Source organism: Melopsittacus undulatus, chromosome 2 (assembly GCF_012275295.1).
Source record: "Melopsittacus undulatus isolate bMelUnd1 chromosome 2, bMelUnd1.mat.Z, whole genome shotgun sequence".
NCBI lineage: Eukaryota > Metazoa > Chordata > Aves > Psittaciformes > Psittaculidae > Melopsittacus > Melopsittacus undulatus.
The window spans coordinates 100316754-100388842 of NC_047528.1; the positions used below are offsets into that span (position 1 = coordinate 100316754).

General features: G+C 40.5%; 2 long non-coding RNA genes across 2 annotated transcripts; one reads left to right on the forward strand and one right to left on the reverse strand.

Moving 5' to 3' along the window:
- Positions 1–1644: 1644 nt before the first annotated feature.
- LOC115946923 (uncharacterized) lies at positions 1645–20599 on the reverse strand. Its single transcript, XR_004080926.2, has 3 exons — positions 20361–20599; positions 6787–6853; positions 1645–1873 (listed from the first exon to the last, which is right to left on the reverse strand). It is a non-coding gene; the product is annotated as an uncharacterized lncRNA (long non-coding RNA).
- Positions 8298–12648, forward strand: LOC115946924 (uncharacterized). Its single transcript, XR_004080927.1, has 2 exons — positions 8298–8479; positions 12504–12648. It is a non-coding gene; the product is annotated as an uncharacterized lncRNA (long non-coding RNA).
- Positions 20600–72089: the final 51490 nt, after the last annotated feature.

The following is a 72089-nucleotide window of genomic DNA, read 5'->3' on the forward strand; positions in this document are numbered from 1 at the left end:
CAGCAGGGCTGCTGCAGAGATCCACCTGAACTACACCCTGAACTCCTCCCCCCTAAAGATGTTGTTTTCTTCTGCCAGATCAGTTCCCCAAAATGGTTCACTGACTGGCTGTATGAACAGCTGCGCAGGCCCAAAAGAGAGGGTGACACAGGCTCAGTGAAGGTCCCTGCTGAGCTCTGTTTCACTTATTTCTTAAACCAGCAAGTGATGGTGTCTTTCCAAGCTGCAGCCTGCCTGTTTGATGGAAACCCTGTTCCTGCTCACTAGGCTCCTTGTCTTCCCATTTTCGTAAGGAATAAATAAAACGCCAGTCAATCACAAAACACATTAACACATGTTCTATTGTATACAGAGATCATGTACAACAAGAAATAACTCACCATTTCCTTCTGCTTTCAGTAGGCTTGTTTTTGTCTTTAATTAATGCACCATTTATTTAGGGCTTTAGTTATATATACTGTGGCTGCATTTGTTAGAGCTGAGGAAGTACAAGACAGGACTTCTTGGTCTTCTTTTCCCAAATGTGTAACCTGCTGTGTTTGCCATGAAAAGTACTGCTTTAAAAAGTGTTGTAAATGCTACACCTGCACAGCTTCTGAGAGAAGTTTCTCTAGATACGCATTCCTAATACCCATTTTGGAGCACTTTCACTTAGGCTTTTTTGCTTTGCAGTAAATAGTTCAGCCACCTGAAATAAATCCACTGCCACTCAAGAAGCTTTTTAAGCACGACACCTTTTAAATCATAATTTGGCAATTACTCTCTGCATCATTGCTAACCATTCAAACACAGCTTCCTCACTTACAAAATCTTAGGTTTGTTGTTCCCCAAGGGAACCAAACCAAAAACTAACTGAAGTTGTACCTTAGGAAAGAGAGAAATCAATGTCTGAAAGCCTTTGGAAATCTAAAAGTAAAACTAAAATAATGTGAATACAGCACTTGTTGCTGTACAAAACACAGCTTCATATTGCATTGTTTGTATTGTTAAATTGAAGGTCTCTCATCTTCCATTTGCTGCCTGACAGCAGATGCCTAGTCATACGCTTTCTAAAGTCAGGTGCTACCTGCAAAATAAAAACTGTGAGATTTAGAGTACCGAGTGATGTAACCGCAGCAGAATTCCCCAGAAATTATGGGTTCTCTGAGAGCCAGGTTCATGTGTCTTACATTTAACCTTAGCCAGCTCCACATTCTATTCACTTTCTTGACCACACTTGTGCATTGATCCTATATATTTCACACAGCTTTTCTGAGAGGAAAAAAAAATTCCTATGTGGCTGAAAGTAATTTAGAGCTTCAACAATGAATACAAGTCCTTTCAATAGGCATTACCCACCACTTACCAAGCAGTAGAAAGCTTCAGAACTTTTCCCCAGAATACTTTATTCTGTTATTGAAAAAGGTAACTAATTTAAAGGAGCATGTTTCACAACAAATCACTAGCTCCACTGAATTTCTTTTTAGGTAAAATAACCATTAGCACTCCCTCTGTTTTAGACTCCAGCTGGTAATTATTTACAATGTTTATTTTTAAATTATTTCAGCTCAAATATTTACCATTTTTAGCATCACAAGTGTGTAACCCTCAGATATTCAACATCTAACCAATTTATTTTGGATTATAAAGCAATGAAGCCAGTTCTGCAGAAAATTTGATTGGATTTTATTTTTTTAATCTTTACTTTGAATATTTTTTTTTCAAATGGGAGAACTTCCTGCAAAGTAAAAAGTCATGTTCTTGTCTTCCATTCATCTGCTCAGTCATTTCTTGCTTTCTGTTTAAGCAGATGTTCATTGACCGTGATGATAGCTTATCGCACCTCCTGGAGAAGCTTCCCATACGTGCAGTTGTGTTCATGCATGCACTATTCCTTAATTAAAAAATGACAGACAATTGCTTTGTTAGCCAATGATCTCACATCTAATGGTCTACAGGGATAAACAAGGTTGCTCTTCAATTAGTATCCTGTAATCCGCAGATAGAAGGCAAAGCTAATGGGACTAGTACAAAGTTTTTTGCTTCTGTCATTTCTTTATGCCTGTCTAGTCACCCATAAACTGCTGCTCAGAGAAATGAAAGGACCCAGACCACTGAAGTGCATTATTTCATTTAGGCTTCAGGTATTGAGTTCTTAGGGTAATACCAAACCCCCGCCCTAGGTGTGGCAGGGACTTGGATGCTGCCAGCTAAACCTACAACATCCAGCAACATATCAGTTGCTCCAATTGCTGAAAGAAGCATGTGCCTAACATCCTACTCCTACTACAGATGGAGAAACTACTTTTGAACATCTGGGAAGGTGCTTTTGATAAGGATTCATGTTTCACAACTGACGCTTAATTACTCTTGCTCAGATCCAGCCGCACCACTTCCCTATCGCAGCATGGTCTACAGCCTCGTTTTCTGGCCGCTCATCTGGAATGAAGGGAATGTTGACACCAATCCCCTTACGCAGGAGGACGCAGCACTCAAATCTTCCATCTCCTGGGAGAGTACTTTAAATACAAGGAGATTAAATAAGGAACAAACATCATTACCGCCTCCCTCACTGGCTGTGTCTTTAAATGTATGTGCCCAAGGCTACTGTGTGTCATGTTGATTCATTCCCGTCAGCATGCTCAAAGCATAGCTAGCAAGTGGGCTCAGGTCAGATGAACTGGGGAATACCACTGCTTCCCTTTTAGGGAATGTTTCTAGGCACTCAGCCCTAGCAGGGTGGAAGCACACAAGCAGAAAGACAGCTTCCCCAGCACCTAGGAAACTTTACCAAAGAAAACTTGTTCTCTAACATTTATTTTTGCTTTTAGATCTGCATTTTGAGTTAACCCAGCTGTAGAGAGGTAGCTTTCTATTTTAATCTTCATACTTCTCAGGCTGGATCACACAAAACTACTGAGTAGCAGGTGAAGAAATTTCTCAGATTGAACTATTGCTTGCTTATTTTACATTATCTGAGAGGTTTTCTCTCTCTTATATCCAGTTATGACTGTAAAATATTGTATGTAATATTTCAAGGAAATGTGAAACATGACTGACATATGTGCCTTGTCAGGCTCATGCCATCTTTTTTTAGTACCTGTATGTAGAAAATAATTATTTCTAAAATACTTTTTGATAAAAAATAATGTATTCTCCATGTTATTTCAATGACCCATGGCGTTTGGACCCATTCACTAACTGCAACAATAGCAGTTTTGTAAATCACAAGGCATCTGAGACAACAAAAAAGTGCTTTGTTTTCTTTTCCTGTAATGATTTTAATCAACTAGCCTGTTTCATCAAAGTTTTATGAAATAATTCTGACAGTTGCAGACCATTTCCCCTGGATGTTTGACTTGTTTTATCCAGTTCATCTGAGTGATTAAAAAGTTTAAATTTTAATAACTAATTGGGGGGAGAGTTGGGGGGGGGGGGGGAGGGGGGTGTTAACCTACCAGGAAAAAAAAATAATTAAAAAATAAAGTTTTAATTTTATATAAAATGGCACTCTAAGGCCACCTTATTGTTACTAAGCATTCAGAAAAGTGTTGAGGGTAGTGTATGGCTGTTGTCAGTGGGCGCTCTAAACACAGTTGTAGAACAACCTCCAAATGAACATGCAACTATACTCTGTGTATTCATATGAGGGACAATATTGGGCTCCAAGAGCACAGCTGGCACCACAAAATTTGTCACTTTATATATTCTAATGAGATTTCCAGTCCCACATGTACTGAGACTCCCAACTGAAAGCAAAGTCATTTAATACATACAACATTTAAAGCTGATGCTGTCAACACACTTCACTGTGACTCTTCCTCATCACGTTTGGTTTAAAAATGAAACCCATCTAATAGTAAAGTCAGCTTAGTGACCTTCATTACTACAGTATCAGGCACAGCAGTCGCAAAGCCCTTAAATGTTAAAACATGAACAGCTGGGGTGAAACATAAGACTTAAAGGGTGACACATTAGATAAACAGGAACCTGATGAGATAGGGTCATAAACTGTGTTAGTCACACTGTTTGAGAAATGATCTGCAGTGGCACTTGCCTCTCAGTGGGGACATTCACAGAATCATAGAATATTTTGTGTTGGGAAGGAACAATTACAGTCCCCCTACCATGGGCAGGGGCACCTTCCACTAGACCAGGTTGCTCCAAGCCCCATCCAACCTGGCTTTGAACTTCTGGGGCAGCCACAGCTTTTTGGGTAACCTGTGCCAGTGTCTCACCACTACCATAGTAAAGAGCTTCTTTCTAGTATCTAATCTAAATCTCCCCTCTTTCAGTTTAAAGCCATTCCTACTTGTCCTATCACTACCCTTGTAAAAAGTCCCTCCCCTGCTCTCTTGTAGGTCCTGTTTAGGTACTGGAAGCTGCTATAAGGTCTCCCCAGAGCCTTCTCTTCTCCAGGATGAACTGCTCCACATCTCTCAGCCTGTCTTCACAGGAGAGGTGCTCCAGCCCTCTGATCACCTTCTTGGTTCTCCTCTGGACTCACTCCAACAGTGAGGCCCACATCCCTCTTGTGCTGGGGGCCCCAGAGCTGAACACAGTACTCCAGCTGGGGTCTCACAAGAGTAAAGATCACTGATGATACTTAGTATTGTGTTGGCACAACTTCATTCAACTTGTTACACTGTTGCACATTTGGTACGTGTTACCTAGGCAAACCCTCCTTGGGGCAAGCCTTCCTGGTGTGAAACTCAACATGTATTAAGGGGTGTCATGGGCTCCATACTGCACAATTAAAGCAAGGGTTAATTTTGAGGACAGAGGGAAGAATACACTACACAAAATGGAAACAGGACTGAGGTGGTGACATTAGACAATGCTTTTGGGCAATTTGGGTGCAGTGGTCTCATCAGAGCCCTTATGTACCAATTGACAATGAGAGCTGCTCTGAACAGCAGTTCGTGTATGCTTTACTGAAACACGCTAACATGCATATACTTTGCAGTTTAAAACAAGGTCTATATAGTATTCCAGAGAGCCAAGGAATCAAGCAAAACTCCAAAGGCAAAACCCAAAGGGAAGTATTTAATATAAAAATAGACAAAATGAAGGCAATAAAGTCATCACATGAACAATAAGGGGAATGATTATCTAAGCATGAAAGCAGAGACAGAAAAGAAGGTTTTTTAACAGTAGCTGGTCAGCATTACAGATAGGTGAAGTCTTATACATTTCGCTTAGTGGTCCATCTAGAAAACAGAAACAGAGATTTTAATTCTGAGGGCTTCCTCTAGTTATGTTCGCCTAGGCTGGGAGATGACACAGCTAAACAGTACTAAGGGATGGCAACTGTAGAAGTGGCCATGTCAGTGTGTCTCCATTGATCTCTGAGCCTTTGCAAATACACATCTTCATGGCCTGTCAAAGAGAAGTCACGATGCTGTACTGGAAATGTGAGTTCCATGCACATGGTGACAGAGCAAGACAAACAGGACACAGAATTCCCCATCCCACCAAATGTGTATCTGTAATAGGGTGAGAAGTTCAGGTAAACACATCTTAAATAGTGTGGGAGTTTTTTATTGTTTTCTTTCAGATGTATGATAAAAGTGAATTCAAACTGGTTTATATTATAGGAGACTCTGGTCTCACAGATGGATGAATGTAATACACAGTTAAACATCTTTATGTAAGGTTTTGTGATTCAAAGTGAATATCTATTAAGTCATGCAATGACAAGAGCTTGGATCTTCACTAGGGGAATTCAGTGGAAGGAAAACTCTGCCTCTAGGGTTCATAAAGACTAGGTTGTATGGACTATAAAGTCAATTTTGGTACAAAGCAGTCACAAATGTGAGGATTCATTGGGAAAGGTCCTAGATGAAAGTGTCTATTTTCTCAAAATCAATGTTGCTTCTTCTGATCCATTAAAACTTTCTTTTTCAAGCCTGCTATGCTTTTTAGAGTGACCTAAACTTAGATTCATGAATGATATGGCTGTGTTGATTGGCATATCCCTAAGACTTTCACAGATGACCAGAAGAATTACTGACATCCAGCTGAGACTCTTAACTTTCAGACTCACTATTCCCACCTCTCTATAGTGGAGCTTGGACCCACAGGTTGTCATTCACCCTGCAACTTAGTAGTCTGCTTCTGACAAGAATTAGTGCTCATTACAATTGCAAATCCTTTAAAACTTCACTGTCTTCCTTTTTCTAGTCCTACCAGACAGACACCCTTATGACAAAGCAGGAAAAGACAAACTAAGGAAGTAGGTGGTATCAACCCATCTATTATTACTGCTTAGGAAGTTGCAACACCTTCTGGTTTTGACATAGCTATTACTGCAGCAGCACCAACATATCAGATACCCTTTTCATGGACTTTCTGGAAGCTTTCAAATTGTAGCCAGTTAGTATCTGGTTCCTTGCGCCAACTAGGTAAGGGAGCTTCAGGTTTGCAACCTTTACAAACTTGTATCCTCTCTTCTTTTTCAAGCAACTCAACCACAGTCCAGCTCCAAGGAGAGGCTGCGTGAAGAAGTTGCATGGTGGTACAGGAGCAGACATCAGATTCTAACTGGCATAGCTGGAGCAGCCCTGTTTCCTCTGGGTCCTTAGCGAAGCACTGCAGCCCAATGCCACAAGACCAGTGGGTTCTACTCCTGGTTCTACTTACCAGGAGACACAGAAAAGAGGGTAATTGGGAGAAAAACATAAGTATCAGGCTTGTTGACAGGACATAACTTACTGATAGTGTCTGAGTTTAAAGTGAGAAATTAACAAACTCTAGCTATAAATCAGCTTTGGTTACATCTGAGCCATCTAACTCTGGATTTCTTACCTTGCCATGGGGAATGTTGCAGCAGAACTAGTCATGTTGCCACATGGTGTTCATACAGGAGGTAGTTCTGTAGAATTGAAAGAGTAGAAAGAATACAATAACTACGGAAAAAACAGAGAACCACTCCCAATCAACTCCCAAATTAATTTTACTAAGATAGATTAACTTGTAATTGAAGACTTGCTATTCCAGGAGGGTGGCGATCCTTTGAAAAGACTCTTTTCTAACGTGCATATGTTATTTTGTCATTTAGGTGGCGCCACTTCTTGCATAAAATTTACTTTGCATAATTACAGGCAGTTTTGAAAAACATTTATTTGCAGTCTTCAGTGCTTGCATAACATGTACATTTTCATTCAGTTGAGAATGTCTGTAATAACCTCCTGGTGTAGTTGTTTAAATGGGACTATGTCGACGCAGGAGTCCCGGACAAGGCAGACGATCAATGTGATCAAGCGATTGCCAAAATTTATTCAGATACAGTGCTCCTTTTATACCCTTACACCCTTATGTAACACCCTTGGATACTGAGCTCTAATTGGTTAGTCTAGAGGTTACTGTCATTTACAGAGCTAATGTTTATAACTTGTTACAATTGCAATTAAATACCTTACTCTAAAAATACAGTGGGAAACTACAACCTTGGCAGAGATCATCCTCTGCACGTTTTCAGTGGAAAATTACAGAGGCCTAACAAGACAATTGACCTTGTTTATGCCTGCCAAGAATCTTCTTACTTTACAGTAACAAGGCTCAGGGTGTCGGGATCGCTCACTACGTGGCCTTGGCTCTTTTAGAATTCCCACGGGACTAAGGATTGGTTTCTGCAAATCCATGGAAAAAAAAATCTGTAAGTCTTTGGATACTCATGAACAGAAATAATTATTCTTCTTCTAGGCCCTCCACAATTCATTACCACTTGTTTGCCAGGGAAAAACATCCCCGCAGAAGGAAGCTGGCTGGGGCTGTGTCAGATGCAAAGTCCAGCAATTTTCTTTAAAATGCTGATGACAGCCAGTTTGTGCTAAGACAGCAGACTGCACTGAGACACGTGCAGGTGCTCCACCCTGCCAGGCCAACCACAGCAGGGACAGGATAGACAGCACAGCTGGACAGGTTCTGCCTTCAACAACCTCAGAGCAATTTACCAGGCTGTCTCTGTCCTTGTCCCCAGACTGAGTGGGTAAACTGCATTGTTCAAGGAATATACACAACTGTAATGCATCACGGTATCTGTGTGATGTAGTAAACCTGTAACTTCTCCCATTTCCAAGCAGAAGAATTCAGTGGGAAAATTCTGGTTCACTGAGTTCAGTGCATGTGAGTTCACACCACCTTCAGTTTTGGTGGCCTTCTGCTAAATCCATGGTAGAGATGAAATCTTTCCCTGGTTACTGCATACAGACAACAGCAAAAGACAGCCTCCAAGTTCTGTTGTTCTGTGTCCAGGCCACCAGCTGAGATCTCTAAAGACAGTAGGCATGTTTACACAGCACAGAGAGGCCAAGGAACCGCAGGCAGCATCATGGCCTCAGGACACCACAGTGCCAACACGCTCACTAGGTAGTGTGCTTGCCAAGAGACAGCTGCATACTACTGTAATCTAGACCGAAGGTAACTCTCCGAAGACTGCTCATGGCACAAAACATGGATACTTTGTGCTTGGAGATTTGGGGCTCCAAGGGAAGACATGGTAAGTTTCCTAGTTCATATGGGGTAACAGGAAGGAATATAAGCATAATGAGAACACATCAAATGTGGTATATGTAGGGGGATTAATAGGGCAAGAGACATAACAGAGAAGGAAAACTATGATCTAACATACTGCATGTCATTTTAAGGGTTCAGCCAGACTTCTGTGTGCAGATTTGTATTTTGTAGGTGTTTCTCTTTTTCCATTAGATGCTAAAAATCCTTATAATTTTATCCATTGCCCATATCCTTTTCCCCTGTGCTATTTCTTCCCATCTTCTGAGTATTTGTAAAACTCAGTTTCACAAAAGTTCATTTTTCATACATTCCAGGCTGTAAAATATAGGAGGCAATTGTTGCTCTCTCTCACAGATGTGAAGATAGATCTAAAACAGAAGTAAAAATGTTGACTGGCTGATGTTTTTTCATGTATACACAGATCTCATTATAAAACTATAAAGAATTGTCCTTCCTAGATACATAATTCAATTAATACTGGATATATTTAGTTTTCAGAGCACCTCTCCCACAAACAAATGCCAAGGTAAAATAGGAGTATCCAGTTATTATATAATGGGAGGATACTTAATGAAAAACAAAGCTACATTCAGCAAACCATTGTTCATTTAGATGGATGAGTTGAGAGATGTAATTAATTCCAATTTTAATGTGAATTTGTACATGCATGGTGTACAAGCCATACAAATAGCTAAGTTAGTTAGCTTTTTAACTTGATTATGCAGAGTATGCAACCTGATTGTTTTGGTAGACATGGCAGGCCTGGTTTTACTAGTCTGTTAGCTGTACAACTTCTTGGCTCATAACAGCTTTGCATGGCATAGAAGGGAGGTGATATCTGCCTTCCTTTGTATGACTAAGTTACTCTGTCATGAACTTAGTGTATACAATTTAAGATGAAGGACAAGATTCTTCATTCCACCCACGAGAAGGAGTAACTCATTTGAACAGAGAAATATTTCAGACATAGCTTGAAGGGCATTTTGAACTAGCACAGACATGTTCATTTGGTGACAAACACTCCTCTAAGGTCTACATACTCCTACATGGTCTGTTACATAGGAGAATGCTACCTAATTAATTTGCCAGACTAGATTTCTCCTTCAGCTTACAAAGTGATGGGAAATGAATGGACGTGATACAAAAAGTCTGTTTCTACAAGAATATAGATCAAAATCCCCAGAGAAAAAAGAAATCTGGCCACTACATAGTTGTTACATTTGGCATTTGTTATATTCAAAGCATGATGCATGCTCATTGCACAGCAACTAGTTGCACAGTGCAACTAGTCCTTTTTATTTCACATTTTAATTTCCCACATAGAAAGAAGAGCTAATGAATAGATTCTGCTTCCTTCACACTAATAGCGTCTGCCTCCACCAACACTTTTTCTACTTATGAAGCTGTTCTTTATAATAATACAATTTCCCAGTTTTCTTCTGCCATCATTGTCCAGCTCCCAGTGAGACCTATGGCATGACACACAAGATGTGGTAACAGTTCATCTGACATGTTCTTTTTCTTCCCAATTAATACCCGATTTAAAATACATAGAGGTCAACTTAAGCTCACAAGTTGTCAGCAGCCAGCAAATGAACAGGAACCTACACTTCAGGCAACTGAGAGTTTTATGCCTTGCAAAAGTGTAATTAGTCTGAAACCATTAATATCTTCACTTTGGGAAGATACCTTCAGCCAGATTTCAGAGAAAGGAGCAACTACCTTCAGTACTGAGGCACCTTTCTGAGGAACTCATGGAACAGATTTTTCACACAATGTTCAAGCCATAGCCTTTGAAGAAAGCAGGTGGCTCGGGAAATTTTAATCCACTTGCATTTGTGAGTTGACATTCAAGAATTGTCTCTCTCTTTAAAACCGTCAATCAAAAGTATTTACAGAATCATGATTCATGATTCTATGAATCAAAAGTATTTACAGATTTAGTAATTGTCACTAAACAGACTTGACTCTTGGATACAGGCACATCTCTGACTAGCACTGTAAACTTCAAAGGCTTTCTATGTCAGCCTGCACTTTAGCACATTAGGTTCCATGCCTGTGAGGAGGATGACAGTCAAGTTCTTGGTGCATCAAATTTTTTAACCGATAAACTAAATTTATGAATTGAGTCAAACCAAGAAGCTCTAAAACAATCACCAATTTACACATATTCACTGTTCCTTAAAAGGACTAGTTGTTTGACTTGTGACTCGTATTTTACCTTGAAGAGTGGTGGGTCATTTTTTTACTTGGTCCAGGGAGTAAACTTTCAGGATATGCTGGGAATCAATCCCTTTACCAGGCTCAGTTAAAAGGGTGCATGTTTAGCATTTATATAGTGTTTCAACAGACTTTATTTTCTGCTTAAGTGATTTAGTTTTGCCTGGATACACGTGTCCCACTCTTTCTTTGTTACACAGAACTGTAATTGTGTATGAAGAGGGACAGATCATCAGCCAAGGTGTGATACATCCATTAAACAAGTAATTTCAAATAGCCTTAAATAAATGAAATGTTCTGTAAGTAAAAACAGATTCTCACCTACTTTAAACGTTAAGCTGTCAGGCTAAATGAGAAACAAACAGTATCTGTTAATAAAAAGAAATGCTGACAGCACCAGACAAAATAGCATAGCCATTAGAAAAGCCAGAAGCCTTCAGACTTTTGTACCCATCAAAGATTCAGATTCAGGGAAGGTTTTTATGTCTTAACTGCTGTAGGAGAGCTAAGCAGTTTATCAGATGAGAAGGATGAATACTAAAGAATCTGCCAACAAATTTCAAGATCCAGATCCTTAAAGCATTATGTTTGATTAAACATTTAATACTAACTAAATGAGAAGATGAAGCAGTGCAGTGCAAAAGAGGACAGCAAGTTACAAGATTTCTTAACAGAGACTGTCCAGCACAAAGACACAGGAGGTCAGTGCCCATTTAGGACTGTCTAAAGTAAATCAGTCAGGGCATACATTATCTTTTAAGTCCGTTGGTGACCCTTCTGAAGTCCAGTTTTGGGTAGATCCAAAACTGTGAAATTGTAAACACAGTCCCAGATATGGGTGAAGGTGCACCCACAGCTTCAAATGCTTGAGCAACTCCAGTCTTGCAGATACAACAAGGCTCCTTGTGGTCAGCCTATGAGACAGCTGTGGGGTCAGCACGTGGCAGGTCAAAGGGCCTGCAGTATTTGCACGTGTTCCTGAGAGCACTCTTCAAATGCAAAGGCGCAGGCAACACAGATGTTATCACCTACAGCTGACAACCACAAGTGGAACAAAGCATTAGTCAGAACTTGATGTCATATAATTTGCCTGGTATAAGCATGAGCAAGACCTTGCTCCAAAATGTCAGATACATCATCTACAATATTCTTGAAAAACAAAAGCCAGGTATGACAGAGAACATGTAAGGGAAGAAAAAGTATGGACTCATATTCCTAAGAACCGGTGGCTGAACTGGTGGCTCACAGGCATTAGGGAACACAAGATTGTCCTAACTCACCACCTTTTGTGCAGAAGTTCTGGAGGAGACAAGGTGTGACAACTGGTGAAAACTGGTACCTCCCTCTGCATCTCTGTATTGCACCCTGTCAGGAGAGCCCCAGACGTGGGAGCCAGCCTTCAGCATGGAAACACTGGGATTACCAATGCAAGTCCACCCCTCACATACTGCCATGGGTATATAAGTTTTCTTGTCTCTCTCACAAGCCTTCTCTGAAGGGTAGCACAGAGATCTGAGTTAAGACTTCTGATCAGGAATCCCCTGAAGGATCCTCTTTCTCTCTGTTGACAACAGAGGGAGTCCTTGGCAATTAAAGTCTTAATTTTGTTGACCTTAATTATTAACTTACAGTTAGGGAATGTTACATCCTTTTCTCAAGGCATTTCCCTTGGGCAAAGTAGACAAATTTTTAAGGTTTTAAAAAATGTTTTCTGAAGTTTTGGGATTCAGCCAAATATCTTTACATAATTTCCCAAATCACTGAGCAACAAAAACTTCTGTTAATAGGAATGAAAGACACAAGCAACCTGAAATCCCCGGGCTGAGTAAACTGAAACTTCCGATCACTTCTGGAGTCCTTGTGGTGACACTGTATCCCTTGCAGTGAACATCTTTCTCTGCTGATGTTAATAAAACATTTACCTAAACAAAAGTATTTATGCTATTCTTTATTATTGGGATTGTAGACACTCCATATAGCAGCCTTCCAATACCTAAAGGGGGCCTACAAAAATGCTGTAGAGGGACTTTTTATAAAAACAAGTAGTGATGAGACAAAAGGGAATGGCTTTAAACTGAAAGAGGGTAGATTTAAGATTAGATATATGGAAGAAATTCTTCACGTGAGGGTGGTGCGGCACTGGAACAGGTTGCCAAGAGAAGCTGTGGCTGCCCCATCCCTGGAAGTGTTCACATCAGGTTTGACAGGGCTTGGAGCAACCTGGTCTAGTGGAAGGTGTCCTTGCCCATGGAAATGGGGTTGGAACTATATGATTTTTAAGGTCCCTTCCAACCCAAACCATTCTATGATTCTATGAGTTTAGGAGAGGTTGTAAATCAAATAAAATTTACTAAAACATCAAAACTATCAAGATAATCCCATTTCTTAATACTGTCATGGCTGTACTGTACTACACTCCACAGTGGCTATAAATAGCTGCTGAAAGCAGTTTTGTTTATTGTTAAGCAATGAATTTAGCAGGGGGAGGGACTCCTATCACAAGGCAGGATATAAGGAAGGAAAAATAACAGTGTATTTCTGTTGTTGTCTTTATTCTGTAATTTTATAATCCAGGTAGTTGATGATGCTGCTTTCTTGGCAGCAGAACAAACAGCTATTGTAACTAGAAGAAGCTAGACAATTTTCATATGAAACATAAAGTATATGTTACAGCTCTGAAATACTGTGGCAAGATTCAAGGTTATAATAGATATCCGTGGAAAAAGCCCTTACACATGAAACAAGGATGAACAGAACTGGACAAGCTAATGTCTTCAACTTTGTCGCGGGTAAAGTCATGACACTGTAGTCATACACTGAAGTTGGTGGTGATGTCACAACTCAGAGCCACTGCAGAACAAGATCTGAGATCAGCCATGTCTAATCCTGTCATCTGTATACACCGCCCTGTGTGCGAAGGGCAATGGCAAGGCTGGGCCTTCACTGCCTATATAACAACACCTTTTTTAATTAACACTTACAGCAAAAAAACACAGAAAAAGTGTAAAGTCACTTGAAAAACGTGACTTTCTTGCTGAAATATGGCATATAGAGAGATCAACAGGATATATTTATTTCCCAGCAGTCAGGCATTGCAGATACATCTCTCTTTTGCCATTTTCTCTTCCGGCCTCCTCCCTCTCCCAAAATGAATGCATTTGTGAAATTAGAAAGGGAGAGAGGGCAGAGAACATCAGCTGACAGGTTCCTCTGTAACCATGGTTTTAAAACTGAGAAAGACAGTAAACTTTTTGTTTCAAGATACAGCTTGGCATAGAGTAATATATAAACTGCAGCAGTTTTGAATTTTTTTATAAATGCGAAGGATGTACGTCACTCATGCTCCAGAAATTGTATCTAGCTGTATAGATATTGCTACAGAGTGACAATACAAAGTCCAGGGCATCAAGCTTCTTACTAGTAACTGTGACAGATGAGCAGCACTGAAACCTGGTACATAGAACTGTCTGGAGTTAGTACCTGACTCCAGGATAAAGTCAGATACTGCAGGTTCTGGCTTCACACAATTCAGTCTTGTAATTCATCCTCAGATAGTTCAGGTTCATCTTTAAAGCAGTGAACAGATTAGTAATTTATAGCCCAAATGCTCTGATTTTTTCTTTTCGGAAACATAACATTATAACCATTCAGTGCTTATAGGAAAATAAAACATCAAAACCCTCTGAAACCTAGCGTTCTAACTGCTAAGCATCTTCTATAATTGCTACTATCATTAACAACCTAGAAATCCAAGCTTCCACCTTCCAGTGCAAAAGACCCAAAAGCGAAAATTCCTATCTAGGTTGTTAAACAACATAAGGCAGCCTCCCTGAGAGAATCTCTTCACCCTGTGCTGCGCTATGTGCTGCCCTTGGTTACACACCACTGATCCTGTGAGCATCTACACATCCTGTTCTTGAAGGTGACACCAAGCATGGCTCCTGTTAGTGCTCACCTGCCACACAGGTCTAGGAAGAGACTTAGCAGAATATCTCCAAGGGCTTGTGCTGATGGATGCCACTTGCCAGGATCACAAGTACGGGGCTATAGTTAGCACAGACAGCACTTGCCAGCTCCAAGGCTGCAGAGAAGGCCAGAGACCTAAACCAGCATCTCTAAAAAACAGAATATACATCTATGTGTTCCAATAAACACACTGAAGGAATAAAACATGAATTTCCCAGTAAATCTGATTTTTTAAAAGTAATTTCTCCAGTACTGCAATGTACCTATAGACAAAATACTGCAGGGAGTACAGCAGTTTCAAATTGACACAAAAATTTCTTAAACAGCAATTCAATATCATTACGTTATCTCAAGAAATAAAATTAACAGGCATAATTAAGGCTTACACAACTCCTTATTTCCACTTTGCTGAAACTAAAAGTAATCATTGTATATGCAAAACTACGTAAGATATAGCCTTCCCTTCCAAACCCCATGCAAAATTATTTTAGGTCTTTATAAATAACTACACAGAATCACGGAATGGTTTTGGTTGGAAGTAACATGAAAGATCATTCAGTTCCAATCTCCCCACCATGGGCAGGGACACCTTCAACTAGATCAGATTGCTCAAAGCCCCATCTAACCTGGCCTTGAACACTGCCAGGGACAGGGCATCCAAAACTTCTCTGGGCAACCTGTTCAACTGTCTCACCACTCTCACAGTTAAGAATTTCTTCCTACCATCTAATCTGAACCTAGTTTAGAACCATTCCCCCTTGTCCTATCACTACATGCCCGTATAAAAAGTCCCTCTCCAGCATTTTTGTAGGCCCCCTTTAGGAACTGAAAGGCTGCTCTAAGGTCTCCCCAGAGCCTTCTCTCTGCAAGCTGAACATTCACAACACTCTCAGCCTGTCTTCACAGGAGAGGTGCTCCAGCCCTCAGATCACCTTTGTGGCCCTCCTGTGGACTTGCTCTAGCAAGTCCATATCCTTCTTATGTTTGGGGCCCCAGAACTGAATGCCATACTGCAGGTGGCATCTCATGAAAGCAGAGCAGGGTGAAAGAGTCACCTCCCTTGACCTGCTGGTTACACTTCTTTTGATGCAGCACAAGATACCATTGGCTTACTGTTTTCTGAATTCAGAGAAAGCTACAAATACATAATGGTATCCTTCTTAAAGCAGGATCATAACAGAAAACAGAACTTTTTCAATAACTGAATTCACACTTTGGAAGCCTCTTCTGCAAGCGCAGATGATTATAAATCTCATCACATTCAAAAGACAGTAGAAATCTCTCACTAAAATCTCAGTCCTTTGACTAAGGTTTCTATTAAGCTGTTCTAGACACATGAACAATATACATTTATGCAATCTTTTCCTCACTCCTATGGAAAGGAAAATTATGTAAGAAGAATTTAAAAGCAGCAGGGACAAGCACTAAGAGTATATGATGGATATCATACTAACTGAATAGTACAGTTAAGATTGGTGCATTCACTTCTCACCTAGATCTCTAGCCTGCCCTTCCACACATATCATTGCTCAAAATGTTAACTTCCCTTAAGCCAAATGTTTAAATACATATTATCTGAAAAATCTGTAGATTTCAGCTATTACAGGAATAATTTTTTGAATGAAACTGTTCATTTCCCCCCTCTTTATCAGCAGTTTTCATTATGCTCTTAATGTAAACCAGAAACTGCAGAATTATTCAGCACAGATGGCACAGCAATAAAAATCTGGACATTTTTCATGTGAATGTCTGTCTTTGGACCTATTTTATAAGTAAATGGAATAGAAACCACTACATAGTGCAGTATGGTAACACTTGATAGTGATAATTGAGAATGACTGTTACTTGAGTATAGTGTCAAGAGTTATTTGACATAAAAGAAATGCCTTGAAACAGGTCATCTATCTTGGCACTATACTTGTTCTACTTCATCTGGTACAGTAAGAAATCCATCTGCTGTTTTTAAATATCTTCAGTGTTGAGGCTCAAGATGGTGATCTCAAGGACAAAACATCTGAATCTCTCTTCCAGTCAGCTGAAAGGAAGGAGAGGGTTTAACTTATGGGAATTAAACTTTTCTGCAAGGTGGACTTGGAATACAGAAATTAAATTCTGCCCTCCTAAAAGAAAAATACATCTTGCTATATGAATAAGCATGTACTACTATTATTTTGGAATAAGAAAGAAAAAAAGAGGATTTAGAAACCATTTTAGGCCAGCAAGTTGCAAGAGTTACCACAACAAAGACAATATAGCACCGTACAGAGATTGCCAAGTTAACTTTACGCTGGCTGGTCATGTATTAAACATTTATATTAAAAGGCTATCCATGACAGCAGGGAATGGAGTGTTAACCAGCTTACCTGCTGAGAGACAATTACTCCATACCAAAGTCTTGTATTGCCACCCCTGATACCTCAATGGCTAAGTTAAAGCTAGTTGAAATTATTCCAGTGTGTTATTTCTAAAGAATTTTTAACAGCAGTTTTTGAGATTGTAATGCCCCTCACAGCAACAATTCCTACATATTCTCTAATGTTTTAAAAAGAAAATGGGGGCTAGTCCAAACTTGAAAAGGTCCCTCAAATTAGGAGGTAGCAATTGCTGCAAATCAAGAAGCATTTGAAATACACTTCTAAGAAAATCAGTTTATTCAGTCTTTCAAGTTGCAAATTACATTTTTAAGCGATTGTTATAAAATTTCTCATATAGTATTTGCATATATACAGCTTCCTTACATTTTTAATGACTTCTGATTGATTCCTGGTGTTAGAATAATTTAGTTTATTGTATAGCTATCAGAGGATAATTTTAAAAAACCTGAGAGAACTCAGAACCATTTGCAAGTCATGAGCTATTTTTTTTTTCCATCTGTCCAGTCCAACTAAATCCAAACTTACTCTGAAAGAGTAATTGTCACAGTTGTGCTTCTATAGCATTAAGCACAACTGTACTTCAAGAATCTCTGGGAAGAACTGAGCTGGCACCATTGAACACATATTATAAAAAATGACCTTCCATTAGACATTAGCAATAACTAGAAAAAGAAAATTTTAAGAAACATAAAGCTTTTAAAGAATAATATTGTAAGATTCCTCCTGTGTACCAGTATGATTGCAGTTTTTCTTGTTCAGTTAAAACTGAGCACACAACTGCTGCTTACTATTCTACTACGCTAATACAGGTTATTTAAAATACCTCACATAAGGTCAGTGAAGGTTTTGGCTAGGATTTCTGCAAGTTCTGAGTACCTGCCATACCCCTGAAACCTAAACTTCTGATATGTGAGATTTCTAAAGAGCCAGTCTGTGACATCTGACACAGATCTTGCTGTAGGCTGTAGATGCAGTAGTGGTACTTCTCCTTAAAACACTGAACCCTAAAATGAAGCAAGAGCAGAAGTAAACACATCCTGGTGAATCAGGATGCTTGGAAATGCTCTCAGAATACTACAGATCAGACGTGAATAATCGCAGTATCCTACAGATCTCATATGCTCCCAAAAATAAAACCTGGCCTGTTCTGCAGCTCTGCCAGAAAGTCAGCTTCCACTACAAGGTGCTTGCTGTCAAATTAGTTGCCCCTTGAGGAACCAAATTATATGCTTCATAATCTATGTTTAAACCCTTGCTGTTACATGATCAGGCTATTAACACCATCAACTCACACATTCTTTGAGATATGGGGCAATTCCACAATTACTACACTCTGCCTGGTGTTAAATTTCAGAGGCATTTACTCTGTATTAATTACATCATGTGAGAGTATGGTATGACTAACCTCTTACTGACATTACCCACTATACATAATACATGCATAGGACCTTAGTGATAGAGTATTTTTTTTTATGCCATACTTTGTCTGACAACTATTAGTGCTACAGTTTAGTAATTTCTAAACTAGTGAAAGAAACAGCAGCTAGTTTAGGGTTACTATTAACTTCAGCTTTAAGAAGTACTCATGATAGAGAGCATTATATAAAATCTCATTATTACTGTGCTTCCTTTTATTATTGCACTCTGCCTGTGCTGTGTCTCCTTCTCTTCTGCAGGTGATAATAAGAACATGAAGAGGGACTAGAAATGACATGTAATAGTATATAAAAACACAAGTTTGAAAGTACGAGGCCTAAAATTGCTCTTCACTGGTGTCTTACACGTCTTTGCTTCTTGCCATATTTTAAGCAGCAAATGCAAGCCCTTAATCATGTTTCCTAGCTCCCAACCAGTAAATTTAATAAGAATACTGGAGTACCTTAATTTGATTTCCTGAGATGGTGTGAAATGGAAACATTAAAAAAGAAAAAAGAATAGTGTAATGACATTTCCTCTCTGTGCCACTTTCATATCAACATGTCCTTACCTGTAAAAGGTTTCAATATTCATGTCCTATTTTAATAATCAAAGGAACTCTTTACGCCATCAATGATTTCTTATTAAGATTAAAATAAGAATAATGTCTGATCTTCTGGCAGAGCCTGAATATACTTCCTTAATTAGCCAGACTTTATCTAACATCTGACAAGACTTCCCTCATCATAGGAAAATTGATTTAGAATTATCCTCTGAATTCACATTTGCAGTCAGCAATAACGGGCTAGAATTGTGGGTTACCCACCAAAATCGTATTATAATTTTTGTCACTAAAAATCAGCACACATTCTCCTTAACAATAGGAAGTATGAATCCTTTGGTTTAGTTGCTTAATCACTATTTCATTAACTGATCGTGACATCTGAATTCCTTTTGATGCTAAAATGAAATGTTCCATGCTAGTCAAGCAGAACAGTATTTCACAGACTCAAGAATCCACTTCTGACTGCTCATTAGGTGAGTTTTACTTCATGCTTTCTCTCTCACTAGTTCATAGGTTTTGCATTACCTCCCTTCATCTTTTAAATACATACCTTACAAAATGTAAATCTATAAAGTATCTATGGTGATCACATCTCACCTGTTGCTGTCATCATATGGCCCAAAATTAAGCTTCAAAGTGCTTCTTCGCTATCTCAGCTTGAGTAACAAAATCCTTGAGACAAGCAGCAACTCTAAAATTGAGAGCTTGCTTTCCTTGCAATCAATAACAGATTAAGAATAAATTATTAACATTTCTGTCTCTTTCAGACCTTCAGTTGTATTGAGCAGAACTTTGCTAAAGCCAACAGATGTCTCAATTCAAACTGAAGGAGAACTACATGTCACAGTAGCAGCTCTACTATCTTCATCATGCATTTTGGCAGTCCAGTCATGGATGTAGTTATAGGCACACTGTGAAAACTCAAAGAAGGTAAATAAGCACAGCTGTTTTCTACCCACATTCAGAAGAGCAAATGCTCCCAAAGGGGTTGAACATATATGCTGGTCTTTGTTAACTTCCATAACATATATTCAATTATTTCAACTTCAGCAGGACTGTTCAGTGTATTAGATTAAAACTTCAGCCTAATGAGATTTGTTTAAATGAACCAATCCAGCTAAATATAAATGGAGTGTATGGCGTTACCAGAGTATTGCCTCACAAATCTGAAATCTTCCATCTTCTGAATAATTAAAACAAAGATACAATGTAATCATAGGCCAATAACCATCTGACTAAAGCTTAACTTGGGACAATTATTGTCATCTACATTTTCATTATTTTTATTTCTATAGCTTAGATATCCAAAAGATAATAACTACCTGGCCAGAATAGTGCTCCACTGTCTCTGTTGACCACCCAGATGCCAGAAGGTCCATTTTCATTGTTATTTCTTAGAGTGGAGTTTTCAGACAAATACCTTTACCTGCAGCTCAAAGGTCTGCTGCTCCTTCAACATAGAATAAAAGTGTCCCTGATGCCAGCTTTCCCCCAGTGATACAAATGAGCCAACCCTGGCAGCTCTGCTTCTGCCGGCAGGGGCTGCAGCAGTGCCCCGCCGCAGGGGCGCCTTACTGCCAAGTGGACTGTATCAGGTTGGAGGCTAAGCATGGATCCCACAGTGCAGCTCCCGCAGAGGGGAAGCAAACAGTGCGCCCCCACATCTGCTCCAGGCCCCACCACACTCACCAAGTGCTCAGTTTACTTCCCCGAGACTATGGACACCGCCCCAACCACATCCCCACCTCAGGCCACATTCTGCCTAGGTTCACCTCCATCCTTCTCCAGGTCAAACCCTGCACTTTGCAGTAACCACAAATCTTAAAACATCCTGAGCATTTATTGAAGAGTTGCAGATTTCTTCTACAAAGAAGGTGGAGATTCCCTTTGGTGTCCCAAGGTGTCACATGGAAAACACAAGGGGTAATAGGCACAAGTTACTCCTGGGGAGATTGCAACTGAACATAAAGGAAAATTTTTCACAGTGAGAATAATTATCCACTGGAATAATCTCCCCAGGGAAATGATGGATTCCCCAGTGCTGGGCACTTTAAGGTTTGACTGGGCAGGGCGCTGGGGCATCTAGTCTAGGTCATAATCCATCTAGTAAGGCTGAACCAGAGGACCCTTCAGGTCCCTTCCAACCTGTATTCTGTGATTCTGTGACTGATTTATTTTTGTTGCTGTTGTTTGGATTTTGGTTTATTCTGCTCGAGGTTCTTCACTTGGTTTTGTTGCTGCAGCTGGAATGATTTCTTAAAAGACCACTTGCATTTTCTTCTTTGCCGACTCTTGCCGAGATCTTTGGCAGCCTTCAGAATTCTACATGGCCTCGGCACAGGGTCATGCTGAGGGCTCAAAAATAAGTGCTCTTAACTACACGTAACTTCACGTTTCATTACAGCCGGTTCGGAGCATAGGCTCCCCTGACGCTCTCCGCTCCGCGCACGGCCGCCAGCGCAGGGCCGGCAGCACAGCCTGCGCCCGCTTCCCCCTCAGCAACCCTCCACAAGGTTAACGTCCGGACGTGACCGTTCCAGCGCAGTCCTGAAGTGGCCGCAGCCGCAGCCGCAGCCACGGCTGTGCCCCAACGGCAACGGCACCCGCGCGGAGCCGGTAGGAGCCGCGACGAGCCCCCACCCACGTGGGTGACGTACGAGCCCTCAGCTGCGGACGGACACTCCCCTTCGGCAGGCAGCTCAAGGGCAACCCCACCGGCCCCTCCCAGCTCAAGTCACGTACCGCGCTCAAAGCGTGGCCCCACCCATCCCGACCGGCCCCAGCCCACGCTGCGGCAGCGCCACCTGCTGGGCATGTTGCGGGTAGCGCCTCGCCTCCGGCGCAGCAGGGCCGAGCTCGGGAGCGTGGTGCTGGCCGCGCCCTCCGCAGCGGTTGTACCGAGCGTGCCGCCTCTCCCTGCTGTGCTGCGGGCCGGGCTGCTGCGCCGTGCCGGCTGGTTACCGACTGCGCTGGTCGCCGCTGTACGGTAGCGGCATGGCCGGGGGGACCGCGTGGCGCCCGGCGCCCTGGGCTGAGGGAAACCGCCGTCCTGCTGGTCCTTCCTCCCTGAGGAGCCCTGCGCCGATAGGCGGACGAGGCATCCCGGGTACAGCCATGGGAAAAGGCCATTGTTAGCAAAGTGCACTTAGGGGAAATTCAGGACGGGCAAGTAACACTCTTCTGTGGAGCAGACAACTTCACTACGTAGCTGGTTGCGTCGGTATTTGCATGCTTCCAGTCAGGTCAGTACAGTTTAAGACACATATGCAGAGGAGAGTCACTGCTGCTTCAACCAGGCATACGATGGGGGGGGTATTGACCCACTTGTCACACACCGTAATGTTTAGAGCAACGTGGTCTAGTGGAAGGTGTCGCAGCCTGTGGCAGGGGGTTGGAACAGTATAGTCTTTACGGTCTCTTCTAGCCAAAACCCTTCTGTGATTCTGTGAAATTTCTGAGATCCTAGAGAGTCAAATATGTTTATAATTGATTCCATTAAGTCAATACACCTGTTCCTGAAGTGAAGGAAATACTTTCCTAGTACAGATTTAAGGCTTTCAAGTAGGATCTCCAGATTTACAGCCAGCTTTACAGATCGTAAGGGTGAACATGCTTGTTGATCATCTTCTTTTTCAGGTGAAAACATCCTGAACCCAAAGGGAAGAAAAGAGCAGCAGTTCAATCCATGCCCTGTCTCCCTGACACAGGGCTGCTATGGCTAATGACCTATCGACAGCACTGTAGCACCTTGTCAGCTCAGCAAAGGGGGACATACACTGCCAGTTACTGACAAGGAAGGGTGAGGAAGACGGCAATACAGACAGACTTGAAACCTTTTCTTGTGGCTGGAACAGTCTAGGATCACCCACTGCACTTGTACCTAGGTGCAGCCCTGGCAGCACGTGTTAAGAACACCCTCAGTATTGCTTCAGCACAGAGGCAAGCCCTGGGTGTCCTGCTGTACCGGGTTAATGACCTGCACAAGCTACCCTGAGCCACCCATTCACACTGCAGTGCAGCCCTGGCCTTTGATCCTCTGGGTCTTGCTCAAGTTATTTCTTCACAGAACCACAGTTTTTGTTTGAGGGCATGTGAGGTACTGAAAAAGACTGAATTTTTGCTTGCTATGGGAAATGAGTAAGCTGCTCTTCCTGTGAGGACAAACAAAACAAGCCTTTGGTTTCATTTATTTGTATACATCTTCAGCAAAGTTGTCACTGTACCAACTCAGCATACACTCACTGATACAGTTTTTGTTTCCTTCTTGGACCTTTCCAGGTCCACAGTCATTCTCAGAGATCATCTCTGAGGCCTTTCCAAATTCTTCAGCATCTTTTCTGAAGCACTGAAATCAGAATTGGACATAGCATTCAGCAATGATCTCATCATTGGTGCAGAGAAACCAAAATAAAACCCTCACATCACCTCCTGAGTAATATCTCTGTATTAGGACAGTGGAGTGAGGCTGCCTATATGTCTACAGAACAATTATACTGGGTCAGTTTTTAGCTTTCTGACCAGAAAAAAAAAGATTGCTCATTCTATTTAGTTCCAGAAGAGGGCCCTTTCTTCTGAAACTTTAGCCATAATATCGGCATAGAAAGTCCAGGTCCTTTCTCTCACATTGACCAATATATACTGCCTTTCACCTGAGTTCAGTTTTTTATCTGTAACTCACAGCATTACTGACAGCTTGCAGGACCTTCTTTGTTACGTGGTGCCTAGACTTATGTCATGAATCTTACCCGCCAGTGTAACTCTTGTTGGGACTAACACAGATTTGCTCCTCATTTTCAGACATACAGTCAGTCACAACAAAGGGTCTGATTTAGTGTAATCACAACTAAGGAAAGAAGCAACACCATTTAGTACATAGGCTAGAAATAGTTACACATTGTTCTGAAAAAAAAAAAAGAAAAAGAAGTACTCAAGCTAGTGGGCAATAACAGGGTAGTCACATGGTGAAATGGAAAGTGAGCCTGTGGATTTGGGCTTTGCCAGGAAGAGCACATCTTTCTTCCTTTCAGTTTAGTGGCAAATATTTAACAAGAAGCCCTTCCAACACTTTATATTTCTACAGATGTCAAAATACAAAGTCTGCTGGAGATTCCAAGTGTTGTCTTACTTATAAACAGGAATGACCTAGCCTGGGTACTGGTTAAAAAAACCCCAAAAACACAAGAAGGAAGGCAGACAAAAGAAGTAGGTAATAATAATGAAAAATTTGTCCTAGAAATTGGATTTTTTTATTTCTCCTTTAGATAAGAAGCTATACTATGCCACTTTATCTTTGCCATTCTCTTAAGCTGTTTGATATATGTCATACATTAAGGAAAATCACCAACAGTTTCAATTATTTATGAATGCTACAGAAAAATGATCAAACAAGACATGGAAGGCAGGCAGTAGCATGAAGAGCATAGAGCCCTAATAATGGGTTAGTTCTTCAGATTTTTTTTAAATGAGAAGGGTTTTTCTTGACAAGTATAAAACATGTGACTACACAGTAGAGAGGCTAAAGCAAGAGCTAAAAAAATCCTGATAATAAACAATATCTAAAGCAAATTAATAAAAATCTTCATTTAACAGTAGTCTGATTCAACTTCCTGCTTGGGAGAAAACCCTATATTGATAGAAGAGCTCACATTTTTTATGGTGCCCTAAAACTGATTTAATCAGTCCTTTAATTCATTTGGCAATGATGGCTAATAAGAGTGCCATAAATGTAATCTCCTTCTCATTTCTGTATTTTAGCTGATGGTTTTTACCATATGGAATGGTGACATGAGCTGTACTGAGGCAGCAGGTTCAGGGCAATTTTTTATCAGCTCGTCCTCTTCTTCTACCTGCACCACAAGCTCAGTAGAGATTTCATTTCTCAGTACTGTTCATTTAATTGTTTGCCTTGTTGATCTCTAACGGATAGATTTGAGCCAGCCTGAAACAACCCTTTTCTTATAAAGTTGGGTCAATTCTCAGAACTGATTCAGAGCCTACATAATCTATTAAAAATGAAACAAGCAAACAAAACCCAAACCCAGTGGCTGGGACCTCCATAGAGGGAGCACATAAAGGTGAGAATGAACAGCTCTGTGTTTGTGGGAAAATGGTGTCAATAAAATGTTGATTCAGCTTGGCTGTAACCAGAATAGTTCCTCTGTCCATACCTGTAGTCGTTTATCTCGTACTCTGTCATATTGCCTTTACATGACTTCTTTAATTGAAGTAATATATCTTTTGGGTCACTTTCCTTGTGCTAATAGATGATGAAAGACTTAACAGTCAAGTGAAGGAGGAGAAAGAAAGAGGCAGCTGTTATACTTTGCATTCACCTTCCTAATACATGATGGGAAGAATCTGGAGGCATGTCTCAGGCAAACATCAAAACAGCTATTATACAAATATGTTAGAACATCAAAGCGAAAGCTCTCATGTACCCTCGTTGATTTCCATTGCAAATACAAAGCTAACTCATTTATTTTTGCAGTTTGCGCTCATGATTATTTTAAATTAACATGTTTGTCCGGAGGCAGCCGTCATGTTGATGCCATGGTGCTGTGTCACACAAGCTGAGGCCTGAGACACCCCAGCTGGGCATCTCAATATCAAAAGAATTTATTCATGCCTCATACAAAATGTATTGTAGAGGAAAGCTGGCAGTGGTATTTTGCAAAATTGCAAAATCTGTTACTCTGGAATGTTACAGATATTTTAAGAATCCCATATGGGCTTATCCAGTCTCCTTTTCCTGAAGACGTTCAGAATATACCTTACTGGCAGATAGAAAAGGTTCAATATATACTTAGTGGCATCAGGATTGTCTGCAGATCCAGTTGTTCTTCTGCATGAGAAGATCTAAAGGGAAGCTGCTTTATTAGTGGAACCACCACTGATGCCAAAGTTGACATCTAACTGAAATTTTATTGTAAGATCAGTTACAGGTCTGTCACAGAGCAGCAATTCTGAGTGTTAAAGTGTCAGTTATAATTATGAAGAACCATGCAAATATTCCCTGGAGCCACACAGGAGAAAAAAAAAAGCTTTATAAACATTGAGTTAAACTTCAGTCATTGGCTATTGCAGGCATCTCACAGGTTCATGGAAATCAGGACTGGAAGGGGCCTTAAGAACGGGTTACAGTTGGGAAGGTTTCCTCATGGTTATCTCAAATTTATCTTGCTGAAATTTCAATAAACTTTTGTCCTGTTTGTCAGGGAACAGTGACAGTGGGGCTGCTCTCCAAGGAAGGATGAGCCAGGAATCAGGGTTGACTCCAGCACAGGAAATGCCCTCACCAACCATGGTGCAGCATTGCATATAGCACATAAACAGGGCCAGCAGAGCCAGGGGCTGGTAACAGCATCTGCCAGCAGCCCCAGATGCAGCAGATGAGATAGGATGAGCCAGGGCCAGGTTCATCCAGGGCAGCAGAAGAGAAGATAGGAGACAAAGCTGAAGGTGCAATTGAAGACAAGGCAACAGTGTGAACCTGAGTCCATCTGGGAAGCCCTGTCAGAGAACTGGGGCAGGGGAATTCTGAGAGGGTGTCCCAGGTAAGGCTGGTCAGGATAGTTAAGAGTGGTTAGTGCTGGCAGCATCCTGACAATATTCACAGTGGAGATGATGAGCAGTTAAACTCTTCTGTGGGAGATGCATCTGCTGGTTTTATAATTTTCTTGAAAGTTGTATGGAAAGGAAAGGGAAGGAAAGTGTGAAAATGTACTTTAAAAAGGTGCATGAGATCATCCACTCAGCTCTTGTGTTTGTTGTCATTCTGTCTCAAGACAAGCCTGTGGAAGGTTCATGTTTGGTTGTTGTTCTGTTGTTTTGGTTTTATTTTGTTGTTATTTTTTGGGAGAGTGGATTTGTTTGTTTGTTTGTTTTTTTTTTTTTTGTCACTTGGCAAGAACGAGCAATAAACTCTTTTTTCTTTGCTTGAACTGCTTTACTCTAAATTTAGATACATGAACATGTTTAAAAAGCAGTCCATGAGAGCTGTGCATAGTTTGTAGTGCTGTTTATCAAAATAGTTGTATAAAAATTACTTTTTTCCTCGAAGTCATTACCAAACAATTTGAGTCTTCAGTGTGGGAAAATCAGGAAAAGTGCAACAGCATGCACTACAATTGGTTGCAGTCAAAACGATAATGTGGTTGAAAACCCAGACCTCTGTCACCTCCTTCAGTTTATGGATCCAGGTATTGCAGCAGGAGGATTGTCAGCACTGTATCTGAGCAGTAGGTCATACTTAATGTTTTTCATATATTCCAGGACCAAGTGTTTTGTTTTTTTTTTTTTTTTTTTTTAATCTGCACTACACTATTAAATGCTCATACAAAAAAACACAGGCTGAAATCTGGTAATTGCCTCCCACCATCTTCCCAAGCTACCAGTTGTTCAGCTTTTCTTCCAAACTTTGTCTAGGAAATATTTAAGAGAGAATAGAAGAGTTCTCTAAAGGCTGGAAAATGTAAGTACAGTTCTAAATTGTTGAACTGAATAGCAAAATTAATAATATATGGGTTATATATTTTCCCATATATTTTAATTAAAGACCACAGAGTTTCTCACAGTAGTTTTTTCTTGGAATTTCTGTTCCTCTTTCAAAGTGTACACAGTGCTACACCTATACCCACTGTGGGATGTTTCACACATGTTGTGTGAACAGTGCAAACACTGAGTTTTTTAAGAAAAAAGTATTTTGACAAGGAATAGCTGTGTACACAGAAAAAGCACATACTTGGTAAATAGATCCATTTACAGTGCTAAAGCTTCACCTACTTGACTATTTCCCACATTTTCTGCCATATGTTTTATTAAACCAGGAACTTTTGAACCTTTGTCCCTGTAGGGAATTTAATTTAATCAAGGCTCATTCACAGGAGTGGCAGATACTGTGTCTTGTCTCAAAGTGCAGTCTGATTCTGCCTTGATGCTTCTGCATAATGGATGCATACTTTCACATTCCAGAGTGTATTTTTCAGCTAATATACTGTTCCAGCACTGTAGAAAAATCATCTGAAAACTGAAATATGTGTCAGTCAAATGGTAGAGATTAATAAAAATTGCTGCCTACATGAAAAAACTAAACTAGGTTTCTAGCAAGATGATATTTTATTAACAGAAATAAGTTCTTTTCTGAATTCATTCTTATATGATAAATTAACTTCTCTTACAGTACAGACATTAAATCATTTGAAGTTACCTTAATGCAGTTCTCAACATCTGTGCCCTTGCTGAGATTACTTCAGTGCCCAGCAGCAGGAACACTCCACTAGATGGAAAAGAAACGGAGTTATTTATACAAAAATACTGAGCCACCTTTCAACTGGTTACTGGTTACTTTGAACCTGCACTGCATAAGGGAGCAGCTGAGATTATTTGTTTTGTGAAACCTTACCTCCTGTAGTTTCTATCTTATAACCTTCAAGTCAGATGACATTTTACAGTGATACTTTTCAAGCCCAGATTCCTTACCTATGCATTTCTTTAACTGTTTTGGTGTCTTTTTTTTTTTTTCTTAGTTCATCTAAAACTAACTCATTTATAGTTTGCCCAAAGCGCTCATGCCATTGAAGTTTTCCACATCCCTATAACTAAAGGAAAAAAGACAGAAAAGAAGGTGATTAAATCAATCACGCCTACTGCAGAAGTTTGATTTTTGTCAACTGGGAGGAACAGGAAGAGAGACAGATGATGGGGACAGAACACATTTCCTTGTTTGTTGCCAAACACTGCACTTTGGGTTTGCTTCATTTGTCAGTAAATGATCTTTGAACATTGAGATTCTGGTTTCTTTACAAAATGATAGAGTAAATGAACTATTGATGATGCATCTTCAGAAACCATTCATAAGACACTCATTTTCTTTACATAGTGCAAGTGGTTGATATGCATTATGATCTGATAATCTTTCAGAATCATCTAATGCACAAAATTTTTTCTTGTATATATAATTCATCTTGACCAAACTGCATTATTTGTTAATATGACTACTGTACTGTGTCAGGAGCCTGTTGTATAAGACTGAAGTTCAGTTTAATGAGAAACCACGCACACAAAAAAAAATCTCTTTCCCCATTCTTAGTACAAAAAATAAATGATACACATTTATGAATAGTCAGCCTAACAAGAGCAAAGAATAACAGGAAGCGGGTTAGCATGATTACAAGTGACCTGATGCTTCAGGCCAAACAGATTTGACTGTCTACTTTGCAAAAAAACGCATCATGCTTCTTCCTCCTAAAAGCTAGAGGGAAATTTCCTGTAACTATAACCTTTATAGGTCCTCTCAGAAGGGGCTGCAAATCAAGACCATTAGACTTGGCATGGGAAGATCTTCCCTGTTAGTCCCAGTTCTACTTACAATCGTTTGGAATAATCAAAGAATCCTAGAATGGTTTGGGTTGGAAAGGACCTTAAGATCATCTAGTTTGAACCCCTTGCCATGGGCAGGGACTCCTCACACTAGATCATGTCACCCAAGACTCCATCCAGCTTGGCCTTGAACACTGCCAGGGATGGAGCATTCATCGCTTCTTTGGGCAACGTGTTCCAGTGCCTCACCCCCCTCACAGTAAAGAACTTCTTTATGTCTAATCTGAATTTCCCCTGTTTAATTTTGTACCTGTTATCCCTTGTCCTATCACGACAGCCCGTGATGAACAGTCCCTCTCCAGCATCTTTGTAGGTCCCCTTCAGATACGGGAAGGCTGCTATGAGGTCTCCATGCACCTTCTCCAGGCTGAACAGCCCCAACTTTCTCAGAAGTACACAGATTACTAGATAGGGCACCCCAAGAAGCAAGTTCTCCCAGCACAGTGTCAAAGCAAGATTTCAAAGCATTCAGTATTTTTTGCACTTACTCTGAGCAACTGAACTAGAACTGTCTTGCGAAGAAAGATTAAAACCAACTAAAAAAAAACTTGTGTACAGATATAGGCTGCAAGTATCAAGAAAAGACTCTGTTTAGCATGGTCAAAGGGGCAATCTGAATAAAAAGGTGATACATGTTACTTAGGAATTCTGCATTACTAATAAAATAACCTTTATCACTGTATAGTTTTTGCAAATGCTGTGATATAAAGCACTACATGCTTTCAAGAATCACATTAATATGTGTGAAGTTTTATGTGCTTCATGTATTTTTTCTGAGTTTATGGGTCTATTGGGATAAACAAAGTTTTATTAATTCTTGGATACTAGATCAATTACTTAAAGGATCTGCAAAAGCTAAGTTAGAGAAGGCAATGGCCATACGAGCCTGTTCTGGTTTTAAGGAGAAAGTGGACTGCTATCGGAGTAGTGAGTCCCACAGGTATCATCATCAGCACATCTACCACTGAAGCTGTGTCCTACCGTTCTCCCTCACACTGGAAATAGTTTTTTTTTTTTCTTTTCTAGGCCTCAGTCTAGGTGTATTTGTAGATAAACTGTCATTCCAGGAGATGTTGGTGAGAGAAACCCGGTGGGTGAAAACAGTGCAAAGAGGTGTTTTCTGGATTGATTACCTTTGTGCTTCTAGGGCACCAGCAGTCAAAACCAGGGCAGTGGTTATACTTCACCTGTGAAAAACCTTACTAAGAAACTGAAAAAGAGACCAGAAACTTTTGTAGTCTCTGTATGACTCTTCCTGCTGCGCTTCTTATGCTTTCTGTGACAATGCCGGTTTCACATCTTGCTCACTCATGTCAAAACCTCTGGCACCACATAATGAGTAGTCCCAAAGCACCAAAAGCAGGCTTCACTTTATACTGTAGGCTAATTTATCTTCATTTTAGTGGTCAAGTCTTCTGAGAATCTGTGGGAAAAGCTCTCAAAATCTCTGAGGAGCATGGCACAATTATTCTTCACTAGGCTTCCAAAAATTTAAGGTCTATTTTCTACAATGTATTCAAAGTATTTGAGATTCTTTTCTTCTCTACCTACATTAGTTAGGTCCACCTTCCACTCCTAATGAAGTATTAAGTTGGGCATAAGCTGAATATATGAAGCTAATGATGGGGCAATGACGAATTGCTCTTATTCCTACTTTGAATGGGGAGATGAGGTCTGCTAGAATAAAGATAGTGGTTTTGGAAATGCTTGACGGAGAGAAAATTCAGGAGTTGAAAACCCAGTGAGAAGCCATGGAGATGACAGAGTGCTTTGTTGCCAACTAAAAATTAATTTGAGAAGACTCGTGTAATTTAAGGCAGGTTTCCTTTTTATCATTGGATGAATTTAATCCTAATGAGAATTTTCATGACAGCAAATGAGACAGAAGAGAGGTTACTGCCAGAGAGTCCCATGTCTTTGCACATCCTCCCAGCGATGCCATCTGCTAGAATATGAGAAAAAATAAAAAAGAATGCAAATATTGGGGATATAGTCAAAGGAAAATCATGTGAAAATTGTATTTATAACTTCATTGTTTTATCTTTGACATTATTTAATCTTTTTTAGTAGAAAAACCCAAAACATTTTACACTTACTTTGTCTTTCCATTTTCAGGCTTTCAGATATTTCTGCTCAGATGAGCAATTACAAATAGCTAATCTGGAAGGAAATAAAGAGGGAGACAGCACAGGTATAATACTGGAAAGCACACACCTAGGAATACTGTTGAAGATTTTGTCTCCTAGTACTTAGGTATTTGAGGCGGGGAGGAAGAGTGCTATGAAGGTTACATCTTCCTACTCCATTTTTCTAACCATTATGCCCTTCAACCCCTGAAGCATCCTCCATGCAGCAGTTCAGTCTTAGTTTACTTACAAAGCATTTGAATGTCATGAATAAGGAGAGACACTTTAGTAACATGATAGACACACAGAGACAGATCTTGCTGTCTGCCAAATTCACTGCATGCCCTGCAACGCAGGAGTGGCCAGAGCTGAGTGGTGCAGAATAAAGTCTCCACATGAGAAATTTTCACAGGCACAGAACTGCCAGCTTCAGATATTTGGCAATCACAGCTCAGGCCTCAAAAGAGTGCTGTGGGGCTTTAGAAAATCTGAAACACACTTTAATAATGAATTCTGTATTTTTGCATTTATGCTCTGGATTTGGAGACTTGGCCTTGTTTTTTAATTTCTTATTTTTTATTCTCTCCTACTTTTCTTTAAATAAAAGCTGACTTTTTTTTTATAATTTTACGGTCTAGCAGCTGGTCCCTCTGAATACTTCAGAAATTGCAAGGCTTAGGATAAAGTTGCAAGAGTTGGCATAGCATCTGGCACAATAAAAGCTGCTTCCTGCAGACGAAATCACTATCTGGTGTAAGGTACATTGAAGACTGGTAACAGGAATAACAGACCAAGATGCAACATGTGAGAGAAAAATAAGGGAGTAGGTGAACCGAAGTACTTTGGTTCTTTTTATTGACATGAGCACAGGTTCTCTTTCTTGAACCCTATAACTCACAGAGGGCTTTCACAGATGGAGAGCCTTCCATCACCAGATCAGGCTTTTGCCATCCGTCTTGATCTCTCTTTTCTCCATCCCTGTGCAGTCCGAACAGGAAGGGAGAGCCACTGACACGTTATTAAATGAAAAATGTTCAGGAGAGGTCAGGAATGAAATCTGAGGGCTGTTTATAGTTGCTTGATTGCTGCCTGTGTAGCAAATAAGGCAACCATACAAAGGTCACTGTGTCTCATCCTATTACATCAGTGCCCTTTCAAAGTACATTGTGTCCCTTCAAGTTGTGTCACATCAAGAGCTGGTCGAGTGCTTCATTGTGATTGATATTCATTGCCAATTTAACTTTCTGCTACTGGTAACTGATTCTTATTCCTGGAAGCATGTTTGTTATTTGCAAGAGTGTTTGAGCAATTTGCAGATGCTCCATTTGATCATGTTGTTATGAGAGTCACATAAAACAAGTAATTCCTTCTCTTTCTTGATCAGATGACAGTCTTTTTAGTAGCAGAAAATTATTATTGAAGTGTGTATATGTTTGTTCATTCCTGAATAGCTGTAATCTCATTTAAAAAACAAAATGCAAAACACAAGGGAGTAAAAAGAGCCAAAAACTTTGTCAAAGAAGCTGAAAGTGAGAATGAACTTGGAAGATTTAAAACGTTGACTGTACTTTCAGAGCATGCTTTTAAGCTGGGGTATTTTTGCATGGCAAAACCAATTAAAAAGTCTAATCCCTTCAAAAGTTACATGAAGAGTAAAACTCGGAATTCTCCGCTAGAGGACTCTCTCTTCTTTTAAATGACACGCTCAGCTCTCGACCATGTCCTTCGGTCCTAGATATGCGAGTGGTTAGTTTATAAAAATGTGTGAATGATGTCAATGCTGAGGGACTTGTGTAAAGTCTCAAATGTTCAGCCTTTAGCTTAAAATGGTAAAAGATTTTCAAAGCAGCATCCAAATCAATTAACCAAGCTGTGAGATTGAACCGAGGTGCATGGAAAATCTCACTCTGTTTTGACACTTGCGTAATATTTTATACATACTGTTGCACTCTCAAAAATATCTTCACCTTTTTCTGTCATTCACACTCAGAAATTTATCAAACATGATTCGCACCCATGATCAGGACACATTGTTTTATTTTGACTTTAGTTAGTGTGGGAATATGTTAGTGCTTAATATAAACTATTGAAACACCAGGGAAATAAAGTGTAGCTCTTTCTCAGCATCCATTTTCATGTTAAACCCACCCCATTTAATGGCGAAATGCTAATGTCCCCCACCAATCTGCTTGTACATGGCCACGTGTTCCCTCTGCCTTTCCTCCATCAGACTTAATGATTGTGCAGCTGCAAGGTGAGCTGGATTAATCAGCTGGCTCAACAGAAAACAGTCAGGTAGGCAAAGGGAGGCAGAGCACTGGGTCCTCTGCCAGGGAGCTGGAGGTCCCATGCTGCTGGCAGAGGGCTGGCTGGGAGGGAAAGAAAGGCAGGAGAGGGACTTGTTTTCAGCAGCAGTTTGCAGTTGCACCAGATTAGGTGCAACATGATATGGCAGATTCTCAGGCCACTAAAAATGTCATGCAAACACCACTTCAGTTTTCATTTGTTTCACTTCTGAAACTGAAGTTAGGTCACATCCAGGCTTCTGATCTGTAATGTTAGATTCACACGCTTTCCTGGAGTTCACTGGGTTCACAGCTGCTTGGTTTGATGCAGCCACAGAACAGGTGGCCTGAGAGAATTAGACCAGTAAAAGATGTGTAAGTAAACTTGGGTTTGCTTTTTCTATTCCTCTTTGTGAACATTAAAGTCACATGGCTGTTCTCTATGAAACTACAAACTCTAGTATTAAGGGGGCGCAGTCATTGAAAATAGATTATTAAATCCATGGGTTTGTGAAAACAGTCTCTGTATTGCTTATCTAATAGACTAAAGACTTACTTGGACAATGCCTGCTATAGGTATTAAAGTTATATGTTCTTACATACATACATGGCGCACTTACGTTAAAAGCCAGATCCTCTCTCACTGAGAATATGTGTTGAATACACAAACATGGTGTGATGATTTGAGACACAAACATGGTGTGGTGTTTTGATGTTTTTCCTGTGTCTAACAGATTTCTTACCGTGTCCTGCCTGGAATGAGTAAGAGAGAAATAATAAGTATTAAAATAAAACATATGAAACTACAACAAAAAAATGATGGTTTAACATCAGCTGTATTTTTTGTCTTTCAAGGGTGATATTTTATATTAACATACAAAAACTTTACAGGTGTTTATGCTTTTGGTAGCATAATAAAATGTGCAAAATATTTACTACTAAGCATGATTTTCTGTCTCTTCCGTACTTGCTTCTGAAACATGCTGATAAAAATTATAAAGACTTTCAGTAGGCAGACCTAAGCCCAGAGAAAGCAAACTGGTACGTAGACCTTACTATGCTAATAAGGTATCTAGCCTTTCAACTCGATGCACTTAAGAGGGTATCTTTGATTGTAAAAAGGTAGACTGATGATTACCTTAGTAGTAGTTTCTTGATGGTATATGACATGTATTTTTATAGAATAGGCACAGCTTAGAAAGAGATGCTTGTATGGATAAATTCTATGAGGTCATAGAATAAAAGAATGCACAGTTCCACAGAACAACGCAGTTCAATTGCAAGACTCTGGGGTTAAAAATGCCTAAGAAATACCTGTTATCTACCTACTTTCATATGAGCAGGTAGTTGTGTTATCTAAATTTCACATTCTCCCTTTCTTTCCAAGATAGATGTCTCAGGGATCTAGATTATGACATGGGCCATGAACTTTAATCTGAACTGTTTGCCTGTTTGTCTGCTCTGCGGTGCTGGATGGGGAAGAAAAGGAGAGGGGGAAATCTTGTGCTGTAAAATCCCACTTGCTGGCAGGCACTAGCTGGCTTCTCTCACAAGGAGAGAAGGTATTATAGTGTACTGCAGGGGTATGTCTGAAACGATTCTTGCTGTGTGACTCAAGACAAGGTTTAATTAATAATTCTTTACCTAATGCCCTTCATATGGCTTTGAAGCTTCATACTTTGTCATGGTAGCCACATGTAAAGTCTATTTCCATCCATGATGAAAAGTTCTGGGAAAAAAAAAAAACAAAACCAAACAAAAAAATAAACCACCAAAACCCCACCAACTGTAGCAATTCTGGTAGTAATTTTAGCTGGAGTACTGGTGGAAATAGCTAAAGTTCCTGAGTGTTAAATTAAGGCAGCAATAATCAGAATGAGGTAATATAAAGCAGACTATAAAGATATAAGAAGCCATTCAGTATTGTCAAAATACATTTTAAAACTAGCTAGACAGCATATGCTAAGCATTGAAGCATCTTCTCAGGTAATGTCTGCCAGGTACAAATGATAATTTTATTATGGAATAGAAACTAAGTGGTTCAGCAAGTATAAAGGAATGACTGAAACCAAAGAAGCAGGAAGAACCATCAGTGGTTTAGCAGGAACCTCAAAAACTAGATACAGTCACAAAAAAATGTAAGTGGAGCTTAATGGCAGTATTTTGGAAGAAAGCACCTACTTTCTTGGACAAACTGATAAAGTTGGATAAAATTGAGATGCTTTTGCACTTGGCATCCCTAAATGCCAAATCCAAAAGCATAATGTTTTTCCCAGTATATTAGCTGACTTAATAAATGATATGTCCTTTCCCTTTCTTCATTTGTATCCTTACAACACAATAGTTGTAAACAACACTAGTCCTATTTTGGCAAAATATTACCAAGTAGAACAATGATGTCTTCTACAGTGCTAAGTATCAAAATGAAAATGAGAATACACATTCCTGCAGAAAAAGTGGTTCAGTCATGAAGGTTTTAATTCATCATCTGTGACTTCTTCCCTCTTACTTCTTGCTACGAAGGCATCGTTCTTTCTCCCAGGCACATGCATAGATGGCAAATTAAGTTCCTTCCTGATTGTGGTAAGTGGAAAGACCCCAGTTTCTAGGTAAAAATTTCAAGTATTAGTTCTCCCTTGGAAGCAAAGGTCAATGTCTAGTTTCACCTGCCTTAAGATCTATAGAAGCTAGGCCAAAAACACTGGAAAAGCAGAAGTATGTCATCTAACAGTAGTTGTCTACACGGATTCAGCTTGGTGGTGCCAGTGCTGATTGCTAGTAGAATTTTGGGTGTCAGATTCCAAATCTTGGTCATCCAGCCATCTCAGGCCTTGCCTTCTGATGCGTAAACAATCATCCAATATGTGGGGCTGTGGCTGGCACCTTCGAGTCTCTGGCACAGTGGTGATCAGAGTAAAGTGTTCCAGAAAAGCACACTAACCCAATCAAGTGAAATTCCTGAGTCTGTGAGCATTCATATCACTTCATCACCTGCTACAAACACAGCTCTTTGACCGTGCCCCTGCCCCATATATATTTACGATAACACACACACTACTAAACACTTTAAAGCAATCCTTTCCCTATCTTGCTCTCATAAAAATATCCCTCTATAGCAGGTTTTTCTCTCATAGGCTCCCCTCTCTGGGGACAGGATGAAAGAAGTGTCAGATGCTAGCTCTTTTGGTTACTGCACTATTAGAAAGCACTCAGACATTATGGTGACGAGGGCATTATAAAAGTCTTATGTGGAAGAGAATAGAAAAGGCTCATCACATGTAAAACCAGAAGCACAATCAGTGTAATAACTGCATGCAGCTTGTTTGCTACACCTTGATCAAGCTTCTTGTCCTCTGGCCAAGTCATACCATTTGTCCTGATCCGCTGTTGACAATGGGATGGAGAAACATGCCGGGTGAGCACTCTGTCAGAGAATGTATACTCTGTCTTCCATGTCCTAAAGCACTCAAGGGATTAAACAATAGGAATCACAGGCAGAATTAGCATTTTAATGGGGAACAATGAGTTTGAAAATTCCCATAATTTGGCCTTTGGGCACCATCTGAAAAAACTGCAGGCACAGGGGGACGGAGACAGAGAGACGGAGAATGTGCTCTGACCAGACTTATGAGAAATTCAGCCTGTGTTTTAATGAGGGATGGGCTAACGTAAGTCAATGCAGCTGACCTTGCTGGAGACACATTTTCCTCAGCCAAATCCTGACATTTCAGACCTGCTTTCACACGTTCCATGAATAGATGTCATTACTCATGATCACATTTATCATTACAAGTCTAAAACTATGAGCTGTCAATGAGGGGAAGGCTTAAAATAGGTTTTAAAACTTTCCCCCTCACTTCCCCAGAAAGTACCTGGCATAGGTTATTATGTGGCAATGTCTTCTAAAAGGGGAAAAAGAAGCCAAGCCTCTGACACTGAAAAGTGTTTCTCAGTGATGTTATACTATGGAGACCAAAAATTTTCTATTATCCTATTCCCTTCCAGACTAACATAGGTCATTGAGCTGAGCTTGAAGAGATAATAGCCAGGTTTTCCCTGTACTGGGGTTTTTATTCTCCACTGCAGGTAGCATCAAGCACACAGGGCAGATCTTTCCTCCTGTTTTGGAGGAAAGTCAATGCAGTTTTCATGTATGGCCATAAAGTACATTACAAAGAATAGCTTGACAGTCAGTTTCTGGATCTATTTGTAGCGAACTGTCATGGGATAGCTAGGGTGAATGGAAAATGACACAGTTACTGAGGTGTGGAGAAGGGTGAATACCTGGCATGCAAAACTAGAGAGGCTGAAATTATCTCCTTACCGATGTCACTCACCAAGCCTAAAGAGAGCCCAGCCACCCTGTTTCCAGGTGGAGGTTGTGCTTGGAGCTGCTCACAGGAGTCCTGCCCACCCTGTGCTACACAGTGCCTTACCCTGCTGTGCCAGAATGGTGTCATTCATTGCCTCCCCAGCAACCAGATCCTGGAAAATGAATTTTGGAAAGAACTCTCCTTCTTTTGTAGGGTTTGGGCTTTGTGGGGGTTTTTAAACCCTATTAGTTCTCAGGCTGCTTCACAACATGGCCAGAGGCATGGTGATGCCAGCATACGGGGAGGAGGCAGAACACCATGGCACAAGGCAGAAATGAGCAGGAGCTATGAGAAAAAAAGGTGGTTAAGAAAATACAGGGAGGTATTGCTGTCATGTTGCTTCTGTGGCGACTCCAAACCCTGTGATAGATGCTGTGTTCTGGGAATAGGAATCAGACTTTTAGAACTGCTTTAAATAGTTTGTTTTTTTTTTTAATAGAAAGGAAACTGGCATTTCACAAATACTAAATCCAGCTATTTGAAAATTAACTTTTTTAAAAACCTGCATCTGTTAATAGAATTCTCTGTCATTTAGCCAAATGCAAACTCAGGTGAATAAGACTGCCAGTTATCAGTATAATTTTGAAAGAAAGGTATTCAGAATTAATTGCATGCTTCACTTGGAGAGCCAGTCTCTATCACTTTATGTTTGCTTTGCCATCTTATATCCAACTGACAGTATTATGGACTTTTTTATGGAATTTTCTCATTTGAAAAAAAAATACAGCCTTAGTAAAAAAAACATCTAGCCTCCCCAAATTGAATCTGTCATTTACGTTTGATGCTACTTCACCATGGCCAGCAGAACGGTCAGGAGGACTGGAAAACTTAACAGAACGTTGTTGAGGATGGTTGAAAAATTGCTAGTTCTGAACACATGTGTCATGAATACATGTAGTCCTGGTGGGAAAACTGCTTATCGTTTATTTTGGAGATGCAAAGATCCTGATCATGCTTACATAAGAGTGAGTGCTATGCATGAGCTGAACTACCTTCCCATTATTTATGTACTCCTCAAGTGCAAGCCTAGAATCCAAAGAGCACTGATGGATCTATTTCTTTTTTCTAGCGCTTGCATTACCCAGGTGATAAAGTGCACTATGCCATCCTGACAGTGGAAAGGTATCTAAAATGGCTTATGTGATGCAGCCTGTGATGTAGAAAGGTTTCTGTAGGAACGGATAATGCCCACACGTGTGCAGAATTTCATATTAACCTGTGTATATTTTACAGAATAAATTGTCAAATGCAGATGCTACTATGTAGACCAAATGAAAAGAGACACTGCCTGATTTTGCAGACAATTTGACTTCCATTTACTGATCACAGATTCATAGATTTAAAAGGCCAGAGGGACCATCATGATCATTTTGTCTGACCTCTTGTATCGCACAGGCCAGAAAACCTCACCTATTAATTTCTTCTCCAAGACCATAACTCCTGCTTGTGTGAACACAAGTCTTTCAGACACAGACTTTTTTTCAGTACCCAGTCCCATGACTGCAGGTAACAAGAACTGGACAATTTTGTGCAAAGTCTGTAACTGTCTAGTGGGTGGGATGGTTTTGGTTGTGTTTTTTTCTGCGCTTTCTTAAAACTTCTGGAAGGTTTTGCCATCACCTCTGACAAATTAAGTCCTGCACTTAGCCTGTCAGCAGTTAAAAAAGCACGGCAATGCTTTTTCTCCAGGACCCACCTAACCCTTGTCCTTTGCAATGAAGGTGCCAGGTTTGGTGGTAGTTTCTATAATATGGAGAGTTCTCAGCTCCAAACTGGACAGACAAGTTAATTCCCTTCATATGGTCCACTGAACAGCCATCAGGTGGTGATAAATTTCAAGCTGCTGCTCACCTGCACTGGCTTCACTTTTGTAATTGTAACTGAAATACTGTAGTGTTCTACACTCAGCTTTATTATTGATATTTCATAACAATTCATTTCCCCCTTTTAAACTGTAAGCATAATTTACATGCTATGTGCTTGTTAAAAGCACAAAAGATGTAATTTAGCATGTGACATAGTATACCTATATTATTTTACAGATGCATCAAGAATCATTAGCCCTTGTCTTTAGAAGTTTAGAACTCTGTAGTATATGCCATGGTGAAGATCTTGTGGTATATTATCTGAAATAACACTTAAGATTACTCCTGTCACTATGCTTTGATACCTTCTTTGCGTTTCCTGTAAATTAATCTTTAGTTTCCAACTGTTAATCTATGGAACTGCAATGTACAATATAAATGGGGCCTTTCAAAAATAGCACAGTAATGTAATGAATTAAAATCACAGTAAGGAAAAAAAGTCTTACCATTGTGCCAGAAATCAGTTCAATATGCTGGCTTAGTCTTTTTTAAATGAAATTGAATTGATGAAGTTAAATGCAGTTCTTGTGCAGAAAAAATGTGTATGATAAATATTTATGTGGTCAGCACTTTAGAAGTAACATATATTCACCATGTATATACATGTGATCCAAATTTGGTATATCATCTTTGTTATTTTTACACATGATTCAAACAAGCATAAGATTGTAGTGAATGAAAAATAGAAAAAAATTGTCCCACATAAAGCCGCACATATTAGAAGGTAACAGTATGCTGTTACCTCTTTTGTCTGAAAGTTTAGGTAATTTTCAGTGTGACTTTGTTTAACCAGAACTGGAAATGAACAGTAGAGTTGTTATCTTTGCTGATTATTTGTGTATTTTACACAAAGAATGCACCAAATCCATGCATTTGCACACAGGAAGAATCAAACGGGTGACATTTCTTTATGGTCTCAGCCCTCTGCTACTTAGCTGCTCACAGCCCAGAAATCTCTCCGAAGACTTTTCCCACAGCCATGTTCCCAAGGCTTTAAGCTGTCTCTGTATTTCCTGCTCCTGCTGTTTCTTTTTCAGTTTCTCTTCCTCCCTTCACTAAAATGCTACTCTTCCTGACCATTGCTCCTTTTATTTTGTAGGGTGATAGACAATAGTATTTTGCTTAACCATATTCTTATATTTGATCATTTTATTTCCACGCTGGAAAGCAAAGGGGTTTTTTTTTGTTTGCGTTTTTTTTTTCTCTGCTTAAACTGCTGTAAACAACTGCCCTCACAAATCCTGATGACTTCTTGCACAACAAAAGGCCGTCAGGTGGAGACTTTGGCTATGGGTGCTGTTTATATGCCTTGCTGGATTTATTTACTACTGGGATCCTCCAAGGGATTTTGTTTCATTCATGTCACAGCTGTCCAGCACAGATGCAGGTGTTGTATTTGGGCTCTGATGCTGCAGTGAGTTCAAGTCCTCCAGCTTTTGGCAAAATTAGGGAACAGTTCCCAGCAAAAAATATACGTAGGACACTTCTTTGCTCCCATGAATGGGTTCAGGATCTATCTGCCTGTGGTGGGCAGGGAAGACCGGTTTGTAGGAATTAGGAAAATAACGTAAATTATAGTCCAAAGATGGTGTTAATTACCTTACCTAAAACAAGAGCCTGCAATCTTCCATACTTACAAAGGTCTCGTATTGGTTACACAGCAGTAGCTAAATGCTTCTCCTGAAAGTCAATGTAGGAGGGAACAAGTCTAAATTTAACTGTCTATTCTATGCCTGGACTTAACAGAAAGATAAGTTTCTCAGCAATGATACATCTTACTGACATAGTGCCTGTAACACCCCCTTATAGCCTAGATACTTATAAGCTAAATGCTTACCTTTAAGAAGGTGAATTGTATCCCAGCATTGGTGTATATTTAAATGGTACTCACAAAAGCAAGCTTGCTTGGGTACCATGAGGAGTACCAGTATGTATGTGTGATACACATTTCTGATATTCTGAATCTGAACATTTAGAGGTGTAAAATTTTGCTTACCTTGGACTGAGACATTGCAAAGGAGTATGGTGGCTTAAGGCACTGCTATCTCTTGCAATGTCAGGGAATGATTCTGCAATCTGTATTGATTTGAAAACACTGCTTTTGATTTGGGTTGCTACCTGCTATATCTGAGGTAACAACTGGCATAGGAATAACAGGCAACTATAGGCAAAAGTTAGAGGAATACTTTATGGTAAAGTATTCCTTACTTGATTCTTTGCATTCTATTTCATGTGACTGTAATTTTGCCAGTCTTTTAGGGTTATCACCTATTAAAATGCTTCATCTACCACAAGGCTTTTTTCCATGTTCTTATAACAGCTCTGAAGTTATTTGTTTGTAATCATAAGAACTGGTAAAAGGAGAAGGGCAGCAGGCATCAGAGCTGATATGTGAAGTGTCAATCAGCTTTTGGATCATCATTTGCTATGACAGCATTGGGAATGAAGAAGAATGGCAATCACAAATTTATTTTAATGTGTCCTGCACCCTTGTGATTGATGACAGGAAAACCAGATTGTTTCATCCTTTTTCCACAATTGTTTTTTCTTAAATTAAATCCAGAACTGCACCTAGGTCGGAGCAATCCCAGGCACAGCTACAGGTTGGGTGAAAAATAGATTCAGAGCAGCCCTGCAGAGAAGGACTTGGAGGTGTTGGTCAACGAGAAACTGAACATGAGCTGGCTTCAGTGTTTGCTCACAGCCCAGACTTCATCAAAAGGAACGTGACCAGCGGGTTGAAGGAGGTGTTCCTCCCCCTCTGCTCTGCTCTCTTGAGACCCCACTTGGAGGACTGTGTACAGTTCTGGTGTTCTCAACATAAGAAGAACATGGAGCAAGTCCAGAGGAGGGCCACGAGGATGATCAGGGGACTGGAGCACCTCCTGTATGAAGACAGGCTGAGAAAGTTGGGGCTGTTCAGCCTGGAGAAGAGAAGGCTGCATGGAGACCTCATAGCAGCCTTCCAGTATGGAAAGGGAGACTACAAGGATGCTGGAGAGGGACTCTTCATCAGGGACTATAGCAACAGGACAAGGGGCAATGGGTTTAAACTTCAACAGGGAAAGTTCAGGTTAGATATAAGGAAGAAGTTCTTTACTGTGAAGATGGTGAAGCACTGGAAAGAAAAGGCAAATCCCCAGCAGTGTTTAAGGCCAGGCTGGACAAAGCCTTGGGTGACATGGTCTAGTGTGAGGCACCCCTGCCTATAGCAGGGGGGTTGAAACTAGGTATTCTTAAGGTCCTTTCCAACCCAAACCATTCTATGATTCCATGATTCTATAACTGCAGAAGTGCAATAAAATACTCTCATGAGAGTAGTAATCTCCATAAATCTTCACATTCCCCCCACCCCCAGCAGCCTCATTTTATACACAAACATAGAACAAAATGATGCATAAAAGCAGCAAAACTGATTACCCTCAGCAGAGTTTTCCTTTTAATGTATTAGGCCTTTAATCTTTTCTTAAATGTTGGCCATTAAAATTATTAAACTACTTACCTTCCGCCTGCCAATGTATATTTTTTGAATGAACTGACTAAGGTTTTTTAAAAATGTTGCTGCACCATTTCCATAGCCTTCCTGGTGTGCTTTTAGTGTAAATTTTGCGTTGTTTAATGAAGTCACCTCATCACTTTCTGCAAAACCAGTGGCTCCTGTAAACTGCAGGAGCTGCTTCTCCCCTCATTTGTTACTGGGAGCCTGGGGGTTCGGGAAGGTCCTGTGGGCCATGACAAGCAGGCAGATATATCTCTCACTTTGAAGTCAGCTACTGGGAATGGATATGCAAGATTTCCAGAGCTACCTTTTACTTATTTTTCAGGCTCATGAATTGGGTCTTAAGAATGTCCACAACCAGTAGGTTAACTACCAGTTAAATAAACATTATGACAGCTAATAATATTGTTATTTACATACTTCTGAAAGGACTACAGCACTCCATAGGGGCAGCAGCAAACAGCAATGGGTTTGACAGGTCCTTTTCTTTGCAGGACAAGTGAAATGACTGGCAGAGATTTTCCAAAGTTCTGTGGGGTCTTAGGAGACCCTTCTGAGGGGTCTCAGGGAGGCACTGGCTTTTCAAAATGCCAGAACATCAGCTGTTTGAATATCACACTGCCTGAAGGAATCTCTATGATGGTGCTATCCCAAATCACTTGTAATGTTTGAAAACAGTGATCATTAACAAACTTAACACTATTGATCCCAAATTAAGTGTTACCCTGTGTATCAGTGAGGTCAGGGTTCTCACACTAGACTTAAGAACAAGTGACAAGCCTTTCTTTAGCTTTTCATTTAGTATAAATCTAGTGCCTATGACTGTCAGAAATTAATGATGCAGTCTTGAAATATGAATCATGGAAAATGAGTAAGATTAATTCTTTTGCTAAATATGCCACATGCTGACCACAGTGACTTTTGCTCTCTGCTGTCTGCTCTCCTTGGAGAGCGGTGACTGAGTGCTGTGGGAAAAATGTTTGGGTGTAGCAGCTGAGTTTCTGGATGCTCTCTGCTGGTCTTGTGAACACTCAAGCAAATGAGTAACTTCTCACATTTGAGCAGTCCCACTGAACAGAAGTCACTTCTTCCTTCTATGTTTGCAAACTCAGGCATGTAAGTACTCATCTTTCTCTAGCAGCAAAATTTAGTCATTTACTTTTCATTTGTAACAGTCAGTTTAAATTTCACTCAAAACAAGCAACTGAGAGTGTGCCACCTCAGTAATTGACAATTAGCCAACCCAGCCAAGATAGCGTATGAGTTACAGTAAGCACATATGAAAAGTTGCATCGGTCATTTATTATGAGCAAGTTGGCCAACTTGGCCCATCTTCCTGTATATTTCACGTGTTTGATACAAGCAATGAAAGACATTCCACTTATCTTAATTGCTTTACTTGTGTCTTCCATATTCCTGTAATGGTTCTTGATCATGCAGCCTTAGGAATAAAATGCATTGTCTGCTATTAATTCCACAGTTATCAAGTATGTGCAGTTAGGTAGTATCCTTGATAGATATATGCTACCCTTTCACTTTTTAAAGTCTGAAATTCAGCTTTTGCATTAGATTAAAAGTACAAGCACAGTTGGCTGGATTAGTTTAGCTCCTGGTTGGCTCTTGTAGCAAAGCAACTAAACCAAACTGGCAGTGTAATCAGGTATCACCAGCTGTATTGATAATTGCAGTTCTCGTGCATACTTTATGTGTAAAAAACCTTGTATGTGACTGCAGAAAGTTTACTTTCAGTTAAAGCGATTGCTTTCTCTTCACATAAACAACCTTAGTTTAGAAATTTCTATAATAGGCATGCATAGCTATTAAAGATACATGAGCACAAAACAGACCAGGCAACTTAGAATGGGTTACAGAAAAACCCTCCAGCAGCCCACATGAAAGCAGATCACATTTGCTCAGGCAAACTTGGAAAAGCTAGGAAATACCAGAATTAATGTTGTCCATGTCACCCTAATATAGCCTTATATAGATATATATATGCATGGATGCCTGAATTCCATGACCTCTGGTACCTGCATGGGCTGTGAAAGGGCAATTCTGATTTTAAAACCTTTTTCAGACAAAGGGCTGCTAGGACAGTTGCCATCCCCCTGTGCCCTTGTGTTTGGAGACGCCTGCCTTACTGTAGATGAATTGTTTTGGAAGAGGCACACTTCCAGCATCCAGAATTCTGTTCCTGCTTTAGTGGAAGCCTGGCAATTTTGAAAAACAGCACAACATTGGGAATTATAATGGGAAGTGGCACCCATGGTAATACAACGGCCTGGAGGAATTTCTGTTGGTAGCTGTGGTCATTTGGGTGTTTCTGTGCCAGATTGCTCCAAGAGTGTGGCTCTTGGAAGGGTTTTCCAGCTGTTTGCTCTCTTCTGCTTCCCCTGAGCTGCAGTTTTTGAAGTGCTCAGTTGTGCTCCATATGTGGCTATGCTTGAAATCGTTAATTTTTTCCCTAATTTATTTTGAAAGAGTGGATGATGTCTCTGATTAGGTTCAGAGAGTGTCTCCAGAAAGAGTTGCAGGAGCTTGGCTGAGGGGCTGGTAAATTGTAGTGGTCATTGACATAGCAGGTGTGGGACAAGGGAGAGATCAGCAACCTGTTAAGCTGGCTTTTCCATTGAAAAAAATATAATGTGGAACAAGCCATTCATTTTTACTTGTGCTCTCACCTGTAACTTTAATTTATATCTCTGAAGATACAGTACAGTGCTATTACTCAAACAGCAGTCTCTCATCTAGCTCATGAGCACATTTTACCTAAAACTCACCTTATCTTCAGGCAATCCAGTACGGCTTACCATTACCATGCTCTCTCAGAAAGTGGCTGCAAATCATGAAGGCATAGCAAAACCAGTATATTACTTCCTGCTGATCAGATCTCAGTAAGAATTAACAGACCTTAGAAGAATTTCCCAGCAGACCTTTGTAGAAATTAATTAAGCACCCCTTCTCCACTGGATTAACCAAAACATACTGTTTCATTTAGTAAAGAGAACTTCTTTGATATGCAGATCAAGTGCTGCAGCCCTGTCCTTGCCTGGCCCTGGGCTCTGCTGAGCTGGCCACTGCCCTGATCCCATCCTCATCCTGTCCCCATCCCAGGGGATGCCTACCTGGCAGGCCCCATGGTGCCTGGGGATGGCCAGGCTGTGGCTGACCTTGGTCACCATCCCCAGCACATCCCATCTCACCTTGCTGGGGTCCACAGAAAGGGGCTGGTGAGGGAGGGAAGCACTACACTGCCCTGGCAACCCTGTGGCCCTCTGCCTTGCCCAGGTGCCCTGATGCTTCCTCCTGGTTCAGCTCCATAGCCCCACAGCAGGGCCTTCCACACACTGAGCCTTATGATGTCTGATTACATTAACAGAACAGTCAATTTTGCTTTAAAGACAAGCTGAGACTGAATCTCTAAAGATGTGCACAACATGAGCTTCTCAAAACCCCTTCTAAATATAGCTAATATTCCCCATGAGTGATGTTTTCCATAAAAATGGGCACAGAGATGTAAGAGTGTGACTTCAGGACTTGTGAAGGAGTCACAGCACATGCTGGAAACAGTGAGCAGGTGTCAGTTTTGTAGGTGACACTTGCCAGCCCTTGGAAGGCAACAAAAGTCAAAGCATATGGCCCTAGGACTTTCTGAGTTATGGGAAATCCTAAGAGCTGCATGGGTACCATGACTCCCCATCCTCATGTCCTTAAGGCTACGAACATCAATCCTCTCCTTCATTCCCAGTGACAGCTGCACCTTCACCTCTCCCCATTCTCCCTCTGGGCAGTAGCCAGGACAGACAGTAAATTAGAGGAACAGTATTAATGTTAATTTCCTTTTCTACTGGGTTTCTAACAGGAAACCCAAAATGTTTCTTTCTTAAACTCAGCTAACCCTTTCCAGCCAGGTCCAGGGCACACCGTATTGCTGCCAGGAGACTTTTGTGAGGAGGTGAAAAGAGGGCAGATGATGTCTTTGAGGCTATACCTTGTCTTTTAGCACCTATTCATCCTCATCTGTTTTACTGCATGAGGGAATGCAGAGATCTCTGAACAGGCTACCTAGAAAATTCAGTGTTGTTCACTGGATACTGGAGAAAAGAATGCCTGATTCATCAGTGTGCTGCTGCTGGGCTGAGGGCAATATAACACCATGGAAATCAGCCGGGAAGAAGCTACAATAGATCAACATAGAGAACAAGCATTCATACCATTATATTTATACTTGACACCCTTTAGCATTGAAAGCATTCCTTGCACTGCAAAGCTGCAGCATCCCACTTGTAAGTACTGATAAAACACACCTCTTTGTATAACATGACCTGCTTAGAACAAAAAAAATGCATCAATCCAATTTTGTGTAAACAGCCTGGTTTTACTTTCCGGAGCTGCGCACATGTAACGTATCGCTGCTGACTGCCTTTATTCAATGAGAAAAATGTCAAATGCTCTTCTGGCACTAAAAAATGAAGACTTTGACCACACATTAACCCCATTAGTATGATGTTAACTTTTGACTTTAATTCTGGCACAGTGTTAGAAGTATTTAAAAGCAGAACAAAGTGAAAGGAAATGTTAAACACATTCCTCTTTCTCTTGAAAACTGGAATGATAATTTATTCTAATGTCATGAGATCAGTAAAAGGGTTTCATGTCTCTGTGTCTTGTATAGAGTATTACTGGAGGTAAACTGGGCAACTTGCAAACAGCAACTGAAAAAAAGAAACATGTAACATCTTTTAAAAGGTGTTTCCTGTGTACTTTACCATGTGAAGTCATTTTAGGTGCATACCTTAGGAGGTTTAAAGTTACTTCAGTAACACTTTCATTATTGGTGAAAATACAATGGTGATCAAAAGAATATAATGAAAAAAATAGCATTAATTATGAACTTTCCTATATTGTAATTTATGCCAGCACTTTACATACAAAGAAATGTTTCTAAATAAGCATTTGTTAGGGGAATAAGCCTCCTAAAGAGGTATAATGTAGGTCCTTGAAAGGCTATATATACTGCCTCCAGAGGTTTAATATTTGGCAGAATGCAATTTACTGCTTCAGCTGGCCATATCTGCCCATAAATTACTAATTACATGAAGCTTACAGTAGCCAAATGATGGTTGCTTCCAACTGAGGTTACTATAACGAAAACCAGTACTCTGATTTCCCAAGATTGCAAGACTGCTGAACACACCTCTCTTTCTATGCCTTATGTTTATCCATCTACACTCTCTTAAGATAAACCTGAATTTTGTTTTAAAATGGATGTATATATTTACTGAAGGAGAAATGTGGAGTCAGCTGCAAGTACATGGAGAAAACATTATATCCTATGGCTAGTAAACTCCAAATACACCCCAGGGGACTGATTGGAAGTTACCTACAGTTCTCTCATTATCACAGCACTTTGTGTCTCTGGTGACTTTTGTCATGGTAAGCAGATTGAGAAGGAGTGAGTGCAGGATGAAAAAACAAATGTACAGGAGCATATTTTATGAGAAACCCACACTTCATCTACATCAACAAAGCACAGGAACAAACACTCTTAACTCTTCTGTAGTTCTAGTTATTTGTTCTTCCTGTGTTGACAATACCTAGTTTTGACAGGATTAATCTAGTGTGTCTATAAGTACTATAAAAATGCAAAAGAGGATCCACACACAGGATTTTCTTATTTCCCTTAGTAATTGAATGGGCTGAGGGTGAGCTTGAGTTCTTCAAATAATGTCCACATGGCCAACACACACAGCAGAGGGATAGATAAGGCAGTCCATCTCTCTGAGACCTTTGCTGAGAAGTGAGAATGTTTCCATTGACTGCTGAGCTAATCACCTTGGTCATACCTTCTAGTCTGTGCTGAGAGCTGTCTGGAGGGCATCTGCATGTTGCAGTGTACTGAGACATTGATGGCTTGTCTCTTTGCATATTGTTGAACGCTAAGCAAAACTGCTTCTATAGGAAAGGCAAGTGGTTGGCATGGCCACACTAAGACTGATGTCTTTTAGGATCATAGGCCCTCCTTCATGTTAAAGAAGGTCTAGCCACCTTTCTTCTTCCTTTTTCTTTCTTTTCTTTTTTTTTTTTTTAATCAAGAGGAGCATTTGTTTGAGCTTTACATGCACTAGGAACAGATTATATTATTTGGGTGTTAAAATTAATGTAGTTCTTCTCTTTGCTGTCAGCCACTATAAAATACATTGCTTGGGATTTCTCTGAAGTTTCACATCACATTTCTTGTAGATTGTTTTAAATAACAATGATGAGAAATGTGCTATAATGCAGCACAAGAATTTTAGCTGAGATAACATAGAAATAATAGATGTTTCTTTATAGTCACAATATTTGTTACAGTAGTATAATTTATACTTTAGTAAATGAAATATTAGGCTATATTCAGAATATCATTGTATTAGGCATTATAGAGATATACTGTAACTGATTGTCTGTGTCTCAGAGCTATGATCTAAGAGCCTTAACAGAAAAAAAAACCAGCAGAAGGGAGAAAAGGATGACAAAAATATCTCAACTAAAGAGTGGTTCATAGCCACGCATTAAAACCAAGTGTCTCACCATTTCTGATGTTGTCCTTTCTTCATGGGCATCAGATCAAACCATGTGATGAGTAAGAATTCCCTCTGCTTCCCTTCTCTGGCCAGAACTGCAGCAGGTGCTACCAGCCTGGCCATGGCCAGACCCCACCTGCTCTGTGTCCTCAGTACAGGAGAGACATGGACCTGTTGGAGAGGGTCCAGAGGAGGGCCACAAAAATGATCAGAGGGATGGAGCACCTCTCCTATGAGGAACAGCTGAGACAGTGTTGTTCAGCCTGGAGAAGACTCCGGGGAGACCTTATTGTGGCCTTTCAGTTCTTAAAAGGGGCCTATACAAAAAATGGGGAGAAACTTTTTAGCAGGGCCTGTTGTGATAGGACGAGAGGTAATAGTTTTGAACTAAAAGAGGGAAGATTCAGGCTGGATGTGAGGAAAAAATTCTTTACAGTGAGTGTGGTAAAATACTGGCACAGGCTGCCCAGAGAGGTGGTGGGTGCACCATTGCTGGAGACATTCAAGAGCAGGCTGGATGTGGTTCTGGGCAACCTGATCTAGTTGAAGATGTCCCTGCTCATTGTAGGGGGTTGGACTAGGAGACCTTTGAAGGTCCCTTCCAACCCAACCTATTCTATGAAACATATCTGGATGAAAGTGAATGTGCTTACTACATGCAAAATGGCAAACTTTATTATAGAGGTTTTTTCTGTCAATGACTTCTGCTGCAGTTACTTTCAAAGACCAAACAACAAAATCTATCACTTAATATCCAAAACATCACAAAAGAAATTTAGAAACTAAACCAGTGTGTATAAATCTTTTCTTTGGAAGCTAGTTCAGTTTCTCACTTCTTTGAAAATCCCTAGATAACAAATGTTGACTTACAGGAGAAACACGGGGCAAGCCCCTTAACATGGGCAAGAAAATGGCTGTGAAGAATGAAAACAGTAAACATAGTATAAGTCGCAGCTACATTTCCTGAAGTAATGTGTTTTCTGTGTATTTTTCTTAGCTTTCTGTTATGTCCTTGCATTTAGAGAAGGAGCAAGTAAATATCATTTAGGATTTATATAACAAATCAAAGGCATTGCAGTTAAAACCTCTAGATGAATATGTGTTCTAGAAATAAGCTTCTACATAAAAGCAGGTAGTTTATACATATTTTTCTTTTGATTTTTTAACCCTAATATTTCTTCTCTATAAAACTATTATTTTTTTTTAAATTCCTAAGAAGCACACCATTAAATGGTGACAAGAGATATCTGATTTCCTACTAAGAAGTCAGAGAAGTCGTTGCAGGTCCCTTGAGTTAGCTCCCAAGCACTGATTTTCTAATCATACTCGGAAGGATATCTTCGTTCTCTTTAGTAACATGAGTAATTCATGATGAATAGGAATATGGAACCTCAAAGAAGGCAATGTAGAGGACTAGGCTTTCTAGCCTAGATCACCCTGACTGCAAACAGAGATACTGATTAATGCAGTCTCCCTTCTGATTCTTCTCTGCCCTCTTTTCCACAAGTGCTTTTCATGCAACCAGGCTCTGAATCTAGAGCTTCAGTGGCTAGTCACAACCATAAATGGTCTGCAGGAAAAAGTTACTCACATTCAATATACATCAATCCCCTCACAATAAATATGTCACAACCTGCTGCTGGTAACCCCATATACCCTGTCACAGAGTCTCTCCTCTCTTCTGGCCCCAGGCACATTCGAGGAGCCCCAGGCTGTGGTATGGTACAATGCATTGTCATCATCATGTTTATGCCTTCACAACAGGATGCTGCTTAGTGGGGATGCTGCTGATTCTTTAGCTCAGTGTGCTCTTAATCACAACACAGATCCATTCTCCTTCAAAATAACAGTGTAAGAACATAAGCATTAAATAAATGCAATGCAATAAGCAGAAAGCAGCATTTATTTTCTCTTGGTTTTCCTGCTTTCTTATTACTTCTTACCAGCTACTCCCTATTCCATCCCTACTCCCATATTCTTTCATCTCTTCTACCTTTTCTCTTTCAAAGATGCCCATTTTGTATTAAATACTATTGTAAAATATGTTAGCCCATAAAAATAACTCAGAGCTTGCTACTAGGCTGTGGATCAGTTTCCAGGGAGCTATGTCTCTATATGACAAAAGTGATCAGGAATCAACCTACCGATACAAAAAAGAGGCAGGCAGCCATCAGAAAAAGTCTAAGAAGCCATTTTAGAGAGCTGAAACAAATAACAAGTTAATTTCCTGAGCAAGAGATTCCACAAGCTGGACAAAAGCCATATGCAAGAGAGAGAGAAGAAAAGAACCTGGAAAATCTGGGCCTCGACCTAAATTGTTCTCCAGAAAATGAAGAAATGGAGGCATGGGGATATGTCGAGGAGTTGCATTATTTTACCTAGTTATTGTCATGTAAAGAGGAGTACTTTCTTTTTCTGGTAGTAAAAGAAAGAAGAATCAACGTAGGATCTCTTTTGTAAGGCCTTTGTGTTACAAGCATTAAGAGCTATGTAGCCACAGAAAGACTCAAATTACTCATGCGGCTGAAGATTTAGGAAAGAGAAGTCCTAGGTTTAGGTCACTTGCTGAGGTGAGTAGCTCGAGAGAGGATGCCTTCACCACCAGAGTGGGGGAAGCTCATAGTGCAGGAGCCTCAACTCAGAGCGGTGAGAGGCACCGAGGGAGCCTCAAGCCCTCAACAGGACTTGCCCAGGAGCCAGCAACTCCTCTGAAGCGAGCAGGGACTCAGAGGGGGCGGAGCCAGGAGGAGCGGCATTAGCTGTGAGTGGTTAAAAAGTGCCCCAGGTAGCGCGAGTGACCAGGAACGTGGCGACCAGATTGGGTTGAAGCAGTTTGCACGGCAGTTCGCACAGGCAGGTGTGTGGGATGGTGAGCGCTCGCCGTATGACCAGGGACAGCTGTGGGAGCTCTGCCCTGGCTGCCCCAACGGCAGCCAGTGTAGGCACCCAGACAGAGCCGGTAAGTGGGGAGGCTGCGGTGCAGAGCTTGGAGTGTAGAGTGCCTGCACTGGTCTGGTGAGGGAAAGGTGCAGAATGGGCAGGGCTGCACTTGCTGCTCCCTGATGGAGGTCCTCCTGCAGGAGGGGTTGAGCTGCGGGATGCTGTCAGTAAGCTTCAAGATGTCAGGGAAGCTGAGAGGAAGCAGGACTGCTTGCTCCAGGCCCAAACAGCGCATAGGCCTCAAGCTTCCCCTCTAACTCATGGAGGAAAGAAGGAGGCTGTAAAGCTGGGAAGCTGGGAATTAGTAACAAAAAAAAAACAACAAAAGGAGGAAGAGAGCAATTAAAAGCAAGGGGCTTCCTCCTAAATCTACTGTCCCCACCCAGAACCGCTTTGCTGTCCTGCAGGGGGCTGATGAGGAAATGCACTTGCATCAGAAACAGCCGGCTGGTGCACTGGTACAGAAGATCTCTACTGGTGCCGCCAGGAAAAAGTGGCGGGTTGTAGTAGTAGGGGACTCTGCCCTGAAAGGGACAGAAGTGCTCATCTGTCGGCCTGACCCGGTTGCAAGGGAGGTGTGTTGCCTACCTGGGGCAAGGATCAGGGATGTTGCGGAGAGGCTGCCTGCTCTAGTAAGTCCCACGGACTATTACCCGCTTCTAGTGATACATGTGGGTGCTAGGGATATAGATAGTAATAGCAATAGCCTGAGGAGTATAAAGAAGGACTACAGAGCTCTGGGAGAGGTGGTCAGGGGTTCTGGAGCTCAGATAGTCTTTTCGACAATTCTCCAAGACACAGGGGTGGACATTCCAAAGGCAAGGAGGATTGAACAGGTTAATAAATGGTTAAAAGGGTGGTGTCATAGTCAAGGGTTTGGGTGTCTTGAACATGGGGCCCACATTTGTAGGCCAGGCCTACTGGGGTCTGGTGGAACTGCTCTGATAAAGAAAGGAAAGAGTGGCTTTGCTGGGAGGCTTGCCAGACTTATCAAGGATGCTTTAAACTAGTTGTGTTGGGGGGGGAAGCATCATTCCATCCCAACACACCCAGTCAGTTGCCAGCACCTATAATAAATACTCTGAGCAATGTAGTAATATTCTAGCCGCTCCAGCCACTGAGCCGGCTTCATTTGGAGCTTGGCTCAGATGCCTCTATACAAATGCCCGTAGCATGGGGAATAAATAAGAGGAATTAGAGATGTGGGCACATCTACAGGGCTATGATATAATAGGCATCACAGAAACATGGTGGGATGGCTCCTTTGACTGGAGTGTTGGAATGGAAGGTTATAGGCTTTTTAGAAAAGACAGGCCTGGTAGGAGGGGAGGGGGAGTTGCCCTTTATGTTAGTGATAGGCTGGAGAGTATGGAACTCTGTCTGGGGACAGGTGATCAGTTAACAGAAAGTTTGTGGGTCAGGGTTAAGGGGAAATCGGTGACGGGACATGGGGATCTGTTACAGACCGCCTGATCAAGAGGAACCTGTGGATGAAGAACTCTACAGACAAATAGGAAAAGCCTCACACTCGCAGGCCCTTGTTCTCATGGGGGACTTCAACCACCCTGACATCTGTTGGGGTGACGGTATGGCCCGGCACAAGCAATCCAGGAGGTTTCTCGATTGTGTGGAAGACAACTTCCTTCTGCAAGCAATAGAGGAGCTGACGAGGAGAGGTGCCCTGCTTGACCTCATGCTCACCAACAGGGAAGGACTCGTTGGAAATGTGACTCTCCAGGGAAGTCTTGGATGCAGTGATCACGAGATGGTCGAATTTGAGGTCCTCAAGACAGTGAGAAGAGTGTGCAGCAAGCTCACTGCCATGGACTTCAAGAGAGTAGACTTTGGCCTCTTCAGGAACCTGCTTAGCAAGGTTGCATGGGATATAGCCCTAGAGGGCAGGGGAGCCCAAGACTCTTGGTTAACATTCAAGGATCACCTGCTACAAGCTCAGGAGTGATGCATCCTGACTAGAAGGAAGTGTAGCAGGAGGGCCAGGAGACCCCTTTGGATGGATAAGGAGCTGCTGAGAAAAACTCACAGGAAAAAAGAGGCTTATAAAAGATGGAAGCAAGGACAGGCGGCCTGGGATGAATACAGGGATGTTGGCTGGGAAGCTAGGGACAGGGTTAGGAAAGCTAAGGCCCAATTAGAACTGAACTTGGCTAGGGATGTTAAAGATAACAGGAAAGGGTTTTATAGGTATGTAGCAGCTAAAAAACAGATTAGGGACAACGTAGGCCCCGTCCTGAAGCTGTCGGGAGAACTGGCTACACAGGATTTGGAGAAGGCTGAGGTTCTGAATGACTTCTTTGCCTCGGTCTTCACTGGCAAAAGCTCTGACCGCACCACCCAAGTCTTGGAAGGCGGATGCAGGGACTGTGAGAATTAAGACCTTGGGCCCACTGTACGAGAGGATCTGGTTCAAGACCATCTTAAGATCCTGAACGTACACAAGTCCATGGGACCTGATGAAATCCATCCGCGGGTCCTGAAGGAGCTGGTGAATGAAGTTGCAAAGCCACTGGCCGTCATATCTGAAAAATCATGGCAGTCAGGTGAAGTTCCTGACGACTGAAAAAAGGGAAATATAACCCACATTTTCAAGAAGGGGAAAATGGATGACCCAGGGAATTACAGACCAGTCAGTCTCACCTCTGTGCCTGGCAAAATCTGGGAGCAGGTTCTCCTGGCAGGCATGCTAGGGCACATGAAAAACAACAAGGTGCTTGGTGACAGCCAGCATGACTTCACTAAGGGGAAATCCTGCCTGACCAATTTGGTGGCCTTCCCTGATGGGGCTACGGAACTGATGGACAGGGTTGAAGCAGTTGATGTCATCTACCTGGACTTGTGCAAAGTGTTCGACACTGTCCCACATGACATCCTTGTCTCTAAATTGGAGAGACATCAATTTGATGGTTGGACCACTCAGTGGATAAAGAACTGGCTGGATGGCCGCATGCAAAGAGTTGTGGTCAACGGTTCAATGTCCAGTTCAATTGGAGACCAATAATGAGTGGTGTCCCTCAGGGATCGGTGTTGGGACCAATCTTAAGATCTTTGTCAGTGACATGGACAGTGGGATTGAGTGTGCCCTCAGCAAGTTTGCTGATGACACCAAGCTGTGTGGTTCTGTTGATACGCTGGAGGGAAGGAATGCCATTCAGAGGGACCTTGACACGCTTGTGAGTTGGGCTGATGCCAACCTCATGAAGTTTAACCATGCCAAGTACAAGGTCCTACACCTGGGTGGGAGCAATCTCAGGCACAGCTACAGGTTGGGCAAAAAGGAAATTCATGGTAGTCCTGCGGAGAAGGACTTGGGGGTGTTAGTCAATGAGAAAATGAACATGATCCAGCTTCAGTGTGCACTCACAGTCCAGAAAGCCAACTGTATCCTGGGCTGCATCAAAAAAAGCGTGACCAGCAGGTTGAAGGAGGTGATCCTGCCCCTCTACTCTGCTCTTGTGAGACCTCACTTGGAGTATTGTGTGCAGTTCTTGTGTCCTCAACGTAAGAGGATATGGAAGTGTTGGAACAAGTCCAGAGGAGGGCCACGAGGATGATCAGGGGACTGGAGCACCTCCTGTATGAAGACAGGCTGAGAAAGTTGGGGCTGTTCAGCCTGCACAAGAGAAGGCTGCGTGGAGACTTCATAGTAGCCTTCCAGTATCTGAAAGGAGGTCTATAAGGATGCTGGTGAGGGACTATTTATTATGGACTGTAGTGATAGGACAAGGGGTAATGGGTTCAAACTTAAGCAGGGGAGGTTTAGATTGGATATAAGGAAGGAATTCTTTGCTGTTAGGGTAGTAAGGTTCTGGAATGGGCTGCCCAGGGAAGTTGTGAATGCTCCATCCCTGGCAGTGTTCAAGGCCCGGTTGGACAGAGCCTTGGGTGATATGGTTTAGTGTGAGGTGTCCCTGCCCATGGCAGGGGGGTTGGAACTAGATGATCTGAAGATCATTTCCAACCCTAACTATTCTATGATTCTATGACTACTTCATGAGACTCTACTCATGCAGGATACCTGTACCAAGAAGCTGCACATTGAAATCAAGGAAAGAATGCACTGGACTTCACCCAAATCAAAGACAGCTGTGAAATGCATCAGTCCAGCATGTGAAACCACAACACAGACATCTAGCAACATAGCCTCTTTCTTGCCTTCTGTAACTGGCCTTGTCCAAATTGAGTGTGAATTATTTGGCCATTCACCATTAATAGCCTTTTCTTTGGGTAGACCTTATATGTCTGTGTTCACAGGCTGCATGTGGATGATCCTATCACTAAGCTGCTTTACCCTATGCCTACTAATTGGAGTCCATAGTGAAACTCAATGGATGTTCAGAGTGGCTGATACACAATCAGATCCACTGCATGCAAGTGGTTGCCAGCCCTAATATAGAAGCAAAAAAAAAAAAGGCCAGGACCTATAGGTCAGTCAGTGGTGTAAAAGTAGTACTCAAAAACCGGAACTTGATATGGGCCCATTTAGAATTTTTCTAATTAGCAACTTTTTAAACCCTTAAGCTTATTGAAGACGTACTGAAAAATAAGTTTGTCCCACATTGTTCTTTCCAGTTCTCTGTGAGAAGATTGCTTTCCAAGAGGCTTCAATCAAATGAATCTGTTTTCCTGCTGATATTTTATAGATGTGCATTTCCAGCTTTTCAAATCCAGTGCTGACCAAGGGCCCTTTGCTTGGCAGAGGGAAACAGAGGGTCACTTTACAAAGCAGCTTCACACAGGCCCAGATGATGCCAGACCTCCTCAGATGTGCCTGCGTGCAGGATGGAAAGCCGAACCTCAAGAGTGGTCTTGCAAGAATTAGAGGGTTGTGCTTCTGACCTCTTCATTACCAGGAGGCCTGGTTGAGCTAGCTGATCAAAACTGGTAACCTCTTTGCTCAGAATCTTTGTGACTACAGTTATTTACCACTTAATTTTGCTTCTGCCAGATTTTTCTCCATATGATCACACTTCATGCCAACATGAGATACTTTGTTGGGAATTCGTAAGTACTGCAGCAAATAAATTCCTAATACAGCCACACTACTTCTATAATTCTTGCCTAGTTAATATCTAGTGTTGTGTTTCATGTCATAGCTAAGCTCTCTCTTGCCATTAATGTTATCTTGATAGTCATTAGTTTATTAACATGCTGTGACCACTGCTTAGCATGATTTTCCTTGAGAGCATGATTTCTCTCGTGCTTCTTCTGTTGTCAGATATTTGCCATAAGCTGTTTACATCACAGAGTAAAATTTGGCATCCTTTTTTTTTGGCATATAAATCTAGGAAAATCCTTTTTCATATCCATGGAAATATCAAATTTAGTTACGACATCAGCACAAGTTCTATTTTTTTAGTTATAAAAAAGTAGCTGAGACCAACTTATATGGTTAATATTAAACTGTCTTGGTGCCTCTTGGAAACTCAAGTGAAGAGGTGCAAATGCTAAGTAGCACTTGATACCAGTTATGGAACACTAAAGATTTTTCTCTTTGGACTGACAAGCAGATTTACTCCACATTCTTGCGTATCATCTTTCATAACAAAACCATCCTTATTACATAGCACTTGATCAACAATTTCTGAGACATCCTGGTCTTTTTCTATTCATGGTCATCACTTTATTTTCACTGTGACAATATAGTTTTTCATTGCTGGAACACTGCTCAAAATTTAATACACAAATGAGTTCCTATCTTCATTTCTTAAATACTTGGATGTCTTAATATTCTGCAAGGTACACAACAAACATGATTCTCAAGTATGCTAAGGCTTTTTTTTGTTTATCCCCAACCACTCTTCTATCTAGAAGGGTCTTAAACTGTATGGAAACAGCCTCTTGAGAATAAATGCTGCATGAAAAGGCCTGGAAGCAGCACAAGAGCTCTAACTGCTTGGCCCTGTTGTGAGGGGGGAGATACAAAGACAGGAATTTGTTGTGCTGTACAAGTTCTTTGCTTTGCATGACTGTTAGAAGGTCACGGGAATCAAAGCCTTTGGGCGCCTCAAATTCATGGCACAAGTGGATCCGGTTGAGTGCAGAAAGTACAAATATTTCACATTGAGAAACATGCACATGTTGCTGTCAGGTCCCAGATTAACTGCTGTGGACATTCCTCATTGTTACTGTTTTTTTGAAAAGCTGTCATTTGTGGGTTAATTTCCATATGCCTAAAACTGTCAACACAGGGGTACCTGTTTTCTCTATTCTGACAAATCCTTGTTGTGCTCCTGAAAGATTTCTCACATTGGCTTGGTGGGTGTAAGCACCCAAGCCATTCAGAACACATTCAGTATACCGTTATTTTCTAATGAGCAATCATAGTCTTTAATGTTTAATGAGAAATGAAAGACTTAGATTTAAGGTATGCCCAGATTTGTTTCTGCAACTGCAGCTGTTTTAAGGATATGAATGTGATCTACATTTATTTTCTGTTGATTTCAAACTCTTTTATTTGGAAGCACTTTTTCCAGACTTTAGAATTTGTATGGCTATTGTACATTTTGCCAACAAGCCTGGCTTTAAAGACCATTTCCCTAACAAAAAAACTACAAATGTAACAAATTTAAAAGACACAAATTTGTCTTGGCTGCTCCAGAATATTCCCTTTAGTCATATTTGGATTCCTTTCTGGCTGAGAATAATTTTGTCATACATCCAAATACCATAATGGTAGGTGCACACAAATCTTTTAAATGATAATAACCAATATGTGTAGTCAGTGGTAGAAAAATATTGAATGAAGATTATATGCTTTGGCCACTGAACACAGGAAAATTTCTGATGAAATGCTATGTGGTTTCTAAGATTGGTGGGAAACAGAGTTAGGGGGTTAGAATTTGGGTTTTTGGGGGTTTAAAATTTTGCCTAAAGGATGGGTATGCAGCTGTAAAGACAGAGTTTACAGTCTGTGTGTAAACAAGTCAGTATGGCTGAGATTGGAACCTGTTGGTCCGTAACACTGGCGTGTTTGAAAGCAATATTATTCTCTCCCCCAGCAGAGTAATTAATATTACATATAAAATAAGCATGCAAAAATTCAAAGCCTACTTATCTTAATGTGTGATGTTCCCCAACTCCCTGTCCTACAGAGCCAGACTTAAAGATTGTGAGATGATAGAATCGCTATTTCTAAAGCAAATTCTATTTTGATCTGTGAGCTACCCAGTGCAGGGGATCCTGCTGTCAGAAGAAAGATCAACAATTTTAAATATTTTTTTATCTCAAATAGAACCAGAATGCAAATGCACTTGAGGCAAACTGTGATTGCACATCCAACCTTGATTGTGTCATTTTCCAATTTTTTAATATCTCGCTTTGCAGCTTCAATTTTAATTATAATGAAATTATATAATTTGGATGTGTTATTTCTTAGGAATATTTTAAAGTAAGGTTAAAATTAATTATAACTTGTATATGTGATGTACATGCGCAAGAAAAGAAAAATGGGTTAGCTTTTTAAATAGTTTTTGCTCAGCTGTAGCAGAGGAGAGTTTTATAGAAAAAAAAAAAGACACTTCTGAAGCTTAAGGGTGTTTCTTTCGTTGTATGTCAAAGCCTCATAGCAAACAGTGAAGCTGTGAGAGGTTCATAATAGAAGAATCACAAGACCTTTATCACAGAAAGCATTAACTAGCCAAGTACTAGGGAGGATACCACTTTCTCTATCATATTCCTGTGAAAGATACTTGTGTTACTTGAAGAAATAATATCAGCCTAGTCCATGTTTTGCAGTAAAGAAAAAAATACTGAAAGCTTCTGAAAGTCTGGATGTCAGTTCTGTTGGGAGGAGAAACACCCAGAAGCTCTCACAGCATCACTTACCAGCCATGGTTCTGTGATATGGGTATCATCTTTAGCCTGCTGGATCACCAAGCAAAGCAGATTTAAGCCAGTTTAGAAATCAATGTGAGGTATAGCCAAATTAGCAAAAGCATGCAGTGGTGATTTTCTGCCAGCACGTGTCACTGGTATCCTAGACAGTTCCCTGCTTGTCTGCCCTGTGCATGCCAGGACACTAACCCCACTGCAAAGCAGGAATATTTTGGAGCAGTTCACTTAGACAGGGACAGCTTTCCATTTCCAAGGTCAACTGGTGACCCAGGAAATAGCTTCATATAAAGTACCATGCCACTGGCAGGCCAAAATGCCCCAGGAATCTTGGCATTACAAGTACCATGTGCTATTTTTGCCTCTCCCTTGAGCAACAGAAATAGCAGCAACAGTGTGTATCCATGCCTGTAGGACTGGGCAAATGATGCGGCTGCATCAAGAGTTGGCATCAGCTTTCTGTTCACCAGGGACCACATAGAGAAGGCAGGAGGCAAGAGGCAAAAAATTGGGAAACATGGAATAGTTGCAGCACACACAGGTGTATTCAGCAGGAACTTCTCCAAGGCACAGAAGGGAAATGTTAAACTTTTCCTAGCAAGGCTGATATGCATGGGTGCCCAATACAGCTGGGTTTGGTCTGGGGCTTGTTTTTGGCTAGACTGAAGTGGCATCTTCAGTAATTGCTGCATGTAGACATATTGGCCAAGGTCTGATGCAAGTGTCCAAAAAGAAAGAGATGCTACAAGGCTCTGGAAGGTAGGCAAGAACTTTGGGGGAAAAATGTATAATGATGGAGGAGCGGAAAAGCTTGTAACCTTGTTGTGGCTGTACTGATAAAAGTAACATGGCAGTGTCTTTTCAGCACACCAGACCTGCCAGGTTGAGTTTGTACTAGGTAAATCCTTTTTCCTATAGTATTTTTGATATGTTAGTAGAAAATCTAAAACCAAATGAGAACCTTATGGGAACCATAGATGCCACTGAGCTGTCAATGCTTGCCTCTTTTATGTTGGGCTGTGAGCTGGTGCCAGTGGAGAACTTGTAGATATTTGCTTTTGCATCCTTTGCTATAAGTGGTAAGTTGTTTGCAATCTGGGGGTACAGCTGAGCTGCCTGTCTCAGATCACTGCAGTTAGACCTGACAGAGGTCACCTGTATGACTTCTGCTCAAGCAATACAATTTTTAAGGAATGTCTTATGTGGATTTGTTCCCATAAGTACAAAAACCTAGAAAAAAAGAGAAATAAGAACTGCTTCAAATCAGCTGCTCTCACTGAAGAGTAATCAACTCACCAATACTGACAATAGGATCAAAGATACACATGTAGACTACTAAAAGGGGTATATTAATATTGCTGAAAACAAGCAGAAACTATTTCTCCCAGATTTACAAAGCAGAACGTCTTAGTTATCAACTTTCTGAAGCCTAAATGCCTGGAAATTCCAAAATAAAAGATATAAAAGCAGTGTGCAAAAAAATTAGAAGTCTTGTATGAATACTGACATTTGTATGTGTTATTTCTGATCTAAACGATATTTAACCTACTTGTCAACACCAAGTAAGACTAGCGAGAAGGTCATTTTGGGGCCATGATAGATTTTGTCCTTGTAGTACTGGCAGTAAGGAGACGATGTGAAACACTAACCTCTGCTTTATATGTTTATATGCCTTGTAGAAAGCCTGAGATGTTATGAAAGAGCTAGTGACCTGACAAAGCTTTCAAGAAAGAGTTAAGAGCTATTTTTGTGTGTCACATAGCCAGAAGGAGACTGAAAAAAAGGGAGTAATTTTTTCTCAAGTGTTAAGAAAATCAATGGAGTTAAGAAAATCCCTGGCAAGGTGGATAGGTGAATTTCTTTTTTGTGCTTGTGCTCAGAACTGTCTGGATCGTTGATAGATTTTGGTTGCTTCATGGTCACTTTCCTTTTAAGTTTCTTGTAGGTCTAAAATTATTCATTTATAGTCAAATTATACCTTTTTTTAAAACTCAAGTGAAAATATTGTATTTTTGTTGCCAAGTTACTCATTCTTTATCTTGGTTTTAATGTTCCTCAAATGGGATCACACACTGAAGTTTTAGCCCACCATGACTGAACCTCCTCTGCAAACACCAATTGTTCATATCTGGGACCTAACCTGAACAAGCTGAGCCCCTCTGTAGCCTGTGCTCCTTCTGGGATTTCCTTTCTATGGGCATCAGGCCATGGGGGCAGAGATTAGAAGCAAACACTTAATGTTTCCCACAATACCAGCAATATATGCTCCATGCCCGGAGCTGGGAAGTATTTCTGAGTCTCACCAGCCATTCCAGACCCATTCCTGCACTTAATCTCAGTCCTGAACCCTGCAGACAGGGGGAGCTGATTGATAGCACTATTTCAGAAGCAGACACTACCTGACCTAAACAGGAGAGCTACACTCGATCGTGGTTTCTCCTGCAAAACCAGTCTTGCTTCCCTATGGGACCTATGTCAGGACCACAGGGACTGGGCAGCAGGCCTCAGAGCACTGGCAGGCAGCATGCATAAAGTCGAGCAGGGGAGAGAAGGTGCAGGGGGGAGAGAGGGAGGTCACATCTCCCTCGACCGTCCTGCTAAATCCACACCTGAGTTTCATCACATTATTGCCTTACAGCTGACATCTAATTATGTAAGCTCACAGAAGGCCTGGACTTTTGAACTGAAGAGCAAAGGTCAATTTTTGCTACTAAATCAAGGTAGCAGAAGAAACATATGGTCCACGGCTGATCCCTCCTCCCTGTCCTGTTTTATTGAAAGCAAGAATTGTTTTTTTTTGGGAGCAACTGTTTTTGCATTTGTTTTCTCTGTATTTGGTATTTGGGATCTCTTAAAAATCCAAATCAAAACCAAAAGCAATTAAAAAAACCCAAACATTAAAACTTTATATGCAGGATTCTATTTAGGTAGGTGATATTCTGCTCTTATTTTACTTGAGAAAGCATTTTAAGCCGCAGTCTCTGACACTGACACTGCCTTCTGTTGAACTCTGCTACTGTCCTCCCTTGCAGTCCCTCTAGGATTTAGTAAGTTTTCATCCTCTAGCCATATTCCATTGTGACTGCTTTTGGCTCAGATCCTGCACTAATATGGTCAAGAAATGCAAACATGGTAGGGCAAAAACCCCCACAGGTGAACTAAAAGACCTTTTCTCAGTAATTTGTATGCTCTTTCCAGCTAGCTGTAATAGCATCAAATCTAAGTGATAAGGATACTGCTAAACTTGCTTTAATTAATGTCAGCTTTACAGTCATAAATCATTATTAATTCCCACTTGAATTTTAGAAATGACCTAGATTTTTTTGGCCATTGCCACAGTTTGTCTGGAAATTCTCCCACTTGTGGACCTTAGCTGGTTCATTCTTCAGCCCTGATGTTTTCTGTGTTAAAGTCAGTTTGCATCTAGTTTGCATGATGCACGAAGTTACTATTACTTCTTTAGCAATGACCTAACTCCACTTCTGCCTGTGCCTGGCCTTTTTCTCTTTTCAAAGGTAGATGAGATGTTGAAAGTCATTGCAACACTGTCTTTCAAGACACATTGATTGTCAATTGTCTTCCCATACTAGTGCATTAATTCAATAGTACTACTGGTATCTAAGGAGAAAGGCTGAGCCCCTCTATGTAGCTTAAATTATTCCTTTTAACTGAAATATAGCCACTAACTTCATTGGGACTTCATGCTTCCAGAAGTATTAATGAAGGTGAATAAAATACCTAAATTACTTAACAACTCATATATTTTACTAGGTGTTGACTTTCCAGTGGCTATTTATCAGGCCTTTCTTTGGTATCATTTGAGAGCTTGGACTAGTTTGTCTGTGCTGTTTTATATGTATGGACAAAATTCACTTCTGCTGAAGGGAATTAATTCTTTAGGAAGTCTGTGATTCTCTTATGGTTTCAATTTTGATTTCTATTTATGCACTTTCCTTAGTTAACATTATTCAGCCGCCCTGTTTGCTGTGTCATTTGTATGCAGACGATATTCGAATATCCTTTCAGTTCCTGCAGAGCCTACAAAGAAGTTTGATGTTTTGTGTAATTGCCTCTGTGATATTTAATCATGGGTAACTTCAAATTTTGTTAAACTTAACACAGACAAAACTGAGTTGCTATTGATTAGTTCACTGGCGCAGAGGTCTCAGGTGTCATCTGTGGTAGTTTCCATTTGTGGTAGTTCTTTTATCCTTCAGATAATGCTTGTGACCTTGGGGTCATTGTGGATTCAGTGTTTTCTTTTGAAGCCCACATCAATCATGTAATTAAAGTGTCTTACTACTGTCTTTGGAATCTAGCTGGGCTGAGACCTGTGCTCTTTCTAGCCCACTTGCTAAAACTTTAATCCATATTTTGTTTGTCTGACTTGACTACTGCAGCTCTTCTGTATGCCCTCTGTTGTTTGCATTAGGGACACAATGTAGCTGTTTAGGAATATGGAGTGAATTAACAATGTTCATTGACTTCCATTCAAAGTAGAGGATGTATTTTTAAAATGTGGCTAGACACTGGATATCTTTTGGCTTCTTCTTAGCTGGGGACTTTTAATGATATTCCATTTAACAGGAGATTCTTTCCAGACAGACCAGTAGCATTTTACACAAATCATATCAAATCACAGTGTTATTTTTCAACTTGTTTCTGAATGTGGGTGGCTTTAAATGATTAGAATTTCAAGATTGCTGTCACCTCATATTAATAAATGCTATATACTTGGCAAGTTGCAGGAGCATTGGTTATGTTTCCATTACAATCCTATCTTTACTTACTTGTCACTTTGGGGGTTAATTTTTTCCAGACCACTGTCTACTAAAGAATGACTTGCTTCCGTTTCAGCAGAATTTATTTTAAACAATCCTCTTCTCAAATAGACATTTTCACCAATACAATGTCATAGGTCACATTCTGCTCTCACTTATCTCTACAGAGTCCAGTGGGATTGTACAGGATTAACAAAAGCTTTGCCCATGATGGGGAGTTGTAAGACTTTTAAACAATCCAGATAATAAACCAATACAAATATGTATGTAAGCAGTTATTTAAGTTTAAAATTTGTTTAACTTTTTTTTATTTTGGGTTGATTCCTGGTAGTCTCAAGGCACACTGAAACAAATGAAAATAAAAAATAATGCAAACTATTGTCTTGGTACAAAAATCACACTATGTATGTGCATTTTTTAAAGTTTGGTGGGTAAGCAGATCTTAACAGCAGGCTACTGCCACATACACCTAATTATTGTTCATACCACTTCTGAAAAGTGAAGCACTTGAGGTGAAGTATACTCTGACATACAGTGAGTAGAGGTAAAAACTAAAAAAGTAATCCACGTAGAAACAGAACTACTGTTGTCTGTATCTGAAATGATTCCGCATGAAATCTCTTGAAAAGAAAAGTAACTTGGAATACCAAGTGGATTCTCAACCATGTGCATGCCAGAGTGTTGAAGCAATGCATCTCTACTTCTATTACTTGACTAAGAGTCATCCTGAGACTACAGGAGACAGGAAGCAGTTTAGCATTAAAATGAAACAAAACAACAATGGTGCAAACTTTTTTTTTGTTGTTAGGTTCTGTAAATTAGTGCTTGAAACCATTCATTACCATTGTTACATGTAGTGTTTATAGGACAGCCAAATGGGTGAACTTCACTGCAGCAAAATGCTACAGGAAAGATGCATTTGCACTGAAGTGGAGTAGACTTTTGCTATGAGGATTTTTGTCTACATGCCCAACTGTAACCCAAGGCTGTATAGGGTATACTTAGATGTGAAAACCAGATGTATGAGATAAACTTAATATTTTATTTATAGCAAGAATATTGATATACAGCACACTATGCACTATGTGCAAGGATCATCTAATGGTGTTCTGGAGCAGCTTGTTCCTAGCTGAAATGTGAACTTTCATCTGTGACAATGAAGTACTGGAACCCTACAGCTTTCTCTGAAGTTGGATGCTCTTCCTGAATCATTACAAAATTGTCTGGCAGTCACTGCAAGTGTCAATTGCTGCAGTGAGAAGATAACTTAACCTACCTCTCTAATCAGAGAAAGCACACTGGCCCAAGCAAGGGAAATGTCTGAAGCTTTGCCTAGTCGTCTAAAATGGGTCCCAAAAGTGAATAGATTAAATTTTCAGTACCTGAATAGCACTGCCTGCTTTTCTTACATCCATTTGCAGCCTCTGTCTGGAGACTGCTGAACTTGGAGAAAAGGAGAGGTGTCCTTAAACTGCGAGAAATAAAAGAAATCTGAAATTAAGTAAGAAACTTTCCAGACAAGAACTTTCATGTGAAGATTATTCCAAAGTCTCTAGAGAAGTGCAGTTTTTGTATCAAAGACTCAGAGCCTCATTTAAAGATGAAAGTGTATGCAACAGTTTTTAAATTTACCCATGAATGCAGCTAATTGATTTTAATTGAACACGCCTTTGCTCCAGCGTATATAATAGAAGAGGAAGACTTGTTCCAAAACAGTATGCTAAAGGTATTACTTTACAGTAACTACAAAGTCAGATTCTTTCCTTTCCACCTGGACCCAAACCTTTGCGGAGGCCATCCCAAAAACTAGAAGTTGCAGACTTTTTCCCACCACATAACACAGGGGTCAGACAGAAAAATAAAGAGGATATAACATGAAGAAGTATTTGTTCCTTCATTATGATGTGCTGCTTTTTGGCAGAAATTTAAGTTCAAAGAGAATTACTTTATCTCTAATATGGACATGAGTAATAGATGGCAGAATGTACTGAGACTTATACAGGCAGATTTATGAGGCATGCCAGAAAACAGTGGCCCTACGAGTTTATTTAAAGCCATAGATTTCTGAGCAAGTCTGCAGCAAGGACTAAAGCATTCATTGCCCTTGCAGTAAAATTGTCTCAAGCCTACAAAGGTGAATGTAGCACCACTGCTTTCTACCCAGAAGAAATAGGAGCCATTCAATAGTCTTGAAGACTCCAGCATCTATATGAAAGTTCTTTAGTCACTAGGCAGCCTTTGGTTTTCAAAGCAAAAGTCTTTCTGTTGTAAGTCTGCTTGACTTGGTTGACAGTAGTGAAACAGAGCTCTATATAACTACAAACTTCATTACAATAGATTTTTAAGATGGTTTTCTCACTTTGGTCAAATTTAGATACTTGCCGTTTAGTCTGTAAAGGGTATAAACTTTGATGTTTATATCCTCTAGTTAGTTAGTAAAAAAGTTTGCGTGACTCCAGAAAAACATGCCCTAGGAAAATAGGAGAAAAATTTTGCATCCCTGAGGAGGAATATAATGAATATAATGTTCAGATGCTGTATAGTGAAGAGAGGTGAAACTGGTAGTGGAGTTACTGTGCAGTAAAATATTCAGAACTCATAATGTTTCATGGGGCCAATGCCCCTGGGAAGAGAAATAAACTCTTTTCTATGGCAGAGCAATAAATATTTATACATCATATTGCCCAAAGACCTCCATCAGAGGGACAGAAAGGCAGCTGAGTTTGCAGAAAAGAAAAAGATACAATCCTTCTCTTGCACTTACAACCTGAAGATAGAGACAGGCAGAGAAGAAAAGCTTATTCCTATCCCATTTAAAGAAATGAGCACTTTAGAGAATTTGCAAAGAGTTTGGTAACTGGAAGTATTACAGGAATGTAGTTTTTTCCCTTTCTTTGTCTTAACACTGTGTAGGAGTAAAGTATATATGGTCTTTGAGTCAACACAGCTGACAAATTAGCAAATTTTACTGTTTGATGGAGGGAAAATTGATTGTAATTCAGTTTTTTTTCCCACAGAATCTGAGTTATCTGAAGAACTACTTAACCCTTAAGGACAGAAGAGAAGGAATCACATCCCTCTTGAGCACAGAACATTAACTTCCCAGCTTTCCCAAATGCCCGTTGACACAGTCCCATCTTACAAGACCATAACTGGCTGAGAAAAAGAAGAGAATCAAAGACTGCAAGGAAATAATTCTCACCCACACAGACTGGGTTAAAGGTATTTTTCAAAAGTACAAGCCTTGTATACTTAAATGCAACACCCATAGCACCCATTTATAAGACACCACATGAAAGAAATAAGTTTCAACTTGATTTTCTACTTTAGAGAGTTTAAGATATCTGCCTAAGACATCAGAACAGCCAAATTATAGTCTTAAATCAGACCAGTGAGGTTTGGAGATTCACAGAGCATCACAAAAAATGCATATCCTGTCGCAGACATTAGAAGAGACAGTCTTTGTAGGTCTAGTGACTCTCAAGTGCTCCTCAGATATTAATGAGATTGAGAGATGCAACATTCATCTAAGAAAATTTACTCACAATTTACAGATAGGGAAACTGAGGTATTATTATAATGAGCAAGATTTCAAAAATTCATCTCTGATTTTGCAGTCATTGTTGTTTTCTATCCTGAGCCAGGAAATGTATAAAGATATCTGTCTTTATACAAAGAGTCTCAGAGTCTCAAAACAATATTGGGTTTGGTTTCTTTTTCTGTTAAGCATATGAAACTGTCAATAGCAGAATGTTTTGGAGAAATATGTGAATTTAGATGAACCTCTGCTAAAAAAGGGGGACACTGGAAACCACTTTGTTTTCTGCCTAAGTAGTCCAGTTTTCCAGGGTCAAGATTTCTTGGGTGGTCCCTCTGTACCACAGACTTAGCAGGTCACAAAGTTTTAAGGTTTCTGCAGCATGGTTGGGAGCACAGAAACTCAGGCTGTAGCAGAAGTCTTTCAATATTTCAATTCTCCACTTTTCCAAAAGCTTGAAGAGGTATAGCTTGTATCTAGAAGAATAAAAAGACTCAGCTTAATCTTGAAAGGCTTTTGGTCTTCTAGGAGCAGCTCAGGAGATGCAATGAAAACAGGTGTTAGGAAATAATTGGTGAGTTAGTTAGGAAACATGCAATTTATTTTTTCTTAATTATTTGTAAGGGATGGAAATAAATTTTCTGCAGGGAAGTTCAGTATGTGTGGGGATCTTTTCCAGGGATGGATAAAAAATATTGAAATATCAGGATTACTTTGCAGAACAGAAATGTTCCATTTCAGTCTTCTATTGCCTGTTGCTTCTCAGCCTTTGTGGAGATCTTGGCTCCCTGCTTTCTTTCTCTATGCAATGACAGACTTTTGAAAATAAAAGACACTGAAAATTCTGGACTCAAAAAATAGCAAGTGATATCACTAAGAGGTCCTATTTCACCTCTCAGAGATGTGCACTGGAATGAGACAAGGCTGTGAGGTCAGAGAGAACCCAGGGTTGCACTGGGACTACAAGTGCTGAGACTGGGAGGATTGAAGAGAACAGCAGCGAAGCCCTGTTAACCTCCCCAGCAGCCATCAGCCTTCCCAGTTTCTAGAAGAGAGACTCAAGATGGAGTAATCCTCAGATGTAGGCAGGCAAAAAGGGAACATGCTGAAACAGAGGGCTGGTTTTGAAAATGCTTAAAGTTTACAAATGCCAAAAGAAATAGCCGGATAGATGCTGGTTCCAGGGTGGTGAGGGTTGCAGAGCCTGGTAGGACTATAGGAGGGGCTGACCATCACCTTGGGTGGCCTGGGGTTGCTTCAGGCACTACAAAAGAGAGGCCATCTCTGGCATTTGGAGCTTTATTATAATATATGTGATTATTTATTAGCCTGAGCAAAACATCCACATTTCTTCCTGGCAAGATGCTATCCTTTTCTGAGGTGTGAGAGGCTTTCAGCTGGGTGGGGTTAATGTTAAGCAAGTGCAATTCAAAGGAGAATTCTAAATTAAAGTCTACTCCAAAACACTTCTTAAAACCCTGAGTCATTAGAGGCTGAATCACATTATTCCTATCAGCAAGATCTCTTCTCTAACATCATCCTCTATTTACTGTACATTACCTCATGATCCTGGTCAAACAGCATCTTTTTCAAGAACCCTAGTCATTAGGATGAGTTTAACATGTTGTGAGCTTTATTTTCTGATGCTAGTTAGGAAACAACAGTCCAAATTAATGTATTTACTTGTCTGCACACAAAAGAAGCTTTTCCTAACAAGCAGGTCAAATAATAAGCCTCGTTTTCTGGTTTTCACATTTCACTTACTTGCTGAAGCTCAAGGCTGGCTGTTACAAGGGCAATTCTAAAAGTCAAAAGGTTACAGAATAAAGCATCACCCTTAAAAATTCATCATTTATCTGTCGAACAGTGACCTCTTGGTGACTCTCTCTTAGCTACAAAGCCATTGATTGCATGGCCCTTCATCCTCCTTCTGTAAATCCCATAAACAAGTCCCTCTGAAATGCCAGAAGAACATTTAACATGCAACTTCATCACATACTAAAATAATGATGTAATATTAGATTAGATATTAGACTAATTACCACATAATTAGCTCTTTCCAACAGTTCATCATGTAAGATTCAGGGATAAATTATTGGGAAAATGCATTATTTAATTAATTTTCAAATGTTTTAAAATTTGTCTATATAATGTATACTTATCTAAGTATATATAACTTTATGCTTATTAATATGACAGGTAGTATGTTAAGGAAATAAGCTTCTCCAGTCCAGATATGTCTATGAATTGTATTTCCTTTAAGTGTAGAGCTCTGTTGGAATAGCTCTATGGATTAGCAAGTTTAAGCAAACTGAAAGATAAGGATCAAAATTAAATTGCAAATTACTGCAATTCTTTTGTTTCAGTGATTAGAGAGACCATACTATTAAAATAGTCAATAGTTTAGTGCTGCTTATGACAAAACTGCTCAAAGGGCAGAATTAATGATGAAAAGTTTAGGAATTAGAACTGAACTTTCTGCTCAGAGAAAATACTCAAATTTTCAACCAAACAACTCTATTTACAGTCTGGATGATGAAAACTTCACTGACAAGTTATACCTCTGCTGCAATACTCCTAAGGGACATGAAAGTCAAGCTAGGCTCTTAGACATCACCTTCTGCAGAGGAGGTTCTTGAATCAAAACAGTTATCTACATCACAGAGGTGTGGCCTCATTATCATTACTACATCCCCTCTTTTCTTTTTAACACCTGTTAATTCTGGGGATGATGAATAAGAGGAAGTTTGGGACTGAATTCCAAACCCTAATATAAATTCATAAGGTATTTGCAAATAATAGTCCACAGTTCATAGCATCACCAAGACAAACCCTACATCTCAAGCTAGTTTA